This window comes from Rhinoraja longicauda, chromosome 6, assembly GCF_053455715.1.
Source record: "Rhinoraja longicauda isolate Sanriku21f chromosome 6, sRhiLon1.1, whole genome shotgun sequence".
In the NCBI taxonomy this organism is placed as follows: domain Eukaryota; kingdom Metazoa; phylum Chordata; class Chondrichthyes; order Rajiformes; family Arhynchobatidae; genus Rhinoraja; species Rhinoraja longicauda.
This window is the reverse complement of record NC_135958.1, coordinates 37,681,289-37,753,377: the sequence shown is the minus strand read 5'-3', so window position 1 is coordinate 37,753,377 and position 72,089 is coordinate 37,681,289. Positions and strand designations below refer to the sequence as shown.

The 72,089-nt window shown below is 45.4% G+C and overlaps 1 protein-coding gene across 2 annotated transcripts; it reads right to left on the bottom strand.

Annotated features, from left to right (window-relative positions):
- Positions 1 to 18,599: 18,599 nt before the first annotated feature.
- chst6 (carbohydrate sulfotransferase 6) lies at positions 18,600 to 68,312 on the bottom strand. Of its 2 annotated transcripts, none has more exons than XM_078400798.1 (2): positions 68,170 to 68,312; positions 18,600 to 23,277 (listed from the first exon to the last, which is right to left on the bottom strand). In XM_078400798.1, exon 2 carries the CDS (start codon positions 23,245 to 23,247, stop codon positions 22,060 to 22,062), a length of 1,188 nt encoding a protein of 395 aa, XP_078256924.1. In that variant the 5' UTR covers positions 23,248 to 23,277; positions 68,170 to 68,312; the 3' UTR covers positions 18,600 to 22,059. The 2 variants fall into 2 exon arrangements, with proteins under 2 accessions (XP_078256924.1, XP_078256925.1); XM_078400799.1 differs by lacking the exon at positions 68,170 to 68,312 and adding an exon at positions 23,947 to 24,102.
- Between the last annotated feature and the right edge of the window lie 3,777 nt (positions 68,313 to 72,089).

The following is a 72,089-nucleotide window of genomic DNA, read 5'->3' as shown; positions in this document are numbered from 1 at the left end:
ATCTCAGAGAAAACCCACATGGTCTCGGGGAGAACGTACAAACTCCGTACAGACAGCACCCGTAGCCGGGATCGAACACGTATCTCCGGCGCTGCAAGGCCGCTGTGCCACTGTGCCGCCCTTTTGCTTCAAAACTTGACTGAGCACCTGCTGATTCAAGTAGAATTAGAAAAGTCCAGCGGGGAAATGAAGAAAACTGATTGAAAAAAAGATTTCAAAGGAAACGAATGTTGAACGTAATTTCGAGAGACAATAATGAGTCAGAGAGGGAACAAAAGAGAATTACTCGCTATCCACAAATTCCATTCAACATAATATCTGCAGCTTTTATCTGGTTATAGACGTCTTATGGGGAATCTTCCATCTGTCAATAGTTGCTATTTCCAAGCTCCAAGAGATAGTGCTCACAGGACTGGCATCGATTAAGAATTGGTGATTAGACAGAAAGCAACGAGTGGGAATAAATGCCAGGCGCAGTGCCTGAGCTCCAGCTGTTCACAATCTACGGCAGAGCTTTGGCTGAGGGGACCAAATGTCAGGTTTCCAGGTTTGCTGCTGATGATGAACCAGGTAACATTGAGTCTTGTTGTAAAGAGGCTTCCAGGATAAAAACATGGCTGATGCAATTTAAAGTGGGAATTGTGATGTTATCCAATTCAGTGCAAAAAAAAGGGATTCGCAATGTGTTTTAAATGGAGAGAAATTGGATAATGTTGATGTAAAACAAATATAAGTTGGCATTGTACACAGCCACCAAAAACCAGTGTGTCGGTGCAGCAAGCTGTTAAGAGGCCAAGGTTGACATTTATTACGACAGGATTTGAGTATTGGAGTAAAGATGTAGTGTGATTAGTTATAGGTTTGGTGAAACAGTTTTAGTCTCCGTACCTAATAAACATGGGGGGCAGCACGGTGGCGCAGCGGTAGAGTTGCTGCCTTACAGAGCTTGCAGCACCAGAGACCTGGGTTCCATCCCAACTACAGTGCTGTTTATACGGAGTTTGTACGTTCTCCCCGTGACCGCGTGGGTTTTCTCCGAGATCATCGGTTTCCTCCCACACTCCAAAGAATTTCTCCATTTTCCTCCCGTTGATTAGGGACCCCTGTGGAGGATTCATGTCCAATTGCAGGTTTGTCAGTGAATTGGCTTGGTATAAGTGTAAATTGTCCGTAGTGTGCGTAGGATAGTGTTAATATGCAGGCTGGTGCAGACTCGGTGGGTGGATTGAAGGGCCTGTTTCCACGCTGTATCTCTAAACTAAACTAAACATAGAGCATACAGTAATACAGCATAAAAACAGGCCCCTTAGACCCAACTCGCCCCTGCTGACCAAGGTGCCCCACTTCAGCTGATACCATTGGCCCACGTCTCTCTAAATCTTTCCTATCCATGTACTTGTTCAAATGCCTTCTCTAAAAATGTCATTGTAACAACACTGACAGGATCTTACCACAGAGAGAATGCAACAGAGATTTTTAAGTCTGATTTCAGGATGAGAAAAGATTGAGAAGCCCTCTTTTCTCTGGAGTTTAGAAGAATGAGAAAATATCTCATTGACAATTACAAACGTTTTACAGAGTACGACAGGCTGGTGTAGAGCAGAAATTTCCGCTCGCCAAAGAGCCTAGAACTAAGCATCACAGACATTGAATAAGGGCTCTTATGACAGAGGTGAGGAGAAATTTCTTCAAACAGGACAGAAAGGCTTTGGAATTCCCATCCTGAAGGGCCACACGGCCATTGATTTCATCCAAAACAGAATTCAAATACATTTTTTGTATATTAAGGGAATTCATGGAAAATGACATTGAGATAATGAATAGTGGAGCAGAATTGACTAGCCATATGATTTACTTCTGCTTCTATTTCTTGTATTCTTATTGTTTTGTAGAAGTATTGACATTTCAAATTTACCATTTCAAGAACTTGGATAATGGCTCAGTTGCAATGCAGAGAGTATGTAGAAAAGCTGCTCACTTAATGCATGTATTCTTCAGGAATACAATCTGAGGATGTATGACAGATCAGGCAAAAATATTCCCATCGTATTTGCTTTGTGCACTGTTGGGTGTGTTATAAATTAATCAGATTTCGCAATTAAGAATGTTTGTAACCTAATCCAGATTGAGAACTCCTACACAACATACTAGGTATGTTGAATTATATCATTATGAAAATGACCTGGTAATTTAAATGGCACAACATAATGTCAGTGCCAAGAGAATTATGAAAGGATTAGGTTTTCACATTTGACGTGCAGAATGATGTGTTAAGTTTATTTGGGCTACATCCAAATGACTACCCCTTAACCTGTGACAATGTATACCTGTTTGACCACACCTTCTAAATATCTTCTTTCATGAAAAATTAATTTAATGATATGAATATTCAGAAAAAATAAATGTTCTTTGGGAAGGAAAGATTGCAAAAGGACTACTTTTGCACAGAAGATATAGGCAATCATTTATTTATTTATATATACAAATATATTTAGCAGCTCTTTATCATATCATATCATATCATATATATACAGCCGGAAACAGGCCTTTTCGGCCCACCAAGTCCGTGCCGCCCAGCGATCCCCGTACATTAACACTATCCTACACCCACTAGGGACAATTTTTACATTTACCCAGCCAATTAACCTACATACCTGTACGTCTTTGGAGTGTGGGAGGAAACCGAAGATCTCGGAGAAAACCCACGCAGGTCACGGGGAGAACGTACAAACTCCTTACAGTGCAGCACCCGTAGTCAGGATCGAACCTGAGTCTCCGGCGCTGCATTCGCTGTAAAGCAGCAACTCTACCGCTGCGCTACCGTGCCGCCCTTATATATTATATATAATTAAAGAGCTGCTAAATATATTATATATATAAAATATAGAAAAATTAAAGAGCTGCTAATATATATATATATAGATATCCGCTGAGTTACTCCAGCATTTTGTGTCAGCATTCATTTATATATATAATTTTCAAACTGAAGAAGGGTCTCGACCTGAAACGTCATCCATTCCTTCTCTCCTGAGATGCTGCCTGACCCATTGAGTTACTCCAGCATTTTGTGTCTACCTTCAATTTGAGCCAGCATCTGCAGATATTTTCCTATAAATGAATACATATATATATATATATATATATATATATGCATTCATTTATATATATATACTAGCACAAGTGTGCCCGTTCAAAGCGGGCCCATTGGGCCCGACCCCAGCCCCACTCTTACTCTCCAAGTGTGCCCGTTGGGCCCGTCCTCCTGATCAGTCAAGTGACCTGCAATAACAAAAAAAACAACCTTAAAACAATCTGTGCTTTTTTGGAAACTTTTCGAAACAATGTAGCCGTCACAAGCTGAAGACTAAATCCCCACCGCAGCGCCCCCCCTTCTGTAAAACCTTCGATAAATCAGGGGGGGCAGCGCTTTAAAACGTCTGTAACTTAAAAAACATGCGACCAAATTAAATGAAAATATCGCGGCCGGTCAGCCGGGAGGTTGGTGATCAAGGCGGTGCAAAAACCGTGGCGCGACGGTTTACCGTTTTGCCGAAATCACTGATAACTACCCAAACCCAACATACAAATATATTCATATAGAAGATCTGAGTTTTAATAGTATACTAGAACAAGTGTGCCCGTTCAAAGCGGGCCCGTTGGGCCCGTCCCCACACCCCCCATTTTCTCCTCACCCAGCCCCACTCTTACTCTCCCCACACCCTCCCCTTGGGCGGAGTCCCACTCCCCGGTCCCCATTCTCAGTCCCCCCCAATTTTCTCTCCCCCAGACATACTCTTAGCATCATTTTGGGAGAGGAGAGAAGCAAGGGGAGAGAGGAGAGGTGCCACGCTGAAAGCCTTCAATAAATCAGTAGGAGGGGGGTTGGTCGAGTTTTTTGACCTCAGACCCCCCCCCCCCCATTTTCTCTCCCCCAGACACACTCTTAGCATCAGTTAAAGGCCCGGGGGGGGGGGGGGGGTGCGGGGGTGCGGGTGATCGGATCAGTGAAAGGTCCGGGGGGGGGGGGGGGTGTGCGGGAGATCGCATCATTCAAAGGCCCGGGAGGGGGATAGCGGGGAGATGTTCTCCCGGGTGTGGGAGAGAGGAGAGAAGCAAGGGGAGAGAGGAGAGGTGAGCCGGTGATCGCGGGCTGGCGCCGCTAACGGCGTCCATTTTTTTGGTGCGAGTGAGGAGATGCCGCGCATGCGTGCTGAGCACAGAGTGAGGAGATACCGCGCATGCGTACTGAGCACAGCCGCACCGCAGCGCCACCTATAGAAACCTCAATAGGGGGGGGGGCAGCGCTTTAAAACCTCTGTAACTTAAAAAATATGCGACCGAATTAAATAAAAACATCATTTTCCAGCAGCGAACCGCGTGGTGATTACGGCGGTACAAAAACCGTGGCGGTACGGTTCACCGTTTTGCCGAAATCAGCCGGAATCAGTGACATATATATACAAACATACAAGATCTGAGTTTTAATAGTATACTAGAACAAGTGTGCCCGTTCAAAGCGGGCCCGTTGGGCCCGTCCCCACACCCCCCATTCTCTCCTCCCCCAGCCCCACTCTTACCCGTTGGGCCCGTCCTCCTGATCTGTGTATGTCAAGTGACCACTATAACTTCCTTCTTTTTTTTTTCCTAATCAGATGTGCAGCACTTTGGTCAACGTGGGTTGTTTTTAAATGTGCTATACAAATATAATTGACTTGACTTGACTTGACTTGACTTGACTTGACTTGCAATAACAAAAAACAGTACTTTAAAACAATCCTGGAAACTTTTCGAAACAATGTTCGAAACAATGTAGCCGTCACAAGCTGAAGACTAAATCTGCACCGCAGCGCCCCCCTGAAAAGGGGGGGGCAGCGCTTTAAAACCTCTGTAACTTAAAAAATACGCGACCAAAGTAAATGAAAATATCACGGCCGAGCGAGCGCGAGATTGGCGATTGAGGCGGTGTGAAAACCGTCGCGCTACGGTTTCCCTTTTTTCCGCAATCGATGTTACGTACGGTTCAGGTCATTCCCAAAAATATATACATACATAACACAAGATCTGAGTTTTAGTAGTATACTAGAAAAGAGGGCCCGTTGGGCCCGTCCCCACACCCCCCATTCTCTCCTCCCCCAGCCCCACTCTTACTCTCCAAGTGTGCCCGTTGGGCCCGTCCTCCTGATCTGTGTATGTCAAGTGACCACTATAGCCTTCTTTTTTTTTTTTTTCCTAATCAGATGTGCAGCACTTTGGTCAACGTGGGTTGTTTTTAAATGTGCTATACAAATAAAACTGACTTGACTTGACTTGACTTGACTTGACTTGCAATAACAAAACAGACTACTTGGAAGCTTTTCGAAACAATGTAGCCGTCACAAGCTGAAAACTAAATCCTTTTCTGGAAACTTTCGAAACAATGTAGCCGTCACAAGCTGAAAACTAAATCTGCACCGCAGCGCCCCCCTGAAAAAGGGGGGGGCAGCGCTTTAAAACCTCTGTAACTTAAAAAACACGCGACCAAATTAAATGAAAATATCACGGCCGAGCGAGCGCGAGATTGGCGATTGAGGCGGTGTGAAAACCGTCGTGCTAGGGTCCGCCGTTTTGCTGCAATCGCTGTTACGAATATATCAGGCCAAACCACAAAAAAAAATATACACAAGATCTGAGTTTTAGTATTATACTAGAACAAGTGTGCCCGTTCAAAGCGGGCCCGTTGGGCCCGTCCGGGGGGGAGGGTGATGAGAGATGGGGTGGTATTTGTGGAGAGAGGGGGGGGGGAGAGAGGGGGGGAGGGAGGGATGGGGGAGAGGGGAGGGATATGGACCTCCCCTTTTCCCAGTACCCCTCTTTCCCCCACCACCAAGTCTCCTCCGCACGACCCCTGTTGTCCCATTCCCCATTCTCAGACCCCCCCCCCAATTTTCTCTCCCCCAGACACACTCTTAGCATCAGTTAAAGGCCCGGGGGGGGGGGGGGGGGTGCGGGGGATCGGATCAGTGAAAAGTCCGGGGGGGGTGCGGGAGATCGCATCATTCAAAGGCCCGGGGGGGGGATAGCGGGGAGATGTTCTCCCTGGTGTGGGAGAGAGGAGAGAAGCAAGTTGAGAGAGGAGAGTTGAGCCGGTGATCGCGGGCTGGCGCCGCTAACGGCGTCCATTTTCTTTGTGAGAGTGAGGAGATGCCGCGCATGCGTGCTGAGCACAGAGTGAGGAGCAAAAATAAAATATACATACATATATATTACCATACAAGATCTGAGTTTTAGTAGTATATAGATAGATAGATAGATAGATAGATAGATAGATAGATAGATAGATAGATAGATAGATAGATAGATAGATAGATAGATAGATAGATAGATAGATAGATAGATAGATAGATAGATAGATAGATATAAAATTAATTAAAGAGCTACTAAATATATTTTAATATCTCATGAATTCTATAAATCTTATATATACATTAAAAAAAATCTTAGAATATATATAATATAAAAGATTTATAGAATTCATTTTATATAATTCATGCGCTATTAAAATATATTTAGCAGCAATTTAATTCAATGCAGTGTCTTTTGAAATTGGTTCAATATTGCCAACATATTGGCTTATCAGGGCGGCACGGTGGCGCAGCAGTAGAGTTTCTGCCTTACAGCGAATGCAGCACCGGAGACTCAGGTTCGATCCTGACTACGGGCGCCGTCTGTACGGAGTTTGTACGTTCTCCCCGTGACCTGCGTGGGTTTTCTCCGAGATCTTCGGTTTCCTCCCACACTCCAAAGACGTACAGGTATGTAGGTTAATTGACTGGGCAAATGTTTTTTTAAAAATTCCCTAGTGTGTGTAGGATAGTGTTAATGTGCGGGGATCGCTGGGCGGCGCGGACTCGGTGGGCCGAAGGGCCTGTTTCAGCGCTGTATCTCTAAATCTAAAAAATCTAAAAATCTAAACATTGTGCATTTACAAAAACCATACTTTCCATTCTAATGTTCTCCATCAAAGAAAAGAACCAATTTGTAAAATGATCCAAACTCCCAGCTTTCTCCCTCAGCTAGTGTTCTGTCACACAGGTAACACAGAGGAGGCACTGAGCACTATCCTGCTCCACCTCTTTGGAGGAGTAGACGGTTCATAAGTAAGGTTCAGTATGACATTTATAATTTAGTCAAGTGACCTGCAGGCAAGATAAGCTAACAATGGAGCTGTGTCCTATTCAGAATGACTGCCAATTAATCTTTCTATATAATTAAGAAAATAGCCTTATTCTTTATTCTGCTGAACTGAGAATGTCCTTCAGCAGAATAAACGTTTCAAAGATTCAAAGGTCTTTTATTGTCACGTGTACCAATTCAGGTACAGTGATATGCGAATTACCAAACAGCCATACGAAAAAAAAAGCAACAAGACACACAATTACATAAATGTTAATATAAACATCCACCACAGCAGATTCCCCACATTCCTCACTGTGATGGAAGGCAAAAAAGTCCAATCTCCAAACTTCTTCCTCTTTATTTCAGTCAATTAAAACCAACCATGTTGAAATTTCTCACATGGGGTGGTGGTAAATCTATGGAATTCTTTACCCAGAATGGTGGTGTTGAAAGCCGGATTGCTGAGGATATTCAAGGTGGGGGGGAATTAGATTTTGAAAAGATCAGGGAATTGAGGGCTACAGATAATGGGCACAGACACAGTTGAGGCTTGGGGCAGATCAGCCGTGAATCATAATGAATGGCGAGGCTGGCTTGAAGGGTCAAGTGGTCTCCTTATGCTGCTATGTTTTTGTGTTCTTTACCTGCAGAGACGAGTGCATTTTGTGCAGACCACTACCTGGTTGACTTATGGTCAATGGTGTTCTTCTGCATGGGACAGGACCTCAATAGACAATAGACAATAGGTGCAGGAGGAGGCCATTCGGCCCTTCGAGCCAGCACCGCCATTCAATGTGATCATGGCTGATCATTCTCAATCAGTACCCCGTTCCTGCCTTCTCCCCATACCCCCTGACTCTGCTATCCTTAAGAGCTCTATCCAGCTCTCTCCTGAATGCATTCAGAGAATTGGCCCCACTGCCTTCTGAGGCAGATAATTCCACAGATTCACAACTTTGACTGAAAAAGATTTTCCTCATCTCACTTCTAAATGGCCTCGAGCAAAATCCAACTACATGGAGCCTTCTGCAGCAACATGTCTGGTACCACTGGTGACGAAAGAACCTACACAACTAGTGACGCCTGTTCTTCACAGAAGAAGGCCACGTTGGGTGTTCCCTTCCACTGAGATATTTGTACATTGCATTTCGACACCGACGTAGCCGAATAGAATGCACTGCATGCCCGAAACATGGACCACACCTGCACTCTGCACAGCACACCGGCATAACAGCATAACACCTCACATGCGTCAATAAGGTGCATTCCTGTAACCTAGATGGAGTGCCACCACCCCAATCCCAGTGTCTGCTTCACTTTGCGATGCACTCCACCTAGTTCTTGATGCAGGGACGAGCACTTCTGAACCCGATTCCCAGCGCCGTCAGGTTATTGGATCTGAAGGGGATGGGAACAAGTATTGGGCAGACGGGTTGCCAATGAAAATGACCTACCATTTGCTGAGGTTCATTCTGCCTCACAGCCTCCCATGAGCAAGTTGAACTGGTTAGAGATGTGCATTAGTATGCCGCTCAACAGCAGTCTGAGCTAAACTTACGAACTCCATATATGTTCAGACTTTTTCAATTTTCCTCCCATTGATTAGGGACCCCTTTGGAGGCATCAGGTCCAATTGCAGATTCCTTTCCCAAACAACTTTTGGGGAGAATGTTCATCATACACACAATGACTTGGAGCACAATGTTTTTGCAAATATGCTAAGTTGTTAAGCCCTTAACAACTCCTTCGACTCTTCCCACTTCTTCCAAATCCAAGGCATAGCTATGGGCAATCGCATGGGCCCCAGCTATGCCTGCCCTTGTGTAGGGTACGTCGAACAATCACTGTTCCAGGTGTTCACTAGCCCTATACCCGAACTCTACCTCTGTTACATTGACGACTGCATCGGTGCTACCTCCTGCACCCATGCAGAACTCACTGACCATTAACTTTAACACTAATTTCCATCCTGCACTCAAATGCACTTGGGCCATCTCTGACATCTCCCTACCATTTCATGATCTCACCGTCTCCATCACAGGAGACAGACATCTATTGTAACTGACATCTATTATAAACCCACACACTCCCACAGCTATCTCGACTACACTTCTTCCAGTGAGGATGTAACTAGGAAAATTGACAGGGGAGAGTCAGTGGATGTGGTGTACCTCGGCTTTCAGAAAGCCTTCGACAAGGTCCCACATAGGAGATTAGTGGGCAAAATTAGAGCACATGGTATTGGGGGTAGGGTACTGACATGGATAGAAAATTGGTTGACAGACAGAAAGCAAAGAGTGGGGATAAATGGGTCCCTTTCGGAATGGCAGGCAGTGACCAGTGGGGTACCGCAAGGTTCGGTGCTGGGACCCCAGCTATTTACGATATACATTAATGACTTAGATGACGGGATTAAAAGTACCATTAGCAAATTTGCAGATGATACTAAGCTGGGGGGTAGTGTGAATTGTGAGGAAGATGCAATAAGGCTGCAGGGTGACTTGGACAGGTTGTGTGAGTGGGCGGATACATGGCAGATGCAGTTTAATGTAGATAAGTGTGAGGTTATTCACTTTGGAAGTAAGAATAGAAAGGCAGATTATTATCTGAATGGTGTCAAGTTAGGAAGAGGGGATGTTCAACAAGATCTGGGTGTCCTAGTGCATCAGTCACTGAAAGGAAGCATGCAGGTACAGCAGGCAGTGAAGAAAGCCAATGGAATGTTGGCCTTCGTAACAAGAGGAGTTGAGTATAGGAGCAAAGAGGTCCTTCTACAGTTGTACCGGGCCCTGGTGAGACCGCACCTGGAGTACTGTGTGCAGTTTTGGTCTCCAAATTTGAGGAAGGATATTCTTGCTATTGAGGGCGTGCAGCGTAGGTTCACTAGGTTGATTCCCGGAATGGCGGGACTGTCGTATGTTGAAAGGCTGGAGCAATTAGGCTTGTATACACTGGAATTTAGAAGGATGAGGGGGGATCTTATTGAAACATATAAGATAATTAGGGGATTGGACACATTAGAGGCAGGAAACATGTTCCCAATGTTGGGGGAGTCCAGAACAAGGGGCCACAGTTTAAGAATAAGGGGTAGGCCATTTAGAACGGAGATGAGGAAGAACTTTTTCAGTCAGAGAGTGGTGAAGGTGTGGAATTCTCTGCCTCAGAAGGCAGTGGAGGCCAGTTCGTTGGATGCTTTCAAGAGAGAGCTGGATAGAGCTCTTAAGGATAGCGGAGTGAGGGGTATGGGGAGAAGGCAGGAACGGGGTACTGATTGTGAGTGATCAGCCATGATCGCATTGAATGGCGGTGCTGGCTCGAAGGGCTGAATGGCCTACTCCAGCACCTATTGTCTATTGTCTATTGCTTCCTGTAAAGACTCCCTACTCCCAATTCCTCTGTCTACACCACATCTGCACCCAGGATGAGGTGTTCCATACTAGGGCATCGGAGATGTCCTCATTCCTCAGGGAACAGGGGTTCCCCTCTTCTATCATAGACGAGGCCCCCACTAGGGTCTCCTCAATATCCCGCAGCTCTGCTCTTGCTCCCCCTCTCCCCGTCATAACAGAGACAGTCCCCCTAGTCCTCACCTTCAGCCGTCACATACAGTACATAATCCTCCAACATTTTCGCCACCTCCAACGAGATCCCACCACTAGCCACATCTTCCCATCTCCACCCCTTTCTGCTTTCCGCAGAGACCGTTCCCTCTGCAACTCCCTGGTCAACTCGTCCCTTCCCACCCAAACCGCCCCCTGCCCAGGTACGTTCCCCTGCAAACACAGAAGATGCAACACCTGTCCCTATACCTCCCCCCTCGACTCCATCCAGGGACCCCGACAGTCTTTCCAGGTGAGGCAGTGGTTCACTCGTACCTCCTCCAACCTCATTTACTGTATCCGCTGTTCCAGGTGTGGACTCCTGTATAGTGCAGGCTCGGCGATCGTTTCGCTGAACACCTCCGCTCAGTCTACCTGAACCTACCTAATCACCTAGTTGCTGGACACTTTAACCCCCCCTCCCATTCCCACACTGACCTTTCTGTCCTGGGCCTCCTCCATTGTCAGAGTGAAGCCCAGCGCAAATTGGAGGAACAGCACCTCATATTTCGCTTGGGCCGTTTATACCCCAGTGGTACGAACATTGACTTCTCTGACTTCGTAACCCTTGATTTCCCTCTATCTCCATCCCTCCCCCTTCCCAGTTCTCCGACCAGTCTTACTGTCTTCAACTACATTTTATCTCTGTTCGCTTTGTTGCTACCTTCTCCCAGGTAACAATGATCCAGTCCACATTTTCCTTGATCTCCATTCCCTTTGCCATGTTTTCACACCTTCATACTTCCTGATCTATCTATCTCTCTCCCCCCCCCCCCCCCCCCCGACGCCAGTCTGAAGAAGGGTCTTGACCCGAAACGCACCCATTCCTTCTCTCCGGAGATGCTGCCTGTCCCGCTGAGTTACTCCAGCATTTTGAGTCTATCTAAAGGTTCATGACCGGGACATCGTTTCGACTCCTTGTGTTGCTTTGTCTTTAGATAAGGAACAGCCACTGATGGCTGACCATGACATTTGCTGTATTAGGGTTGTCAGCAGCCAAATGTTCTTTTTTGGAGCCAATGTTTATTTTCCCCATATGCCAGTTGCCCTGCTGCCTCCCCTTCCTTTGACTCTATCGGCTGAGGTAGGGGCTAGGGCTGATGCCTGGTCTGACAGCTTGCTGTGAGCACACCTCCCTCTGTGGAGAACCTGCTGCCAGCCACCTCTCTTATTACCAGTACCTGGCTAGAGAAATGTTTGGGTCTACCTCTACAGAGGAGGTCTGTCTCACCACACATCTGTAGCACTTGTTCTCCTTTCACCCTCAGGTCTGTCTGCTCGTTTTTTTGTGAGCAATTTTTTTGAGATATTTACTTCATTTTCTTTCTTTTCACCATGTGCCAGTCGCCTGCCCATTCCTCTGACACCTCCTCTACTATTTACCTTGTTGGCTGTGGTACAGGCTTGGGGCTTGCACTCATTGCTTACATCCAGGTTTCCGTCTATTCACTCCTAACATTGGCGTTCACCAGTCCAGGTTAGATGCAGGAGCAGCACCTAGGGATGTCCTGTCTACTTTATTCAGCCAGGACTTCGGCCAACTGCACCACAGTAGGGCAGGATGACAGCTTCCTTTGTGTCCACCATAAGTAGGGTTGCCAACGTTCTCACTCCCAAATAAGGGACAAAAGGTGATGTCACCGCCCCGTGCCCCATGTCACCTCACCCTGCCAGCGGCCGCATGCTCCCACTCCACCAATGGCAGCCACCCGGGCCGGGAGGCCGGTTGCCAGGCAACCTCCGTTAGACGGTGCCCGGCCCTCCGGGCCTACACTGTCCGGGCCTACAGTGTCCCCCGGGCCTACAGTGCCTGGGCCTACAGCGGCCCCCGGGCCTACAGTGTCAGGGCCTACAGCGGCCCCCGGGCCTACACTGTCCGGGCCTACAGCGGCTCCCGGGCCTAATACGGGACAAGGGCGGCCCTGTATGGGACAAACCAATATACGGGATGTCCCGGCTAATTACGGGACAGTTGGCAACCCTAACCATAAGGCTTCCTTGCTCGTTTCTTTAGGTGTCTAGACCTCAGAGTAGTCATTAGTTTATTACACTTTCCTTTCTCCTCCATTAACCCAGCAAGGAAAAGCCAAATATCAAGAATGTGAGACAAAAGATGGAGTAACTCAGCGGGTCAGACAGCATCTCTGGAGAAAAGGAATAGGTGACATTTCGGGTTGAGACTTCACCAGACTGAGAGTCAGGGGAAAGGGAGACGAGAGATAAAGTGATATAGAGATAAAGAGAATGAATGAAAAATATGCAAATGTAATGATGATAAAGGAAATAGGCAATTGTTAGCTGTGGGCTAGGTGAAAATTAGTTACTGACAATGAGACTCAACAAGACGACTTTGAAACTGGTACAATGACCTGTGTGGGGGAGGGACGGAGGGAGAGGGGATGCAAGGCTTACTTGAAGTTAGAGAAATCAATGTTCATACCGCTGGGTTGTAAGCTGCCCAAGCGAAATATGAGGCGCTGTTCCTCATAATTTGTGCTGGATCTCAGTCTGGCAGTGGAGGAGGCCCAGGACAGAAAGGTCAGTGTGGGAATGGGAAGGGGAATTAAAGTGTTTGGCAACCAGGAGATCAAGTAGGCCCTGGCGGACTGAGCATGGAGATGGAGACATGGAGACATTGGACATGGAGACCCCGTCACAATCTGACCTCTGTGTGAAGGTGATGCACAAAATATCTGCCTTCAAAATCGACTTGGTGCCAGGACAATAACCTCTCCCTCAATGACAGCAAGACAAAGGCACTGGTTATCGACTTCAGGAAGCAGGATGGAGCACATGCCCCAGTCAGCATCAATTGGGCGGAAGTGGTAATGGTTGAGAGCTTCAAGTTCCGTGACATTATTATTATCAGTGATTTGTCATGGAGCAACTATATTGATGCTTCAGCCAAGAAGCCACACCAATGCCTCTACTTCCTGAAGACTGAGGAAATTCAACGTGTCCAGTGACTCTTACAAATGTTTACAGATGCACCATAGAAACTGGTACAATGACCTGTGTAGGGGAGGGACGGAGAGAGAGGGGATGCAAGGCTTACTTGAAGTTAGAGAAATCAATGTTCATACTGCTGGGTTGTAAGCTGCCCAAGCTGGGTTGCATCACAGCTTGGTTTGGGAACCGCTCTGCTCAAGACCACACGAAATTGCAGAGGCGTGCGGCACGGTGGCGCAGTGGCAGAGTTGCTGCTTATAGTGAATGCAGCGCCGGATACTCGGGTTCAATCGCAACTACGGGTGCTGTCTGTACGGAGACTGTACGTTCTCCCCGTGACCTGCGTGGGTTTTCTCCCCGATCTTTGGTTTCCTCCTACACTCCAAAGATGTACAGATTTGTAGGTTAATTGGCTTGGTAAATGTAAAAATTGTCCCTAGTGGGTGTAGGATAGTGATAATATGCGAGGGTCGCTGGTCGGCGCGGACCCGGTGGGCTGTATCTCTAAACGAAACTAAAAAAAGTTTTAGATGTAGCTCAGTCCATCACACAGACCTGTCTTCCCACCACTGATCCCATTTACACTTCACACTGCCACAGAAAGAAGCCAACATAATCAAAGACTTGTCCCAACCCCATCATTCCTTCTTCTCTCTGCTCCCGTCCAGCAGAAAGTATAGAAGCTTGAAAGTGCGCACCATCAATCTCAGGAACGGCATCTTCCCCTCTGTTATCAGGCTTCTGAATTAACCAAAGATAGCCACAAAAAGCTGGAGTAACTCAGCGGGACAGGCAGCATCTCTAGAGAGAAGAAATGAGTGACGTTTCGGGTTGAGACCCTCCTTCAGTCCAGTTAGGGAAAAGGGAAACGAGAGATATGGACGATGATGTAGAGAGATAAAGAACAATGAATGAAAGATATGCAAACAATGATAAAGGACACAGGCCATTGTTAGCTGTTTGTTGGGTGAAAACAAGAAGCTGGTGCGACTTGGGTGGGGGAGGGATAGAGAGAGAGGGAATGCTGGGGTTACGAAGTTAGAGAAATCAAAATTCAGAGCACTGGGGTGTAAGCTGATGTGTAAGCTGCCCAAGCGACATCTGAGATATGAAATTATCCATCCATAAACAAGGGTACTGTCCAATTTACCTTTATCCCATGTGGACATTGGACTTTACCTATGGAATTGATGTGCTACAATTTATTCTGACCTCTGTATCTTCCCCTTTCCTCTGTCTATTGTTTGATTGATTGTACATATGAATGGATATCTGATCTGTTTGGATACCATGCAAAACAGAGCTTTTCCCTGCACCTCAGTACACACGATAATAATAAGCTTAAACGAACGGTAAAGCCATGCGACCCCTTTCTTTGAAGGCCTGTAGCAACATTAAGCTTCCAGCTTCTGAAGATCACGTCAAAAGGTCCATTACCTGCAGACTGGCAGTGCCCCGTTTTGAAACGACAATCAAATTGCACTTTTCTGATGAGAAACGTGTAGTCCCACCAGTTTGCCTTTGTCGACAATATTCGCTGTTGCTTTGATTCTACAGTGAACACCTTGTCTACCTGCTCGCTTAGCTGCCAGGCCTGCTGGAGAACGAGAAATTGTTCCCAGAATGCACAAGTACCCCATTCCTTTTAAATCAATAATTTGATTAATCAATTATTCAATAGTCCATAATTATTTCAATAATCAATAAACATATTCCTCAGAAACACACAATAATAATCTTTCTTCTTTAATTTTCAAAATCACTTTATTCAGCAAATTTGCATTGAATAAGAGCGTTCGTATATCACCATTTTCAGTTCAATTCACATCATTCACGTTTACATTTTGTCAGCTCAATATTATTTCATTTCACATACATTCTTAAGAGCTAAAGAGGTTTTTTTAAAACACAGGTTCCATTCCTCAGTGTGCTGTGGCAAAATATCTTAAACTCTGTGCCTTCCCTATTGCACCAAGCATCAGTGCACTCCTCAGCATGAAAGCCTCCATGATAGGAAACGGCTGTCCACTGTGTCCTCCTTGCCCTGGAAGCCCTGTGATTTTCAGACCGTTACTCTGTTCCAGCATACTTATGTTGTTTGTAATTTGTTGCATATGCTTAGGGCGGAGGTATGAGCTCAGGTCCCCACCTGCACTGCATCCAGCTCGACTGAAACTCCTGGCTTTGTTGAGGGAAGACCAGTTTGACTTTCACTTCAAATTATCTCCTCCTTCTGATTCATGTCTTCAATGGGTCCCACAGCACATAGTCCTGCACCTTGGAGCACACCGATCTGCAGCAGTCAGTCATGGACAGATCCTTGCACAGTATGACCAGTGATCCTCAGACTGACCAGAGGGCCTGTTTCACCAAGATAGTGGTCGGGGACTAGCAATACATTTAATCTGAGTCAATATCCTCTGGGTGGGGTCACAGTCAGCAGGGTTTCCTGAAAGTTGGGCTATAAAGGGTCTGTTGTTCTGATGAGCCTTGGGATAGCTTATAATTGGCCATGAATTTAAAACAGGGCTCTTTAAGGCCCAACAGAAATTACAGCAGGTTTTACAGTGAGGGGCTTTTCATAGATTTTACTTTAACATTTTAGCCCTTTAGTGCCTGCTCCATCTGACATTCTCATAATGTCCTAAGGAATAGGAACAGAATTAGGCCGTTCAGCCCATCAAGTCTACTTCACCATTCAATCATGGCTGATCTATCTCTCCCTCCTAACCCCATTCTCCTGCCCATAACCTCTGACACCTGTACTAATCAAGAACTGATAATTCTCACACCCTGGCGTTTAAACTAGTCCTGTGCTTTTATAATGATTTTGCATTTCAGACGTATCTTCCCTAAGACCTCTTGTTGCCTAAATTAAAAGCCCAGCTTTCCTTGTCATTCAAATATCCTCCACCATTTTTAGTGCAGATCTGATGAAGGACCGTAAGACAACGTCATCCAGTAAATTCCAATTAATAAATGAAGCTGTCAACATCTTCCTTTCAAAACTGGTTTTTTGAGGTCTCACCTTGGATCAAAAATGCCACATTTATCTTATTTGGCGTCACCCACTAACATATTCCACTGATTAAGATTGTAATAACTTATTTCCTTATGCCCTTTCTAATTTAGTTCCATATCTTTTAATACTCCTCTGGGTATTCTGCAGTATTGATCTCTTGTGTAAGCTATCCTTTCTTCCACATATGCTCCTCAGCATCTGTTTGCCATTCTACCCATTTTCTTGGTGAGGAAGTAATTCCTCTGAATCCTCATGACTTCCTCGTTGAATGATTCCTACTGCTCTGACAGTTACCCAATCACTGTATAGAAGTTTCTGAAAGTCGGATGCTAGGGATGTATAGCAACTTTCAGGCTTTCTACATGCTTTACTCTAGAGTTACACCGAGAGCAATTAAATAAGCTGGCATGTCACACCCACAGCGGAGACTGATATTACTTCCTGTGCTCATGAATTTCACCGACAGTGCAACTGATAGGAGAATTCAGTACTTGAATAATTCTCAGGCATCTATGAGCACTCTCCAATGTTCAGTACACCGTATTGTCACTGTAACAGCTATAAATCAAATATAAATCTTATCTGTGGTTCGAAGATAGACACAAAATGACGGAGCAACTCAGCGGGACAGGCAGCATCTCTGGATAGAAGGAATGGGTGGCGTTTCGGGTCGAGACTCTTCTTCAGACTGAGTGTCAGGGGAGAGGGAGTTACAGAGATAAGGAAGTGTCAGAGATCAAAAGAGAGGAGGGTCAAGGAAAATGCGGAATAGATCGTTGTTAGTTAGGAGAAGTTGACAACAAGGCGAACAGATACAGTGTAATCAGGGAGACAGACTGGCCGGAGAACTGGAAAGGGGGAGGGATGGAGGGAGAGAGAGAGGGAAAGCAAGGGTTACTTGAAGTTAGACGTCAATATTCATACCACTGGGGTGCAAGATCTGTTCAACAGGTTCATGGCTTACAGGACATAGCCAACAGGTTTGGAACTGCATTCTTTGGCACAGCAGAAATCTTTTGGTTTTAATTGCAGTGTGACATCGTTGTTAAGCTTTGAGTCATGCTCACCTGTATTCTTCATCTTGCATGAAGGGGTGACTATCAAGTCAGAATGTTTTGTGACATTAATACGGCATGTTATCAGTCCAATGCAATTGCAAGTCATGAAACTTGGCATTAAGCCATCACAGATGTTAAAGGAACTGTTGGAACGAGTCTGGAACTGGTTATAAATGACTGAGGCCTACGTCCACTGGCTCTTCGGCACAGAGCTGCTGGTTAAAGGAACAGGCAAAGAAAGAGCTGCTGCAGACACAGAATCTTTCACAAATGGCAGCATCTCTCCATTATCACCAAGAGCTGTTGTAGGAAATCAGGACGGTTATTAGATAAAATAAGATTTGTAAGTTCATGAACTAGTTGCACTATTCCACAAAAATGCTTTTTCTAATTGTTACATGGTTCACTATTGTGATCGAATATAGTTGAAATGGAAGAGCTTTCATAAATACCCAAATAAGTTCCTCTGCAGCTGTCAAAGAAAAACAACACACCATGACTGCTGAATCCATGTATCCTAGATGATTACACCAGTACTAACAAAGACCCCCCATGTGCTGATCAGAATATGTTGTGTAGGTAGACGATCTTAAGTAAATAGTTGTAAAGGAGAAAATAGATTCCTTGGTAGACACAAAATGCTGGAGTAACTCAGCGGGTCAGGCAGCATCTCGGGAGAGAAGGAATGGGTGATGTTTCGGGTCAAGACCCTTCTTCATACTGAAGGGTCTTGACCCGAAACGTCACCCATTCCTTCTCTCCCGAGATGCTGCCTGACCCCGCTGAGTTACTCCAACATTTTGTGTCTACCTTCGATTTAAACCAGCATCTGCAGTTATTTTTCCTAGATAGATTCCTTGTAATAGAAGTGGCAGCCTTCCATCCCAAGCGTGATGGATTGAGCCTTGGTGTTGAATATTAGCAGATGTAATGCAAGAGCACCACTCTCTGGCAAGGTAATCTCTGCTGCAGTTGCTGCAAATAAAGGGGCAGTTTCAAAGTCTACCATCTTTTACCTAGCTTACAGTTGTCTTAACCTGCACAGTTCATTATTCAGTCCTTGCAATGTGACCAAGATTTGCCTGGTATATGTGGCCAATCCACCATTGGCTTAGTAACGCTGCATGGTAATAGAAACACCAAGCTGCAAGTTACATCTCTGGAGAGAAAAACAGGGTTACTGTTTCAGATCATCAGAAGACCATTGATCTGTGATGTTGATCCTGTTTCTGTTTATTTCTGTTTCCAGCGTGCTGTTTTTATTTCAGAATTACAGCATCTCTAGTTTGTTACTTTTCAGGAAGCATTATTATTATTATTTTTTCTTTATCGCTCATCTGCCAACTCATCTGCCAGCTTAAATTGAAAAGTGCGTCAGTGCTTGCACACAAAAGCTAGTCACAATTGGGAGCCAAACACTCTTCCACCACCGCCTGGGATAATTCACTTCATAGCTGGTCTATTAGGTTTGAGGATAACTGGTTTCATTCCAGTTCAGCGGGTTCCAGAGAGGATGATGAATTTGCAAACTCTGCCACAGGCAAGCAGGAGGAACTCCCCTGAGTCGATACCAAGGTTTACATTCTCATGAAAGCTATGCCCCTGTACTGTGAAATTGTGCATTGAGTTTCTCCTGGTCAAATTACTGGGTACCAGCTGCTTCTATGTGGCTCTATTTTCAGTTGACACCTGACCTTTTCTGCTTTTTGATGGTCTAGTATGGAATCAAAGCTAGAGAACATTAAATAACAGGGACTCTAACCATTGTTCTCCAATCCTCCAGGGCTACACGCATAGTTCTGTAGAAGAGGAAAGCTGCAAATATACCACGGTGGTTTTTTAAAAAGCTGACCAGCTTATTCATAAGCCAGTTCCTAACATCAGAGATGGAAAATATCTTTGAACAAATTCTGCATGGTGTTAATAATAAATTAGTAAGAAAGAAAAAAATCAAGGATAATCAGAATGGATCAGTTCAGGTAAAATCATATTTGACTAACTTGATTTGAGGATGTAATGAGCACCAATGAAGATAGCTCATTTGATGCAATCTACATGGATTTTAGCAAAGCCATCTGACAAATTCCCAACAATAGACCGAAGATATCACAAAATGCTGGAGTAACTCCAGCATCTCTGGAGGGAAGGAATGGATGATGTTTTGGGTCGAGACCCTTCTTCAGACTGGTGTGATCCAATAACACACTGATCACTAAAGTAAAAGCCCAATAAATCCAAACAAAATGTCATTGGGTCAAAATGGCTCAGAGGCTGGAGGCAAAGGGCAATGACAAACAGTACTTTCAGCACCAGGTTGGAATTAACAAAGAACAACTATTTAATCTGATTCAATGATGATTCTTTCATTTTGTAGTATACTTCAATTAATTTGATTTAAATGTAGGTAAGTAATATAAACATTTGCATTCGATGCAAAAACTGGCTTGTGGTGAGAAGGAAAGATATAGACTATGGAAAGATAAAGTGGGCAGAAATGTTGCAAATGAAATTCAAAGCATGGATGAGTAAAGGCACGCCTATGTGGAGGCAAACAAGACCTAAAAGGAATGGTATGACCCTCGGATTAGTAGGACTTAAGAGTGTAGGAAGGAACTGCAGATGCTGGTTTAAACCGAAGATAGTCTGAAGAAGGGTCTCGACCTGCAATGTCACCCATTCCTTCTCTCCAGAGATGCTGCCTGGTCCCGCTGAGTTACTCCAGCCTTTGTGTCTATCTTCAGGTCTTGTATGTCCACAGATACTTGAAAATTTCAGGGCAACATGGTTAGAGTGGCAGGCATGTGTTGCTTTTTGATAGTTTAGGCAACAATTGAAAGACAAAGGAGATCAAACTAGAACTTATAATACAGGCTAAAGTCAAAATACCGCTCACAATTCTGACCACTACATTCCATGAACGATGTGAAGACACAGAAAACACAGTTAAAAATCATGACGACATTTGTCAGCACTGGAGATGTTCACTTATTAAAAAAGGTCGGCTATATTGTCATTATTATCTTTAGGAGAGGAGGTTCGGGGCAGGTTAGATCAAGGTATTTATCAAGAAGCCGAGAGGGAATGAACAATGAGGATCTATTTTGCTTAGCAGATTTCAATCAAATATCAATCTCAAATTTAAAACACACCTGGCCATCTAGTATGCCATAATCCTGAAGCCTCTTGACCAAAGAGCTGAAAAGTGAAATTATTCAATCGAGCTATTTCTTTGTTGCTTTGACATCATTGGGCTGAATGATTTCTCCTGGACTATATATTCATTCATATGGTTCAATGAACATTTTTTAAAGGACTCTGTAGATTTGTGGCAATGGTGCAACCTGTGTGAGGAGGAATATCCACTGCAAGTAGCAATCAAAAATATAAAGGGCAAGACTGCGTTATAAGATTCCTTCTTAATATGAAGTAAAGCATGATATTGGTTCATGGAAAGGGAACTTTACTTCATCCAAAGCCAAGCTGTTCTGTCGCCGTGTGTCCTACTGGTTCCCAGGATCCCCAAAGTGGAAACATTTCTTAATGTCTGGAATGTGGTGTTTTACCCCTATTAGGAAACAAAACATTCATAAACATAACATGGCTATAAACATAAGGATTTTGTTGAACCTGTGCAAGCAGATTGCTTCTGACAATTTGGCAAACATTTTATTTTCAAAATAAAAGTGTTTATAAACGTAAACTTTAAATTAACGCTGTAATTAAAAGGAGTTATTCCGCCTGGACATGAGCAATGCATTTCTTAAAGTTTGAAGCCTATTTATTTTAAGCACATAATATCCCAGCATACATGCCAGTGATTTCCGTAAATGCAGTCCAGTCAGTAATTCAATTACATAACACCAGAAGTACCTAGATAGCACAAAAAAAACTTTTTGTTTGCTTCACATCAAAGTGGAAAGTCAGATTTAGAAAAGAGACAAATTATCTTCATTAGTCTAAAGAAATTATATTAACCAGACTTTAACAGATATAGTGCATTATCTTCCCAATATGAAATATCCCATTGAATAATTAGCATCTTCCACTTGTTTATCTTGCAGCTAGAGCTGTATCTGTTGACCATGTCAAATGATCACAGAAGTTAAATACCGAAACATCTGCCCTCCCTTCAAAACCAGTTACAACTTTGCAATTTAATTGTTCAAAAGTGTTCATGTAAGGAGTTAAAAATTGGTCTGGACTTCATGCAAGTTTCAAAAGTTGGAGAAAATCTGAAATAACTGATAAAAACAAAAATAAAAAATAGATTGCATTCCTACGTGGCATTCTCATCAGAACTCAACCAACTAAACTTGTAATTCTTTTGCGGGTGGATGAGGTCTCGAGATAAAAGTTTCTGTTCGAATTCAGATTGAACCAGTTCATATCCAAGCATTTGCATGGCCGTTCCGCAGATCTTTTGTATTTTTAAAATGTTTTCAAATGGCATCTCAGTTCTCCATGCCTCTGATATGCTTTTAGCATTTCTCGACGTTATTTTGAAAGCTGATCCAGTTCCTTGTCCATGTGTGATATTATAGATCCAAGATTCAAGTTTTGGAGTCAAACTTAAACCAGTGAATTTATACATTGCTGATAACTCCTTGAGTGGTTCTCTCACTACATCTTCGTAACGTACCATCATATAGCGTTGTTTCAGGATGTCGGGAGCTTGCTCAGTGGCAAGCTCATGAATCAACAAGTGACTTTTGCAAACCTCTTTCATGACTTCAAAGTTTGAAGCTTCCTCTTTATCCTTTCCTAATTTTTTATTTCCAACGCCTAAAATAACACCATTGTCCCGTAACAGTGCATCAAGGGACTTAATCCGCGATTTAAGGACAGCTCTGGGGTCTCTGACAAGATGGATAATTTTGAGGTTCAGAGAGGGGTCAGTGAAGAGAGGAAGCAGTGACTTTAACTCGAAGAATCTCACTTCTTTGATCACAACATGACTGTAGCTTTTGCAGGTTTCTTCCATTTTAAAAAATTTGGTCTTGTTACAGTGTTTCTTGCACTTTAAGTCGTTGGTGAGGTCCGTTCTCTGATAATGGTTACACATTGGTGGTGAGCAGAGGGCTCGGCTGACTTCCCATTGGAATAGGTGAGACACAAGTCTGTTTTCAGACATGTATGCATCAAAAACTGACATGTCGCACAAGAACGTAGATCGCACCAGATCCCTAACCGCCATCTTCAAAACCTTTGCTCTATTTGGATGCATTTGTACCCACACATGCCAGGCAGGTTCCATTAAATAAAAAACATCAGGGTGTTGACTAAACACTTGTCCTACGAAGGATGAACCCGATCTCCAGGAAGAAAGAATGAGGATGTGAACTTTGCTATCCTGTTCTTTGGATGGATTGGTAACAACAATTGGTCTGGAGTACAAGAAGAACAAAGCCAGTGCCTGAATAGCCACAAATGCAACAATGCTGGTCGTTATAAAGTTCAGCCTCATTGTAGCAATGGCTGCGAATTCAGTATCAATCTGTAAAGTAAAACAGATAGAGTTGTTACAAACTGTCTCAAAATCACTCAGCCATTAATCAAAGATTTGCAGTTGAAAATATTTAAATTGCAAGGGAATTGCAAAGGAAAGAACCACATTGAGACTCCTTTGCCCTCAGTTTGTAGTTTGGTTTAGTTTAGAGATACAGCGCTGAACCTTCGACCCACCGAGTCCACACTGACCAGTGATCCCCGCACACCAACACTATCCTACACACACTCGGGACAATTTACATTTACACCAAGCCAACTAACCTACAAACCTGTACGTCTTTGGAGTGTGGGAGGAAACCGAAGATCTCAGAGAAAACTCACGCGGGTCACAGGGAGAACATACAAACTCCGTACAGGCAGCACCCGTAGTCAGTATCGAACTTGGGTGACTGGCGCTGCAAGGCAGTAGCTCTACCGCTGCGCCACCATGCCACACTGGTAAAGTATTCTTTTCATTAATGCTGTTGGAATTGCCCTTTTGGCAATCATGCATTGTAGAAAATAAAAGAACAAATATTTCTGTCCATTCATTTTATGGAATGAACACCTATAATTTGAGACTGTTCGGAGGAATGCTGTTTGCATTCCACGTTCAGTGGAAAACAACATAACATACAAGGTGTCATGTTGACAAATATATGGCCTAGATCCTTACTGGGTCAAATTTTCTAGAGGATGGTCACAGCATGTTCCGTTTTGCTCTTTCCACAGCTAACATCCAGAATGACAACGTGGCACAGTCTTAAGCAGGAAATAGCAAATGTCTCAATCAAGGAGCAGGTAGGATTTCTGCTGAAAGCAAAAAAATTGTAGATGCCGGAACTCTGAAACAAAAAGAGAAAATGACAAAAACACTCAGCAGAATCTGGACAGAGTAACTGTTTCAGGTCATTGACCCTTCCATTCACAATACAATAAAACGCTGTTAATCAGGCATGCTGGGCTTTTGCTGGTACCAGGCAAACAGAATTTCCAGACTACTAGATGCAAAGCAAAATGAAAACAAACTCCTGGTGGTGCTCGACAGTTCAGGTGCAACTGTGGATCCAAAGGATGATCGACATTTTGGGCCGTGACCCTGCACCAGGACTGAGAGTGTAAAGGGGAGATAACGAGTGTAAAGGGGTGCGAGGGGAGAGGAGAGGCAGGGGCTAGCAAGCAATAGGGACATCATAGTGGAGAGGGGCTGAGGAGCAACGGAGGGCAGGGGGAAGCGTGGAGATAATGATAGAGGCTGGGATATGATGAGTGGAGACAAAGAAAGGCCGCAGGTTGTGGAATCCAATATGAAATGAAGGTGAGAAGGGATGGATGATGAGTAAATGGAAACAGTGGGGGAGTGGAATGGATAAAGGAACCAGCGGCTAGTCTGAGTGAATAACAGGCAGATGGAATCAGGTGGGAAGAGGAAAGAAACTGGGCAAGAGTGGGCTGGAAGGGGATGATGGAAAGGACGGAGTGTCGAGAAGACCCGAGTGGATCAGAAGAAGAGAGAAAGGAGCAGAGAGAGTGCAGATTACTTGACAGTGGAGAATTCAATGTTCATGACATTGGGTTGTAGACAGCCCAGGCAAACTATGAGGTGTTGTTTCTCTTGTTTGGATGTAACACCCCTGGCAATGGAGTTTAAATGATTTGCAACCGACAATACAAGATGGTCATTGCAGACAAAGGTCAGGTGCTGGGCAAAGCAGTGGACAAGGTGCACTTGGTCTCGCTGATGGAGAGGAGGCCATATCAAGCACACCAATCGCCAGAGATGAGGTCGGAGGAGAAGGACCATGTGAATCTCTATCTCATTTGGAAGAGCTCTTTAGGTCCCTGGATGGTGGTGAGGGAGGGAGTGATGGGGCAGGTATTACACCTCCTAAAGTTGCAGAGGAAAGTGCCTGGGGACAGGGGATGATGGGTGGTGCAGTAGGAACGAACCAGGAGGTCACGGATAGTGTTAAGCTGAACGCAGTAAGGGGAGGGGAAGATGTGACTGGCGGTAGAATCTGGGGTGCAGTTGGCAGAAATGATGAAGAATAACATGATGCAGCCAATGGCTGGTGGGGTGAAGGATAAGGACCAAGGCAACTCCAGCAACAAACACCCTTTTGGAGAAACTCAATGAGCAGGGTTGTGACCCTTTGTCTGGTAAACAAAAACGATTACAATGCTTTCATCCATTTCTTGATATTAACTGGAGTGAATTAATTTAGCTTGATACTGTGTGGGACAGGACCTGGTGAAAGTAGACTGGGAGCAGCTGCTGGTGGGAAAAACATTTAAGAAGTGGAGGGGTATTTAGAAGTGAGATGGTAAGAGCTTAGAGTCACTGAACTGAGTCTTTTCAGGGCAGGAAATAAATTACAGGGCAAAACGACATAAAATGGCCTTGACAAGCAGGAATGAGAATTCCAAAATCTTTCGTAAGCATATTAAAAACAGAGGATATCTACGAAAAGAATTGGTCCACTCAGGAATTAAAAGGGAAATCCATTGGTGGGGGCAGAGGATGGATATCAGTGGAACTCTAAGTGAGTACTTTTCATCAGTATTCACCAGGGAGAAGGATGGACAACAGGGAGTTCGGGGAGGGATAAGATACATAGATACATAGACAATAGGTGCAGGTACAGGCCATTCGGCCCTTCAACCCAGCACCGCCGTTCAATGTGATCATGGCTGATCATCCACAATCAGTACCCCGTTCCTGCCTTCTCCCCATACCGCTAGCCCGAAGAGGTCTATCTAACTCTCTTTTGAATGCATCCAGTGAATCGGCCTCCACTGCCTTCTGGGACAGATTTCCACAAATTCACAACTCTCTGTGTGAAAAAGTTATTGGTCATCTCAGTTCAAAATGGCCTACCCCTTATTCTTAAACTGTGGCCCCTGGTTCTGGACTCCCCCAACATCGGGAACATGTTTCCTGCATCTAGTGTGTCCAATCCCTTAATAATATTATGTTTCTATAAGATCCCCTCTCCTCTTTCTAAATTCCAGTGAATACAAGCCCTGTCGCTCCATTCTTTCATCATATGACAGTCCCGCCATTCCGGGAATTAACCTTGTGAACCTACGCTGCACTCCCTCATTAGTAAGAATGTCCTTCCTCAAATTAGGAGACCAAAACTGCACACAATACTCCAGGTATAGTCTCACCAGGGCCCTGTACAACTGCAGAAGGACCTCTTTGCTCCTATACTCAACTCCTCTCTTTATGAAGGCCAACATGCCATTAGCTGTCTTCACTGCCTGTTGCACCTGTATGCTTACTTTCAGTGACTGGTGTACTAGGACACCCAGGTCTCATTGTACTTCCCCTTTTCCTAACCTGACACCATTCAGATAATAACCTGCCTACCCGTTCTTGGCTCTGAAGATAACCGCACATTTATCCACATTATACTGCATCTGCCATGCATCTGCCCACTCACCCAACCTGTCCAAGTCACCCTGCATCCTCACAGCATCCTCTTCACAGTTCACACTGTCACCCAGCTTTGTGTCATCTGCAAATTTGCTAATGTTACTTCTAATTCCTTCACCTAAAACATCAATGTGTATTGTAAATAGCTGCGGTCCCAGCACCGAGCCTTGCGGCACCCCACTAGTCACTGCCTGCCATTCTGAAAGGGACCCGTTAATCCCAACTCTTTGTTTCCTGTCTGCCAACCAATTTTCTATCCATGTCAATACCCTACCCCCAATACCATGTGCTCTAATTTTGCCCACTAATCTCCTGTGCGGGACCTTATCAAAGGCTTTCTGAAAGTCAAGGTACACTTCATCCACTGGCTCCCCCTTGTCCATTTCAGATGTTCCAGACATGAGGATTTCGGGAAGGGGGTAGTCTTATAAATATTGGCATGCATGAAGGTGGATAAATCTTTAGGGCCTGATGGGATTTACTTTAGGATGTTATGGGGTTCTTTATTAGTCATGGCTGAAGTACTAGAAGACTGGAGGATAGCTAATGCTGTTCCCTTATTCAAATAGGGATAAGCCAGGAAGCTATAGGAATGAATGAATGAAAATTTATTATCACGTGACATATCATAGTGAAATTCTTTGTTTTGCATATTTGCATGTTCCCATAAACAAAGTATGCAAAGAGTAGCCACAATTTAGATGCCGATAAGTTACAATATGACAGTGAACCTTACATTAACAGTAGGAAAATAATTTGGAAAAATTTCTCAGGGACAGGAATTATGTTTACTTGGAAAGGCATATTAGAATGTGCCAGTGAGGTTTTTCAAGGAGATGACCGAAGTAAAATTGAAGAAGGCAGTGCAGTGAATGTGGTTTACATGGACTTTAGCAAGGCTTTTGACAAGGTTCCGCACAGTAGTCCCACACTTAGGCTGGTCCATAAGGTCAGATGCATGGGATCCAAGGTGTCCTGGCAATCCAAACTCAAAATTGGCTTGGTGATAGGTGAGAGAGAGTACTGGTCAAGTGGTGTTTTTTGACTAGTAGCCAATGCTGTGCACAGGGATCAAGCTAGGACCAATGTGTAGGAAGGAACTGCAGATGCTGGTTTAAACCAAAGATAGACACAAAATGCTAGAGTAACTCAGCGGGACAGGCAGCAGGAATGGGGAAGGAAGCGTCACCCATTCCTTCTCTCCAGAGATGCTGCCTGTCCCACTGAGTTACTCCAGCATTTTGTGTCTATCTTGGGACCAATGTGGTTTGTCTTATAAAATAAGTTGGATGAGGGTATAGGTGGACTAATTGGCCAGGTGCTGGTTTGCACACTCCAGGAATGATGCAGTAGCATTGGAAACAGCGCAGGAGAGATTCACCAAACGTTGCCCGGAATGCAAGGCTTTAGTTACAATGAGAGATTGGATAGGCTGGGTTTACTCCCACGGGAATGCAGGAGGCTGAGGGGTGACCTTATGGAGGTTTATAAAATGACAAGAGGCATATATGGGGTAGATGGTCAGTCTTTTTCAATGCGTAGGGATTGAAGGAGAGGGTTAGGTTGTAACACGTTGAGTCGTGACACCTTGGGCGGGAAGTGTCAGCTGAAATGGAGTTGTCAGCAAACAGCCATATGCATGCTTTTCTGCTAAATTAACAGTACCACATTCGCTTAGAAGAACAAATAGATGTTTTAGAAGAATGTTTATGCTAACTTTGACTTGTAACCACGGTGGCGCAGCGGTAGAGTTGCTGCCTCACAGCGCCAGAGACCCGGGTTCGATCTTGACCATGGGTGCTGCCTGTGTAGAGTTTGTACGTTCTCCCTGTGACCTGCGTGGGTTTTCACCGGTTTCCTTCAAAGACGTGCAGGTTTGTACGTTAATTGGTTTCGGTAAAAGATTGTAAATTGTCCCTAGTGTGTGTAGGATGGTGTTAGTGTGCGGGGATCACTCGTCGGCACGGACTCGGTGGGCCGAAGGGCCTGTTTCCGTGCTGTATCTCTAAACTAAACTGATCTAAAAAGTTAGAAGGACCAATAAATCAGGAGTTCAGCTGCCAGATAACAAAGATAAACGTTTGTCTTCCCAGAGACTTCAGAGACTAGTTTGCGGTCAGTGGCCACAAATAACTCTTCTTTATAACACTAAGGGGAATCGCTAGTTCCAAAGCATAGTTGCAAGTGTTGTTCTTAGATTAGGCTAGAAGCTCAGGCTTTTAGGTATGACATGACACATGACACATGTTACACATGAGCTCTCCGGACTGCGCCCTCGGACTGAGTTGCGACCGGTGCCAAGGGATAATGTGAACCGCGCTACAGATGAGGCCGCCTGCCGCTGACTGAGGTACATCAGGCGTCGTGAAGAATCACTCGTTAAGTTTAAAATGTGTTTGACTGATATGCATGATTTACAGCTGTTGATAGTGTTCTCACAACAGTGGAATGCTGAAGTGACTTTGTGAAATCGGCTATGGGCTAGTTAGTGTAAATAAACAACAAAGAGAAGAACTGTATAAAAGATCACATGAATCTTGTTCGGGAACAATCTAGTTTGACTGTGTAGGAAGGAATTGCAGATGCTGGTTTACACCGAAGATAGACACAAAATGCTGGAGTAACTCAGCGGGACAGGCAGCATCTCTGGATAAAAGGAATGGGTGACGTTGCAGGTAGAGTCCTTTCTTCAGACTAGTTTGACTGTTCCCAACGGGTGTGGTACTAAGCGCTCTTAAATAAAGTATAGCCTTGGTTGCCTTACGCAATCCTTGAGGTGTGTTTTCAAGTTTTCTTTAACACAGTGTGTTTCTGGGGTTCTGGACAAGGATGACAAGAATGACAGCTCAGCATATAACCCATTGGAAAAACAGTAATTGGCAGGTTTCTGGGCACTATTGGAAACAGTATTCCTCACTGGGTCTGGCAAGGTAATCCTCAGACCACAGCGTCCCACAGTCCACAACACCAGCCATTGGAAGGGAATAGTTCAACAGTCATCCATTGTAAAATGGAAATGGTGTATCACCGAGAAGGCCACCAAGGGTCAGTCAGCTGCATGAACATGCAGTCTCTTTACTAAAGGCAACGGACGAACAGATTCCAGTGCCAAGCCCAAAGAATCACCCATCAAATGGAGGAGCCTTGTGATAGCTTGACTCCCGAGGACAGGCGCCATGCTTGGTTCACCGATGGCTCTTCTTGGTAGGAGAGTGGAAAGCATGGAAGGAGGATGGCTGCACTGAACCCTTACATGGGACCAAACTACGTGGAAGAGGGTGAAGGTGGATGAACAGATTGTAGTCACCCTACCCCTCCAGGAGCCAGGCGTCCCCGTCCATATCGACACCTACTCCTGGCCACTTGCCAATGGCAACTTGGAAGAATAGAGACAGGAAGATAAAATGGACGACCAATATGGGGGAAGAACTACCGGCTGCTCCTTTGGTCTGTTGCCAAAAAGAGATGTATCACAATGTACCATGACCTTAAGGTGGGCAACGTTTGTGTTACCCACACCAATGTCCCAGTAGAAAGGGAGGGTGGTAATAGCTGAGGGTGCAGATAACAACTGCTGAATGTTGGACAACCTCCACCCGCATCCTTGAACCACCAGCGATTGAGGTGTGATCAAACACACTGGATAAGGTGTACACCAATGTAAAGGACGCCTACAGAGCTCTCCCCTGCCCACCCCTGGGACAATCCGATCACCTCTCACTGTTTCTACTGCCCGCATACAAACCCCTCATCCGCAAGACCAAACCCACAATAAAGACGGTCAAAATATGGCCCGAGGATGCCACCCTACAACTCCAGGACTGCTTTGATCGCACCGACTGGGACCTGTTTGCACAACAGGCCACCTACGGTTCAGAGATAGAGGTAGACTTGGAGGAATACGCATCCACTGTGCTCTCCTACATCAACTGCTGTGTGGAGAATGTCACGGAGGACAAGGTGATAAAGATGTTCCCAAACCGGAAACCCTGGATGAACAAGGAGGTACAGAACCTGCTGAGGGCACGCAATAATGCCTTTAAATCTGGTGACACTTCAGCATACAGTGTTGCCAGATCACACCTAAGCAAAGGTATTAAAAGGGCCAAAGACACCCATAGGCAACGGGTGGAAGACCACTTCAACACCACGGACACCAGAAGCATGTGGCAGGGTGTCAGGGACATCACTGGCTACAAGAGCAGCCCTGCCTGCCCCCACAGCGATATGGCATTGACCAACGAGCTTAACACCTTCTTTGCCCGCTTTGAAACTGGCAAAACCACCTTGAGTGAAAGAACCCCAGCCGAGGCGGTGGGACAGGTCTTGCAACTGAGCACACAGGAGGTACAACGCGCTCTGCAAAGGGTCAACCCACGCAAGGCTGCAGGACCGGATGGAGTTCAAGGAAGGGTACTGAAGGACTGTGCTGAACAGCTGGCTGAGGTATTCACCAGGATCTTTAACCTGTCATTATCTCTGGCTACGGTCCCCAAGTGTCTGAAGTCGGCTATCATAGTTCCGGTGCCGAAAAAAGCAAAGATCTCCAACCTGAACGACTACCGCCCGGTTGCCCTAACGCCGATAGTCATGAAGTGCTTTGAGAGGCTGGTCCTCTCACACATCAAATCCAGCATCCCTGACTCACTGGACCCACATCAATTTGCATACAGGGCAAATAGATCCACAGAGGACGCCATCTCTCTGGCTCTTCACACTGTCCTGACTCACCTAGAGAGACAGGGCACGTACGTGAGGATGCTATTCATAGACTATAGCTCCGCCTTCAACACGGTCATCCCCACCAAGCTCATCACCAAACTCCACCAGCTAGGCCTTAGCTCGTCATTATGTGACTGGATCCTCGACTTCCTGCTGGAACGACCGCAGGCAGTGAGAATGGGCCCGCACCTGTCCTCCACTATCACCCTGAGTACCGGCACACCACAGGGCTGTGTTCTGAGCCCCATGCTCTACTCCCTCTTCACACACGACTGTGTTCCTGCATTCGACACCAACACCATTGTCAAGTTTGCAGATGACACAACGGTGATCGGGCTGATCACCAACGGGGATGAAACAAACTATAGAGCGGAGGTGCAGAACCTGGCGGACTGGTGCTCGGATAACAACCTGTCCCTAAATAGCACCAAGACCAAGGAGCTGATCATCAACTTCTGTAGGTCACATAACGGGGAATATGCCCCGATCTCTATCAACGGGGTCAGTGTGGAGAGAGTGTCCAGCTTCAAGTTTCTGGGCACTCACATTTCGGAGGACCTAACATGGTCCAATAACACTGCTGCGCTGGTCAAGAAGGCACAACAAAGACTGTTCTACTTAAGAACACTGAAAAAGTCTGGTCTACCCCAACAGCTGCTGACGACCTTCTACCGCTGCACCATAGAGAGCATCCTAACGCATGGAATCCCTGTGTGGTACCTCAGCTGCACGGAGGCAGAAAGGAAAGCTCTACAGCGGGTAGTCCATAGAGCTCAGAGGGCCATCGGAACACAGCTACCAGACTTGGAGGGCATCTACAACACACGATGCCTCAGAAAAGCCACCAGCATCCACAAAGACTCTTCACACCCCTGCAACAGTCAGTTCGAACTCCTTCCATCGGGCAGACGATACAAGGCCTTCTATGCCCGCACCTCCAGACTCAGGAACAGCTTCATCCCCAGGGCCATAGCTGCTATGAACCGGTCCTGCTGAGCCGGATGGCCACAACGCATAGATCAACTTGCACTTTACCCTGTCCAAAACTGTTACAACTGTTTCGTTTCGTTGGGTTGCTGCTGTCTAAATTACCTAAATTATTGCATCGTATGGGAGGCGCATTCCCAATCTCGTTGTACCCCTGGGTACAATGACAATAAAGATATATTGTATTGTATTGTATTGTATTGTGAGAGTGACGTGCTCAGAAGATACAATCTTGTTTACTCTGCAGGTGATGAAAGAGCCAACCAGATGGGGCGAAGGAATGCTGACACAAACTCCAGTGACGAACAGTATAATTGCGACCCGTCACAACCACACCCAATTTCCATGCGCAATGGGGAATCCATATTTTGCCACAGCCCTTTTCAGAGAGGATGCAGTTGTACTTTGACGTGGCAGGGAGGCGGCGAGTTTGGATTGTTTGGGGCAGGGCATGGACTTTGATGGGGAGGCAATGGCAGATCCTGTGTGGAGATGCACCGCGTAGATCCAAGTGTGATCTGGGTCAATGAAGAACTTACATGTAGAATATGTCTTATGCTCATGCTAGGGGAACCCATGTTTCCATCTGTTGGGTTTGTGTGCATGTGTTCATTCATGGTGGGGAGGGGCATCATCCCTTTGTGACCAATCCCAATTAACATATCCATAGTACAGGGGTTACATTTTGTGCTACAAGTGCTTGTAGTGTTGTGTGCATTGCTTATGTTGGTTAAATGTGGGTGTTCTAAGCTGGGTGACCCAGAATTACATTACCATGTAAACTGAGAGGTAGTGGCTAAATGGGTTCAGCTGCAAGACATACCTGTCCCAGCCATCAAAGACTGTCCCTGTTATAGTGGGACCTTTAAAGATGCCCGTCGACATGACATTTAGACTGCTTTGCGATATTAAGACTGCTTTGCTAAATCTGCTTCACTGGTGACCCAAGGAATGAAGGGGTGGAGTATAAGGAGAGGGTTAGGTTGTAACATGTTGAGTCGTGAATCCTTGGATGAGAAGGGTTAGACAGACTGTGTCAGTTAAAATGGATGGAGTTGTCAGCAAACAGCCATACACATGTTTTTCTGCAAAATTAACAGCACTACATTCAAGAAGCAACACTCATTTTCAGCTCATTCATTTCTCCAGTACCAGTATTTGTGCTTATACTAATTTCTGTAAATTCATCGTGTGCTCTCAACTGTGTAGTGCTCTAGTGCTTCTGCGATGTTTTCTGCATCTTTTTCCTTGAGGTAAGTCACGGGTTATTTATTTAATGTTTATTTCCTTATTTCACTGATACTATTTTTGTTAATCTTTTACATATCTATGGAATCCGTTCAATCTGTTTTTGTGTTTCTTGCTGGTCTCCTCTTGTAATTTTAGTTTAGTTTAGAGATACAGCGCAGAAACAGGCCCTTTGGCCCACCGGGTCCGCACCGACCAGCGATCCCCGCACGTTAACACTATCCTAAACACACTAGGGACAATTTGCACTTATACCATGCCAATTAACCTACAAACCTGTACGTCATCTAAAGAATTTCACAGCATTAAAGGTTATTATTGGTCTTTAAAAAGCTACCTCTCTAGCTATAAAGCTAAAAATTAATGAGAGGAATACATCGGGTAGATGCACAGAGGAACTTGCCTGGAGTAGGGAAATCGAGGATCGTGGACATAGGTTTAAGGTGAAGGGGAAAAGATTTAATAGGAATCTGAGGGTATCTTTATCACAAAGGGTGGTGGGTATATGAAACGAGCTGCCAGTGGCGGTAGTTGAGGCAGGATTATTGCAACTTTTAAGAAACAGTTAGACAGGTAGATGGATGGGACAGGATTGGAGAGATATGGGCCAAACGCAGGCAGGTGGGACTAGTGTTGCTGGGACATGTTGGCCAGCATGGGCAAGTTGGGCCGAAGGGCATGTTTCCACACTGTATGAATCTATGACTCATTTTTTAGCACCAAGGTACACTGACCAACACTTTCTAAAATGTCACCAAGAAGAAGCTTGCTCAGAAACCACAAGTGAGTTTCTATCTTTAGACAGTGGATACAGCGAAGGTAGAATGTCACACTTGCCAACCAATGCTTTTAAGAACTGCTTTCTCACTTGCCCTTTAACATTCTTTCTATGTTTGTAAATCAGCAGAAGCGCAGATGTGTAAATATATTTTGACGTCTAACAAACGGATAAAACGTAATTACTTAAGTCAACTATCAGATGCTTCCTCATGCTTTCACCAAACTTCATGTTCTTTGGAAAGAGAAAGTACACCCAGGTTTCAGCACATTGTTCATTAGTATCTTTGAGACAAAAATTTGGATCATTAGCCAGTCTGGCCTATACATGACCCAGGACCAAGAAACAACGTGACTAACATTTTCTGCCCTCCAAAATAACCCAGCAAACGCTGAGCTGCATAATAGTAAGAAGTAAAAAAACAGACAGTCAAATCTTAACACCAGGTACAATAAATTCAACATCCCAATTTCAACTTTCAATCCCAATTACCGAGAAAGGTTATGGTGGCTGAATTTTTCAGAAAGCACTTCAAATTATTTGTGAGGCAGGAATAAAAATTATCAAGCCATAATTTACGGGATGCTAGAACCAGCTAAACTTAAGGTTAAATACTGGACTTTTTGTAATAAGACCAGTAGACAGAAATGTAGCAAGCTAATACAGATAATGCCTCATTTAATTTTTTAATAGAAATATTCACACGCCTCTTTCCAATTCAGCATGTGTAAACATGAGTAGATCATGTAAACATTTTAATATACATATTATTTCCTCCGCTGGGCAAGAGACTCTGTGCATCTACCCGATCTATTCCTCTCATGACCTTGTATACCTCTATAAGATCACCCCTCATCCTCCTGCGCTCCAAGGTATGGAGTCCCAACCTACTCAACCTCTGTCTATGGCTCAGACTCTCTAGTCCTGGCAACATCCTCTTAAATCTTCTCTCTACCCTTTCCAGCTTGACAACAACGATTCCAATAACGGTATCTGCTGTTGTCAAATTTTCAATACTAACCCTAATTACATATTTCCAGCAGTACCTTGCAACCCTTTCGATCTTAAAAATGCAAATTTTCTGACCTCTGAGAAGTCTGCTACCTAAATGGTGCTGTTTCACTAGAAATAATATAAAACTAAAGTTAAATGAATGATGAACATCAATTAAGACCAACACTGGGTTACATCTGCACATCTTGGGTCAATTGGCTCTCATCTTCCATCACTATATCTGACAGCTATATTTAACCTTGAATCCCATCTGCTGCCCCATGACTGATCAAGTGTCGCATGGCATAGCAATGTGTCCACACATCTGGAGGTCTGGACATTTCCACTGTGACTCAAAGGAAATGCTGTTCCGTCCATACAATCTTTAAGATGAGAACAGATACACTGACTTAATAATTTTTTTGCTTAACTGCATGACAATGGCAGTGTAGAACTGACCAAGTTATTCGGTCTTGCTAAGAATTCACTGCCTGTTTTATTATTCTTCAAAAGATAAGTCTAACAGAGGGGATATGTCAGAGTTGGCATTGCCGTTAAATTGCATTTTGAATCATTGAGTGCCAGGTAAGTTTAGGATGTGTTTTGAGTTCTTATTGGTTTGGTTTTCTTACAGAAGGAATGGAGTGCCTGCTGCTTTAAGAGCTCTTACAAAAATACATTAGCGTAAAACTGTACAGCAGAAGATTTGCTCTTGGTCAGACAGTCTCACTGCAAACATTGCAAATCCATTAGAGTTGGTTGGGTAGTAAAAGCAAATACTTCCCTTAGTAAACACAGCCTATGAAAAATGTACACTTATCAATGAGAAGCAAATGCAGGAGGAGTACTGAGGGGCAACTTTCTTGGATTTAGGGGAGTAGGCCGCTACAGGAGTCAAGTAGGAAAATGGAACAGAGTCCTGCATCAAAACAGCCGTGGTCAATGATTTAAACAGGATTCCGGAGACAAATGCTTCACTTCGTTCTTCCTATTTTTGCTGGACCTGCCTTGGGTTGAAACAGATCATATGCACAAAGTTAAGATTCTGATTCCACTGCCTGTCCCACCTCAAACACCCTTTGATCCCCATAACCATTCCGCTGAAACCTCTGATGCCTTTGTTTTCAACTTCGATCATAAGATCATAAGTGATAGGAGTAGAATTAGGCCATTCAGCCCATCAAGTCTACTCCGCCATTCAATCATGGCTGATCCATCTCTCCCTCCTAACCCCATTCTCCTGCCTTCTCCCCATAACCTTTGACGTCCATATTAATCAATTATTTATTCATCTATGCCTTAAATATATTCACTGACTTTGCCTCCACAGCCTTTTGTGGCAAATAATTCCACAGATTCACCACCCTCTGACTAAACAAATTCATCTGCATCTCCTTCCTAAAAGAACATCCTCTAATTCTGAGGCTATGCCCTCTAGTCCTATTCTACATTATTCTTCAGTACCCAGTTTTGTCTCGGATCCAGTTGTTTAATGACCTTTGTTTCTCAACTTCAAACCATTTTGCCATTCTCCAGATGTGGTATCTAAGTATCCCATTTCCCCACCGATGACAACAACAAGTTCTGCTGCAGGCTCTAAAATTTGATTTCTAATCCCCTGTGCCCCTCCACTTTCCTTTCCTCTATTCAGGCCTTTAAAAGTTATTTTCTTTCCAACAATATACTTTATTCACATTACGTGAAAATATAAGTGGCAACACAACTGATACATTGCCATTGAAGGTACTGGACACATCTTTATTGACACCACATCAATTTTTATTTTACAAATATTCCACCAAAGGTATTTCTGAGACGTTTTCACATGGGTTCCTGGTCCTCAGTGGGCATTAACTGTACAGATTCCCTACAGAAACTAAGCAGGGACAGGACCTACATTCAGTGGTCCCGGGTATCTAGTGCTGCATCTTGAAACGTGCCAGCCGGTAACTCATGGTCATGGACAACGTTTGCTGCGGCTTTGCTCTCTAATTCAAGATCGAGATTGCATATGGTGCTGTGATGCTTAGTTTAGTTTCAGTTCATAGATACAGTGCGGTAAGAGGCTCTTTGGCCCACCGAGTCCATGCAGACCAGCGATCCCGGTTACTCCAGCAAACATACTACACACTAGGAGCAATTTACAATCTTTACCAAAACCAATTAACTTCCAAAACCTGTACGTATTTGGAGTGTGAGAGGAAACCAGAGCACCCAGGGAAAACCCACGTGGTCACGGTAGGAATGTACAAATTCCATGCAGACAGCACCCATAGTCAGAATGGAACCTGGGTCTCCAGCTCTGTAAGGCAGCAACACTACAGCTGCACTACCGTGCCACCCCTAATGGTCCCAGTTCTCAAAGCTGGAATGTGATGGACACTGCAATACTTCATTCATTTCATTTCATTTTATTTTATTTCGAACATGTTAAAAGACATCAATTAAAAAACAAAATAAACAAAAAAACAGAAGAAATACAAGGAATTTCATCCATTACTTAACATGTGCGAAAAGGAGTAGGAAGAAGTGTGAACTTATTTAATCCTACCCCCATTCCCTAATCAATATTTATCAAGTATCAGATATTAATACAAAAATACTCATACACCCTTATATATTCATATAGTTACACTTATTTAAATAATGATGTGTTATTATATGTAGACCCCTGGTGACTGTTAATCCCCCTCCTCACTGTACCTAGAAAAAATCATGTGTTTATATTTGTTTTTAAACTGGATGATGTTTGAACATTGTTTTAATTCCGCATTCATTCTGTTCCATAGCTTTACTCCACTGATTGATATAGAAAATCTTTTCATTGTTGTTCGAGTATTGCGAATCTTGAAATTTAATGTTCCCCTTAAATTATAACCCCCCTCTCTTTCATAAAACATTTCCTGTAAGTTACTTGGTAGCAAATTGCTTCTCACTTTGTACATGAATTGAGCTGTTTGATATTCCACAATGTCATAAAATTTGATTATTTTAGACTTTATAAATAATGAGTTGGTGTGTTCACAAAAACCGACATTATGACTTATTCTAATGGCTCTTTTTTGCAGTATGAATAGTGGTTGTAGTGAACTTATATATGTACTTCCCCACACCTCTATACAGTAACTTAAATAAGGTGAAACTAGTGAACAGAACAGAATGCGAAGTGATTTGTTATCTAGGAAATGTTTTGCTTTGGCCAGAACTGAAATGCTTCTAGATACTTTACTGTGGATATGTTTAATGTGAGATTTCCAGCAAATTTTTTCATCTATTATCACCCCAAGGAATTTAGTTTCATTTACTCTTTCTATGTTAACACCCTCTATCTGTACCTGTGCTTGATTGTTTATTTTACTGTTCCCAAATATCATAATTTTTGTTTTGCTCAAGTTTAGTGATAATTTGTTAATGTCAAACCATTTTTTAATTTTGCAAAATTCTGAGGTGATACTGTCCAAAAGTTGCTGTAAATTTTCACCAGAACCAAGAATGTTAGTGTCATCAGCAAATAGGATGAATTTCAATATTTTTGATAATTTACATATATCATTGATGTAGATGATGAAGAGTTTAGGACCCAACACTGATCCCTGGGGGACTCCACACACAATGTCCAAACATCCAGACTGATATTCTCCCATCTTCACGAATTGTTTCCTGTTCTTTAAATAACTTCTAACCCACTCTAAAGCCAACCCCCTAATCCCATATAGTTCCAATTTATTGATTAATATTTCATGATTTATTGTATAGAATGCTTTTTTTAGATCAATGAATACCCCAACAGCATATTTCTTTTTATCTATAGAATTTGTAATTTGTTCAATGAGTTCAGTTAAAGCTAGTGATGTTGACCGGTCGGTTACTTCTGAATCCATATTGACTATTAGAGAGTAAATTGTGCATATCTATGAAATTGTCTAATCTGTTGACGAAAAGTTTTTCCAGAATTTTAGAGAACTGTGGGAGAAGAGAAACAGGTCTGTAATTTGTGAAGTGGTGTTTATCTCCAGTTTTATACAGCGGAATAACTTTAGCTATTTTCATATTATTGGGAAATTGACCGGTTTGTAATGATAAGTTAAAAATGTGTGTTAGTGGTTTAGAAATCCCATCAATTACCTTTTTTACTATTTTCATATCTGTCTCATTCTAATCAGTGGATGTTTTATTCTTGCATTTATTAACAATATCTACAATATCTACAATACTCCTCGAGTGAGGTGTAGAAGGTTGTTGTCACTTGAAGCACTTGGCACCAGTTTCCTCCTCTCCTATTGCCCGTGATGGCTGATGATATGTTTTGGGCAGGCTGAATAAAGGTGACCAGATGCACCACAGATATTCAGCAATCTCAGATTTTTTTGGCCTTCCTGTTTTGCAATTTCTGCAGCTATTGGCAGCACAGATGGCCACCATATGTCCCAGTGTGCTATATGATGTACAACATACTCTGCACAGTCCTTTAAACCAGAACCGTCACCAATTGTGAAGCTGGATGATGGTCTGACGTCTCTCTTTACATCCACTATAATTTTTAATTCGTCTTGTCCAGATCCCAAACAATTTGGGCACGGTGGTGCAGCGGTAGAGTTGCTGCCTTACAGCGAATGCAGCGCCGGAGACTCTGGTTTGATCCTGACTACGGGCGCCGTCTGTACGGAGTTTGTACGTTCTCCCCGTGACCTGCGTGGGTTTTCTCCGAGATCTTCGGTTTCCTCCCACACTCCAAAGACGTACAGGTATGTAGGTTAATTGGCTGGGTTAATTAAATGTAAAAAATTGTCCCCAGTGTGTGTAGGATAGTGTTAATGTGCGGGGATCGCTGGGCGGCATGGACCCGGTGGGCCGAAGGGCCTGTTTCTCTATCCTGTATCTCTAAATCTAAAAAAAAATCTAATTTTTTTTAAATTAATTTCAGTACGGTTTCCTGTTCCTCCCACAAGTCTCACACTTGGTCGTGAATGTTTTGAACTTACCTGGCAAGTAAGTTCAAAACATTCACGACCAAGTGTGAGACTTGTGCATGGGGAGTGTCATAGAAACATAGAAAATAGGTGCAGGAGTAGGCCATTCGGCCCTTCGAGCCTGCACCGCCATTCAATATGATCATGGCTGATCATCCAGCTCAGTAACCTGTACCTGCCTTCTCTCCATACCCCCTGATCCCTTTAGCAAAAAGGGCCACATCTAACTCCCTCTTAAATATAGCCAATGAACAGGCCTCAACTACCTTCTGTGGCAGAGAATTCCACAGACTCACCACTCTCTGTGTGAAGAAATGTTTTCTCATCTCGGTCCTAAAAGACTTCCCCCTTATCCTTAAGCTGTGACCCCTGGTTCTGGACTCCCCCAACATCGGGAACAATCTTCCCGCATCTAGCCTCTCCAACCCCTTAAGAATTTTATATGTTTCTATAAGATCCCCCCTCAGTCTTCTAAATTCCAGCGAGTACAAGCCCAGTCTATCCAGTCTTTCCTCATATGAAAGTCCCGCCATCCCAGGGATCAATCTGGTGAACCTTCTCTGTACTCCCTCTAAGGCAAGAACGTCTTTCCTCAGGTTAGGAGACCAAAACTGCACACAATACTCCAGGTGCGGTCTCACCAAGGCCCTGTACAACTGCAGCAGAACCTCCCTGCTCCTAAACTCAAATCCTCTTGCTATGAATGCCAACATACCATCCGCTTTCTTCACTGCCTGCTGCACCTGCATGCTTGCTTTCAATGACTGGTGCACCATGACACCCAGGTCACGTTGCATCTCCCCTTCTCCCAATCGGTCACCATTTAGGTAATACTCTGCTTTCTTGTTCTTGCCGCCAAAGTGGATAACCTCACATTTATCCACATTATATTGCATCTGCCATGCATTTGCCCACTCGCCTAATCTATCCAAGTCACTCTGCAGCCTCCTAGCATCCTCCTCGCAGCTAACACTGCCACCCAGCTTCGTGTCATCCGCAAATTTAGAGATGTTGCATTCAATTCCCTCGTCCAAATCATTAATATACACTGTAAATAACTGGGGTCCCAGCACTGAGCCTTGCGGTACCCCACTAGTCACTGCCTGCCATTCCGAAAAGGACCCGTTTATTCCTACTCTTTGCTTCCTGTCCGCCAACCAATTTTCTATCCACCTCAACACTGAACCCTCAATACCGTGTGCTTTAAGTTTGTACACCAATCTCCTATGTGGGACCTTGTCGAAGGCCTTCTGAAAGTCCAGATATAACACATCGACTGGTTCTCCCTTATCCACTCTACTAGTTACATCCTCGAAAAATTCTATAAGATTCGTCAGACATGATTTGCCTTTGGTAAATCCATGCTGACTTTGTCCGATGATTTCACCACTTTCCAAATGTGATGCTATCACATCTTTAATAACTGACTCTACCATTTTCCCCACTACCGATGTTAGGCTAACTGGTCTATAATTCCCCGTTTTCTCTCTCCCTCCCTTTTTAAAAAGTGGGGTTACATTAGCTACCCTCCAGTCCTCAGGAACTACTCCAGAATCTAAAGAGTTTTGAAAAATTATCACTAATGCATCCACTATTTCTGAGGCTACTTCCTTAAGCACTCTGGGATGCAGCCTATCTGGCCCTGGGGATTTATCTGCCTTTAATCCATTTAATTTACCTAACACCACTTCCCGACTAACCTGGATTTCCCTCAGTTCCTCCATCTCATTAGACCCCCGGTCCCCCGCTATTTCCGGCAGACGGTTTATGTCTTCCTTAGTGAAGACAGAACCAAAGTATTTGTTCAATTGGTCTGCCATCTCCTTGTTCCCTATGATCAATTCACCTGTTTCCGACTGCAAGGGACCCACATTTGTCTTAACTAATCTTTTTCTCTTGACATATCTATAAAAGCTTTTGCAGTCAGTTTTTATGTTCCTTGCCAGTTTTCCCTCATAATCTATTTTCCCTTTCCTAATTAAGCCCTTTGTCCTCCTCTGCTGGACTCTGAATTTCTCCCAGTCCTCTGGTATGCTACTTTTTCTGGCTAATCTGTATGCTTCATCTTTTGTTTTAATACTATCCTTAATTTCCCTTGTTAGTCACGGATGCACTACCTTTCCTGGTTTGTTCTTTTGCCAAACTGGGATGAACACTGTTCAGTTTGATGGAGTCGAGGTAGGTAGAGATAAGTTCGGTAGGGATGAGCAGGCAGAGACAATGGGTCTGCCGGGACAGTTGTGTTTGTGGATTTTGGGTAGGAGGTAGAATCGGGCCGTGCGGGGCTGGGGAACTATGAGATTGGAGGCACTGAGGGGTAGATCGCCGGAGGTGATGAGGTCGGTGATGGTGCTGCTGATAAAGGTCTGGTGTTTATCGGTGGGGTCATGGTCCAGGGATAGGTAGGAAGAGGTGTCTGATAGTTGTCGTCTGGCCTCGGTGCGGTAGAGGTCAGCACGCCAGACTACCACAGCCCCTCCCTTGTCAGCGGGTTTAATTATTGTCCGGGTTGTTGCGGAGTGAGTGGAGGGCTGCACGTTCAGGAGGGGAGAGGTTGGAGTTAGTCAGGGGAGTGGAGAATTTGAGGCGGCTGATGTCACGCCGGCAGTTTGAGATAAAAAGTTCTAGTGAGGGTAGTTGGCCACACTGGGGGGTAAAAGTGGAGGGGGTCCATTGGACACTTGTTGTAGTTCATCCATGCGACCTTTAAATGCCTTCCATTGCATGTCCACCGTCAACCCTTTCAGCATCAATCGCCAGTCTATCTTGGTCAATTCACGCCTCATACCCTCAAAGTTACCTTTCTTTAAGTTCAGAACACTTCAAGATTCAAGATAACTTTATTTGTCATCCAATATTGGACGAAATTCAGTCACCCGCAGTCCAACAATAAAAGCATTAAATAGGCATTAAAATTACACAACCCCAAAAACACACAAAAAAAGAAACATCCATCAAAGAAACATCCATCACAGTGAGTCTCCTCCAGTCCTCTCTCTCCTCACTGTGATGGAAGGCCACAATGTCTTTCCCTTCTCCTGCTGTCCTCTCCCGCAGTCAGGTTGTTGTGGTTGGAGGCCGCGCCGGACGGTCCGCAGCGGCCCGAGCCTAAGGCGAGTCGCAGCCGCTCCCACAGCCTCCGAGGACGGCCGGCTCCGCTGATGGTAAGTCCGGTCCGCGGGCTCTGCGAACCGGAGCCCTGGAGGCCGACAGCTCCAGGAGTTGGGCCGATGGTAGGCCGCAGCAGGAACGGAGACAACACCCAGAAAACAAAGGTCGGGTCTCCGTTCGGAAGGGACACATATTTACAATTTTACAGTTCCCCCCCTCCCCCCAACATACACACATAGTACACAAACATAGTCACCCACAGTCCAACAATAAAAGCATTAAATAGGCATTAAAATTACACAACCCCAAAAACACACAAAAAAAGAAACATCCATCAAAGAAACATCCATCACAGTGAGTCTCCTCCAGTCCTCTCCTCACTGTGATGGAAGGCCACAATTTCCCTTCTCCTGCTGTCCTCTCCCGCGGCCAGGTTGTTGTGGTTGGAGGCCGCGCCGGACGGTCCGCAGCGGCCCGAGCCTAAGGCGAGTCGCAGCCGCTCCCGCAGCCTCCGAAGACGGCCGGCTCCGCCGATGATAAGTCGGATCCGGGGCGGCCGAACACGCTGCCGCTGTTGCTGCACGTCGGGGCGGTCGTGGCTCCCGACATTGAAGCCCCCGCCCAGCAGAGAAATATCCCGCGGCCTATTTTAGGCCGCGCCGGACGGTGAAATGTCCGCGACCCAAGCCCCACGATCCGGGGCGGGCGAACCCGCTGCCGCTGCCGGAGCTCCCGATGTCGGCATCCACGCGGCCCGAGCCTAAGGCAAGTCGCAGCCGCTCCCACAGCCTCCGAAGAGGGCCGGCTCCGCTGATGGTAAGTCCGGTCCGCGGGCTCTGCGAACCGGAGCCCTGGAGGCCGACAGCTCCAGGAGTTGGGCCGATGGTAGGCCGCAGCAGGAACGGAGACAACACCCAGAAAACAAAGGTCGGGTCTCCGTTCGGAAGGGACACATATTTACAATTTCACAGTTCCCCCCCTCCCCCCTACATACACACATAGTACACAAACACAAAAACACGACATCACAACTACAATTAAGACAAAACAACAACAAAAACAACAAGACAAATGGACTGCGGGTAAGCTGCAGCTGCTATGGCTGTTTCTGTATTGACTTTGTCACTCTCCATCCTAATGAAGAACTCTACCATATTATGATCACTCTTGCCCAAGGGGCCTCGCACAACAAGACTGCTAACTAACCCTTCCTCATTACTCAATACCAAGTCTAGAATGGCCTGTTCTCTCGTTGGTTCCTCGACATGTTGGTTTAGAAAACTATCTCTCAAACATTCCAAGAAATCCTCTTCCTCAGCACCCCTGCCAGTTTGGTTCACCCAATCTATATGTAGATTGAAGTCACCCATTATAACTGCTGCACCTTTAGTGCACGCATTTCTAATTTCCTGCTTGATGCCATCCCCAACCTCACTACTGCTGTTAGGTGGCCTGTACACAACTCCCACTAGCGTTTTCTGCCCCTTAGTGTTTCGTAGCTCTATCCATATCGATTCCACTTCCTCCAAGCTAATGTCCTTCCTTTCCACTGCTTTAATCTCCTCTCTAACCAGTAACGCTACCCCACCTCCTTTTCCTTTCTGTCTATCCCGCCTGAATATAGAATATCCCTGGATGTTGAGCTCCCAGTCTTGGTCACCCTGGAGCCATGTCTCCGTAATCCCAACTATATCATAATCATTAATAACTATCTCCACATTTAATTCATCCACCTTATTACATATACTCCTTGCATTGAGACACAAAGCCTTCAGGCTTGTTTTTACAACTCTCTTACCCCTTATACAATTATGTTGAAAAGTGGCCCTTTTTGATTTTTGCCCTGGATTTGTCTGCCTGCCACTTTTACTTTTCATCTTGCTACCTGTTGCTTCTACCTCTGTCTCTCTGCTCCTGCTCCCATCCTCCTGCCACATTAGTTTAAATCCTCCCCGACAGCACTAGCAAACACTCCCCCTATGACATTGGTTCCATTCCAGCTCAGGTGCTGTTTGTACTGGTCCCACCTCTCCCAGAACTGGTTCCAGTCCTAAAAATTTGAATCCCTCCCCCTTGCAACATTTTTCAAGCCACGTATTCATCTGAAATGTTGGATGTTAAAATGAAACTGTTTAACTGTGCTCTTATACTGATGTCACTTCCTGTGTACCAGATATAAAATGCATGTGAAAACAAAATAAAAGTCTTCACTTCCGGTTAGAGCAACACCGATGTATGAGAGCATGTGTGTTTATTCCTCCGAAGAATAAAAGACATAATACCGACTATCCTGCCCTTGAGATGCAAACATCAACAGGTTATGGGCCCAGGAGGGATGGTGGAAGCCGATGGAACAGATTATGCTTCGACGGAGATGAAAAGAATTACGAATTATGGGAAACAAAGTTTTTAGGCCACCTGCGGCTACAAGGCTTAAAGTCAACAATTCTGAACGAGCCGGCTACCCTTCCGTTCACAATACAATAAAACGCTGTTAATCAGGCATGCTGGGCTTTTGCTGGTACCAGGCAAACAGAATTTCCAGACTACTAGATGCAAAGCAAAATGAAAACAAACTCCTGGTGGTGCTCGACAGTTCAGGTGCAACTGTGGATCCAAAGGATGATCGACATTTTGGGCCGTGACCCTGCACCAGGACTGAGAGTGTAAAGGGGAGATAACGAGTGTAAAGGGGTGCGAGGGGAGAGGAGAGGCAGGGGCTAGCAAGCAATAGGGACATCATAGTGGAGAGGGGCTGAGGAGCAACGGAGGGCAGGGGGAAGCGTGGAGATAATGATAGAGGCTGGGATATGATGAGTGGAGACAAAGAAAGGCCGCAGGTTGTGGAATCCAATATGAAATGAAGGTGAGAAGGGATGGATGATGAGTAAATGGAAACAGTGGGGGAGTGGAATGGATAAAGGAACCAGCGGCTAGTCTGAGTGAATAACAGGCAGATGGAATCAGGTGGGAAGAGGAAAGAAACTGGGCAAGAGTGGGCTGGAAGGGGATGATGGAAAGGACGGAGTGTCGAGAAGACCCGAGTGGATCAGAAGAAGAGAGAAAGGAGCAGAGAGAGTGCAGATTACTTGACAGTGGAGAATTCAATGTTCATGACATTGGGTTGTAGACAGCCCAGGCAAACTATGAGGTGTTGTTTCTCTTGTTTGGATGTAACACCCCTGGCAATGGAGTTTAAATGATTTGCAACCGACAATACAAGATGGTCATTGCAGACAAAGGTCAGGTGCTGGGCAAAGCAGTGGACAAGGTGCACTTGGTCTCGCTGATGGAGAGGAGGCCATATCAAGCACACCAATCGCCAGAGATGAGGTCGGAGGAGAAGGACCATGTGAATCTCTATCTCATTTGGAAGAGCTCTTTAGGTCCCTGGATGGTGGTGAGGGAGGGGGTGATGGGGCAGGTATTACACCTCCTAAAGTTGCAGAGGAAAGTGCCTGGGGACAGGGGATGATGGGTGGTGCAGTAGGAACGAACCAGGAGGTCACGGATAGTGTTAAGCTGAACGCAGTAAGGGGAGGGGAAGATGTGACTGGCGGTAGAATCTGGGGTGCAGTTGGCAGAAATGATGAAGAATAACATGATGCAGCCAATGGCTGGTGGGGTGAAGGATAAGGACCAAGGCAACTCCAGCAACAAACACCCTTTTGGAGAAACTCAATGAGCAGGGTTGTGACCCTTTGTCTGGTAAACAAAAACGATTACAATGCTTTCATCCATTTCTTGATATTAACTGGAGTGAATTAATTTAGCTTGATACTGTATGGGACAGGACCTGGTGAAAGTAGACTGGGAGCAGCTGCTGGTGGGAAAAACATTTAAGAAGTGGAGGGGTATTTAGAAGTGAGATGGTAAGAGCTTAGAGTCACTGAACTGAGTCTTTTCAGGGCAGGAAATAAATTACAGGGCAAAACGACATAAAATGGCCTTGACAAGCAGGAATGAGAATTCCAAAATCTTTCGTAAGCATATTAAAAACAGAGGATATCTACGAAAAGAATTGGTCCACTCAGGAATTAAAAGGGAAATCCATTGGTGGGGGCAGAGGATGGATATCAGTGGAACTCTAAGTGAGTACTTTTCATCAGTATTCACCAGGGAGAAGGATGGACAACAGGGAGTTCGGGGAGGGATAAGATACATAGATACATAGACAATAGGTGCAGGTACAGGCCATTCGGCCCTTCAACCCAGCACCGCCGTTCAATGTGATCATGGCTGATCATCCACAATCAGTACCCCGTTCCTGCCTTCTCCCCATACCGCTAGCCCGAAGAGGTCTATCTAACTCTCTTTTGAATGCATCCAGTGAATCGGCCTCCACTGCCTTCTGGGACAGATTTCCACAAATTCACAACTCTCTGTGTGAAAAAGTTATTGGTCATCTCAGTTCAAAATGGCCTACCCCTTATTCTTAAACTGTGGCCCCTGGTTCTGGACTCCCCCAACATCGGGAACATGTTTCCTGCATCTAGTGTGTCCAATCCCTTAATAATATTATGTTTCTATAAGATCCCCTCTCCTCTTTCTAAATTCCAGTGAATACAAGCCCTGTCGCTCCATTCTTTCATCATATGACAGTCCCGCCATTCCGGGAATTAACCTTGTGAACCTACGCTGCACTCCCTCATTAGTAAGAATGTCCTTCCTCAAATTAGGAGACCAAAACTGCACACAATACTCCAGGTATAGTCTCACCAGGGCCCTGTACAACTGCAGAAGGACCTCTTTGCTCCTATACTCAACTCCTCTCTTTATGAAGGCCAACATGCCATTAGCTGTCTTCACTGCCTGTTGCACCTGTATGCTTACTTTCAGTGACTGGTGTACTAGGACACCCAGGTCTCATTGTACTTCCCCTTTTCCTAACCTGACACCATTCAGATAATAACCTGCCTACCCGTTCTTGGCTCTGAAGATAACCGCACATTTATCCACATTATACTGCATCTGCCATGCATCTGCCCACTCACCCAACCTGTCCAAGTCACCCTGCATCCTCACAGCATCCTCTTCACAGTTCACACTGTCACCCAGCTTTGTGTCATCTGCAAATTTGCTAATGTTACTTCTAATTCCTTCACCTAAAACATCAATGTGTATTGTAAATAGCTGCGGTCCCAGCACCGAGCCTTGCGGCACCCCACTAGTCACTGCCTGCCATTCTGAAAGGGACCCGTTAATCCCAACTCTTTGTTTCCTGTCTGCCAACCAATTTTCTATCCATGTCAATACCCTACCCCCAATACCATGTGCTCTAATTTTGCCCACTAATCTCCTGTGCGGGACCTTATCAAAGGCTTTCTGAAAGTCAAGGTACACTTCATCCACTGGCTCCCCCTTGTCCATTTCAGATGTTCCAGACATGAGGATTTCGGGAAGGGGGTAGTCTTATAAATATTGGCATGCATGAAGGTGGATAAATCTTTAGGGCCTGATGGGATTTACTTTAGGATGTTATGGGGTTCTTTATTAGTCATGGCTGAAGTACTAGAAGACTGGAGGATAGCTAATGCTGTTCCCTTATTCAAATAGGGATAAGCCAGGAAGCTATAGGAATGAATGAATGAAAATTTATTATCACGTGACATATCATAGTGAAATTCTTTGTTTTGCATATTTGCATGTTCCCATAAACAAAGTATGCAAAGAGTAGCCACAATTTAGATGCCGATAAGTTACAATATGACAGTGAACCTTACATTAACAGTAGGAAAATAATTTGGAAAAATTCTCAGGGACAGGAATTATGTTTACTTGGAAAGGCATATTAGAATGTGCCAGTGAGGTTTTTCAAGGAGATGACCGAAGTAAAATTGAAGAAGGCAGTGCAGTGAATGTGGTTTACATGGACTTTAGCAAGGCTTTTGACAAGGTTCCGCACAGTAGTCCCACACTTAGGCTGGTCCATAAGGTCAGATGCATGGGATCCAAGGTGTCCTGGCAATCCAAACTCAAAATTGGCTTGGTGATAGGTGAGAGAGAGTACTGGTCAAGTGGTGTTTTTTGACTAGTAGCCAATGCTGTGCACAGGGATCAAGCTAGGACCAATGTGTAGGAAGGAACTGCAGATGCTGGTTTAAACCAAAGATAGACACAAAATGCTAGAGTAACTCAGCGGGACAGGCAGCAGGAATGGGGAAGGAAGCGTCACCCATTCCTTCTCTTCAGAGATGCTGCCTGTCCCGCTGAGTTACTCCAGCATTTTGTGTCTATCTTGGGACCAATGTGGTTTGTCTTATAAAATAAGTTGGATGAGGGTATAGGTGGACTAATTGGCCAGGTGCTGGTTTGCACACTCCAGGAATGATGCAGTAGCATTGGAAACAGCGCAGGAGAGATTCACCAAACGTTGCCTGGAATGCAAGGCTTTAGTTACAATGAGAGATTGGATAGGCTGGGTTTACTCCCACTGGAATGCAGGAGGCTGAGGGGTGACCTTATGGAGGTTTATAAAATGACAAGAGGCATATATGGGGTAGATGGTCAGTCTTTTTCAATGCGTAGGGATTGAAGGAGAGGGTTAGGTTGTAACACGTTGAGTCGTGACACCTTGGGCGGGAAGTGTCAGCTGAAATGGAGTTGTCAGCAAACAGCCATATGCATGCTTTTCTGCTAAATTAACAGTACCACATTCGCTTAGAAGAACAAATAGATGTTTTAGAAGAATGTTTATGCTAACTTTGACTTGTAACCACGGTGGCGCAGCGGTAGAGTTGCTGCCTCACAGCGCCAGAGACCCGGGTTCGATCTTGACCATGGGTGCTGCCTGTGTAGAGTTTGTACGTTCTCCCTGTGACCTGCGTGGGTTTCCACCGGTTTCCTTCAAAGACGTGCAGGTTTGTACGTTAATTGGTTTCGGTAAAAGATTGTAAATTGTCCCTAGTGTGTGTAGGATGGTGTTAGTGTGCGGGGATCACTCGTCGGCACGGACTCGGTGGGCCGAAGGGCCTGTTTCCGTGCTGTATCTCTAAACTAAACTGATCTAAAAAGTTAGAAGGACCAATAAATCAGGAGTTCAGCTGCCAGATAACAAAGATAAACGTTTGTCTTCCCAGAGACTTCAGAGACTAGTTTGCGGTCAGTGGCCACAAATAACTCTTCTTTATAACACTAAGGGGAATCGCTAGTTCCAAAGCATAGTTGCAAGTGTTGTTCTTAGATTAGGCTAGAAGCTCAGGCTTTTAGGTATGACATGACACATGACACATGTTACACATGAGCTCTCCGGACTGCGCCCTCGGACTGAGTTGCGACCGGTGCCGAGGGATAATGTGAACCGCGCTACAGATGAGGCCGCCTGCCGCTGACTGAGGTACATCAGGCGTCGTGAAGAATCACTCGTTAAGTTTAAAATGTGTTTGACTGATATGCATGATTTACAGCTGTTGATAGTGTTCTCACAACAGTGGAATGCTGAAGTGACTTTGTGAAATCGGCTATGGGCTAGTTAGTGTAAATAAACAACAAAGAGAAGAACTGTATAAAAGATCACATGAATCTTGTTCGGGAACAATCTAGTTTGACTGTGTAGGAAGGAATTGCAGATGCTGGTTTACACCGAAGATAGACACAAAATGCTGGAGTAACTCAGCGGGACAGGCAGCATCTCTGGATAAAAGGAATGGGTGACGTTGCAGGTAGAGTCCTTTCTTCAGACTAGTTTGACTGTTCCCAACGGGTGTGGTACTAAGCGCTCTTAAATAAAGTATAGCCTTGGTTGCCTTACGCAATCCTTGAGGTGTGTTTTCAAGTTTTCTTTAACACAGTGTGTTTCTGGGGTTCTGGACAAGGATGACAAGAATGACAGCTCAGCATATAACCCATTGGAAAAACAGTAATTGGCAGGTTTCTGGGCACTATTGGAAACAGAATTCCTCACTGGGTCTGGCAAGGTAATCCTCAGACCACAGCGTCCCACAGTCCACAACACCAGTCATTGGAAGGGGATAGTTCAACAGTCATCCATTGTAAAATGGAAATGGTGTATCACCGAGAAGACCACCAAGGGTCAGTCAGCTGCATGAACATGCAGTCTCTTTACTAAAGGCAACGGACGAACAGATTCCAGTGCCAAGCCCAAAGAATCACCCATCAAATGGAGGAGCCTTGTGATAGCTTGACTCCCGAGGACAGGCGCTATGCTTGGTTCACCGATGGCTCTTCTTGGTAGGAGAGTGGAAAGCATGGAAGGAGGATGGCTGCACTGAACCCTTACATGGGACCAAACTACGTGGAAGAGGGTGAAGGTGGATGAACAGATTGTAGTCACCCTACCCCTCCAGGAGCCAGGCGTCCCCGTCCATATCGACACCTACTCCTGACCACTTGCCAATGGCAACTTGGAAGAATAGAGACAGGAAGATAAAATGGACGACCAATATGGGGGAAGAACTACCGGCTGCTCCTTTGGTCTGTGGCCAAAAAGAGATGTATCACAATGTACCATGACCTTAAGGTGGGCAACGTTTGTGTTACCCACACCAATGTCCCAGTAGAAAGGGAGGGTGGTAATAGCTGAGGGTGCAGATAACAACTGCTGAATGTTGGACAACCTCCACCCGCATCCTTGAACCACCAGCGATTGAGGTGTGATCAAACACACTGGATAAGGTGTACACCAATGTAAAGGACGCCTACAGAGCTCTCCCCTGCCCACCCCTGGGACAATCCGATCACCTCTCACTGTTTCTACTGCCCGCATACAAACCCCTCATCCGCAAGACCAAACCCACAATAAAGACGGTCAAAATATGGCCCGAGGATGCCACCCTACAACTCCAGGACTGCTTTGATCGCACCGACTGGGACCTGTTTGCACAACAGGCCACCTACGGTTCAGAGATAGAGGTAGACTTGGAGGAATACGCATCCACTGTGCTCTCCTACATCAACTGCTGTGTGGAGAATGTCACGGAGGACAAGGTGATAAAGATGTTCCCAAACCGGAAACCCTGGATGAACAAGGAGGTACAGAACCTGCTGAGGGCACGCAACAATGCCTTTAAATCTGGTGACACTTCAGCATACAGTGTTGCCAGATCACACCGAAGCAAAGGTATTAAAAGGGCCAAAGACACCCATAGGCAACGGGTGGAAGACCACTTCAACACCACGGACACCAGAAGCATGTGGCAGGGTGTCAGGGACATCACTGGCTACAAGAGCAGCCCTACCTGCCCCCACAGCGATATGGCATTGACCAACGAGCTTAACACCTTCTTTGCCCGCTTTGAAACTGGCAAAACCACCTTGAGTGAAAGAACCCCAGCCGAGGCGGTGGGACAGGTCTTGCAACTGAGCACACAGGAGGTACAACGCGCTCTGCAAAGGGTCAACCCACGCAAGGCTGCAGGACCGGATGGAGTTCAAGGAAGGGTACTGAAGGACTGTGCTGAACAGCTGGCTGAGGTATTCACCAGGATCTTTAACCTGTCATTATCTCTGGCTACGGTCCCCAAGTGTCTGAAGTCGGCTATCATAGTTCCGGTGCCGAAAAAAGCAAAGATCTCCAACCTGAACGACTACCGCCCGGTTGCCCTAACGCCGGTAGTCATGAAGTGCTTTGAGAGGCTGGTCCTCTCACACATCAAATCCAGCATCCCTGACTCACTGGACCCACATCAATTTGCATACAGGGCAAATAGATCCACAGAGGACGCCATCTCTCTGGCTCTTCACACTGTCCTGACTCACCTAGAGAGACAGGGCACGTAAGTGAGGATGCTATTCATAGACTATAGCTCCGCCTTCAACACGGTCATCCCCACCAAGCTCATCACCAAACTCCACCAGCTAGGCCTTAGCTCGTCATTATGTGACTGGATCCTGGACTTCCTGCTGGAACGACAGCAGGCAGTGAGAATGGGCCCGCACCTGTCCTCCACTATCACCCTGAGTACCGGCACACCACAGGGCTGTGTTCTGAGCCCCATGCTCTACTCCCTCTTCACACACGACTGTGTTCCTGCATTCGACACCAACACCATTGTCAAGTTTGCAGACGACACAACGGTGATCGGGCTTATCACCAACGGGGATGAAACAAACTATAGAGCGGAGGTGCAGAACCTGGCGGACTGGTGCTCGGATAACAACCTGTCCCTAAATAGCACCAAGACCAAGGAGCTGATCATCAACTTCTGTAGGTCACATAACGGGGAATATGCCCCGATCTCTATCAACGGGGTCAGTGTGGAGAGAGTGTCCAGCTTCAAGTTTCTGGGCACTCACATTTCGGAGGACCTAACATGGTCCAATAACACTGCTGCGCTGGTCAAGAAGGCACAACAAAGACTGTTCTACTTAAGAACACTGAAAAAGTCTGGTCTACCCCAACAGCTGCTGACGACCTTCTACCGCTGCACCATAGAGAGCATCCTAACGCATGGAATCCCTGTGTGGTACCTCAGCTGCACGGAGGCAGAAAGGAAAGCTCTACAGCGGGTAGTCCATAGAGCTCAGAGGGCCATCGGAACACAGCTACCAGACTTGGAGGGCATCTACAACACACGATGCCTCAGAAAAGCCACCAGCATCCACAAAGACTCTTCACACCCCTGCAACAGTCAGTTCGAACTCCTTCCATCGGGCAGACGATACAAGGCCTTCTATGCCCGCACCTCCAGACTCAGGAACAGCTTCATCCCCAGGGCCATAGCTGCTATGAACCGGTCCTGCTGAGCCGGATGGCCACAACGCATAGATCAACTTGCACTTTACCCTGTCCAAAACTGTTACAACTGTTTCGTTTCGTTGGGTTGCTGCTGTCTAAATTACCTAAATTATTGCATCGTATGGGAGGCGCATTCCCAATCTCGTTGTACCCCTGGGTACAATGACAATAAAGATATATTGTATTGTATTGTATTGTATTGTGAGAGTGACGTGCTCAGAAGATACAATCTTGTTTACTCTGCAGGTGATGAAAGAGCCAACCAGATGGGGCGAAGGAATGCTGACACAAACTCCAGTGACGAACAGTATAATTGCGACCCGTCACAACCACACCCAATTTCCATGCGCAATGGGGAATCCATATTTTGCCACAGCCCTTTTCAGAGAGGATGCAGTTGTACTTTGACGTGGCAGGGAGGCGGCGAGTTTGGATTGTTTGGGGCAGGGCATGGACTTTGATGGGGAGGCAATGGCAGATCCTGTGTGGAGATGCACCGCGTAGATCCAAGTGTGATCTGGGTCAATGAAGAACTTACATGTAGAATATGTCTTATGCTCATGCTAGGGGAACCCATGTTTCCATCTGTTGGGTTTGTGTGCATGTGTTCATTCATGGTGGGGAGGGGCATCATCCCTTTGTGACCAATCCCAATTAACATATCCATAGTACAGGGGTTACATTTTGTGCTACAAGTGCTTGTAGTGTTGTGTGCATTGCTTATGTTGGTTAAATGTGGGTGTTCTAAGCTGGGTGACCCAGAATTACATTACCATGTAAACTGAGAGGTAGTGGCTAAATGGGTTCAGCTGCAAGACATACCTGTCCCAGCCATCAAAGACTGTCCCTGTTATAGTGGGACCTTTAAAGATGCCCGTCGACATGACATTTAGACTGCTTTGCGATATTAAGACTGCTTTGCTAAATCTGCTTCACTGGTGACCCAAGGAATGAAGGGGTGGAGTATAAGGAGAGGGTTAGGTTGTAACATGTTGAGTCGTGAATCCTTGGATGAGAAGGGTTAGACAGACTGTGTCAGTTAAAATGGATGGAGTTGTCAGCAAACAGCCATACACATGTTTTTCTGCAAAATTAACAGCACTACATTCAAGAAGCAACACTCATTTTCAGCTCATTCATTTCTCCAGTACCAGTATTTGTGCTTATACTAATTTCTGTAAATTCATCGTGTGCTCTCAACTGTGTAGTGCTCTAGTGCTTCTGCGATGTTTTCTGCATCTTTTTCCTTGAGGTAAGTCACGGGTTATTTATTTAATGTTTATTTCCTTATTTCACTGATACTATTTTTGTTAATCTTTTACATATCTATGGAATCCGTTCAATCTGTTTTTGTGTTTCTTGCTGGTCTCCTCTTGTAATTTTAGTTTAGTTTAGAGATACAGCGCAGAAACAGGCCCTTTGGCCCACCGGGTCCGCACCGACCAGCGATCCCCGCACGTTAACACTATCCTAAACACACTAGGGACAATTTGCACTTATACCATGCCAATTAACCTACAAACCTGTACGTCATCTAAAGAATTTCACAGCATTAAAGGTTATTATTGGTCTTTAAAAAGCTACCTCTCTAGCTATAAAGCTAAAAATTAATGAGAGGAATACATCGGGTAGATGCACAGAGGAACTTGCCTGGAGTAGGGAAATCGAGGATCGTGGACATAGGTTTAAGGTGAAGGGGAAAAGATTTAATAGGAATCTGAGGGTATCTTTATCACAAAGGGTGGTGGGTATATGAAACGAGCTGCCAGTGGCGGTAGTTGAGGCAGGATTATTGCAACTTTTAAGAAACAGTTAGACAGGTAGATGGATGGGACAGGATTGGAGAGATATGGGCCAAACGCAGGCAGGTGGGACTAGTGTTGCTGGGACATGTTGGCCAGCATGGGCAAGTTGGGCCGAAGGGCATGTTTCCACACTGTATGAATCTATGACTCATTTTTTAGCACCAAGGTACACTGACCAACACTTTCTAAAATGTCACCAAGAAGAAGCTTGCTCAGAAACCACAAGTGAGTTTCTATCTTTAGACAGTGGATACAGCGAAGGTAGAATGTCACACTTGCCAACCAATGCTTTTAAGAACTGCTTTCTCACTTGCCCTTTAACATTCTTTCTATGTTTGTAAATCAGCAGAAGCGCAGATGTGTAAATATATTTTGACGTCTAACAAACGGATAAAACGTAATTACTTAAGTCAACTATCAGATGCTTCCTCATGCTTTCACCAAACTTCATGTTCTTTGGAAAGAGAAAGTACACCCAGGTTTCAGCACATTGTTCATTAGTATCTTTGAGACAAAAATTTGGATCATTAGCCAGTCTGGCCTATACATGACCCAGGACCAAGAAACAACGTGACTAACATTTTCTGCCCTCCAAAATAACCCAGCAAACGCTGAGCTGCATAATAGTAAGAAGTAAAAAAACAGACAGTCAAATCTTAACACCAGGTACAATAAATTCAACATCCCAATTTCAACTTTCAATCCCAATTACCGAGAAAGGTTATGGTGGCTGAATTTTTCAGAAAGCACTTCAAATTATTTGTGAGGCAGGAATAAAAATTATCAAGCCATAATTTACGGGATGCTAGAACCAGCTAAACTTAAGGTTAAATACTGGACTTTTTGTAATAAGACCAGTAGACAGAAATGTAGCAAGCTAATACAGATAATGCCTCATTTAATTTTTTAATAGAAATATTCACACGCCTCTTTCCAATTCAGCATGTGTAAACATGAGTAGATCATGTAAACATTTTAATATACATATTATTTCCTCCGCTGGGCAAGAGACTCTGTGCATCTACCCGATCTATTCCTCTCATGACCTTGTATACCTCTATAAGATCACCCCTCATCCTCCTGCGCTCCAAGGTATGGAGTCCCAACCTACTCAACCTCTGTCTATGGCTCAGACTCTAGTCCTGGCAACATCCTCTTAAATCTTCTCTCTACCCTTTCCAGCTTGACAACAACGATTCCAATAACGGTATCTGCTGTTGTCAAATTTTCAATACTAACCCTAATTACATATTTCCAGCAGTACCTTGCAACCCTTTCGATCTTAAAAATGCAAATTTTCTGACCTCTGAGAAGTCTGCTACCTAAATGGTGCTGTTTCACTAGAAATAATATAAAACTAAAGTTAAATGAATGATGAACATCAATTAAGACCAACACTGGGTTACATCTGCACATCTTGGGTCAATTGGCTCTCATCTTCCATCACTATATCTGACAGCTATATTTAACCTTGAACTCCCATCTGCTGCCCCATGACTGATCAAGTGTCGCATGGCATAGCAATGTGTCCACACATCTGGAGGTCTGGACATTTCCACTGTGACTCAAAGGAAATGCTGTTCCGTCCATACAATCTTTAAGATGAGAACAGATACACTGACTTAATAATTTTTTTGCTTAACTGCATGACAATGGCAGTGTAGAACTGACCAAGTTATTCGGTCTTGCTAAGAATTCACTGCCTGTTTTATTATTCTTCAAAAGATAAGTCTAACAGAGGGGATATGTCAGAGTTGGCATTGCCGTTAAATTGCATTTTGAATCATTGAGTGCCAGGTAAGTTTAGGATGTGTTTTGAGTTCTTATTGGTTTGGTTTTCTTACAGAAGGAATGGAGTGCCTGCTGCTTTAAGAGCTCTTACAAAAATACATTAGCGTAAAACTGTACAGCAGAAGATTTGCTCTTGGTCAGACAGTCTCACTGCAAACATTGCAAATCCATTAGAGTTGGTTGGGTAGTAAAAGCAAATACTTCCCTTAGTAAACACAGCCTATGAAAAATGTACACTTATCAATGAGAAGCAAATGCAGGAGGAGTACTGAGGGGCAACTTTCTTGGATTTAGGGGAGTAGGCCGCTACAGGAGTCAAGTAGGAAAATGGAACAGAGTCCTGCATCAAAACAGCCGTGGTCAATGATTTAAACAGGATTCCGGAGACAAATGCTTCACTTCGTTCTTCCTATTTTTGCTGGACCTGCCTTGGGTTGAAACAGATCATATGCACAAAGTTAAGATTCTGATTCCACTGCCTGTCCCACCTCAAACACCCTTTGATCCCCATAACCATTCCGCTGAAACCTCTGATGCCTTTGTTTTCAACTTCGATCATAAGATCATAAGTGATAGGAGTAGAATTAGGCCATTCAGCCCATCAAGTCTACTCCGCCATTCAATCATGGCTGATCCATCTCTCCCTCCTAACCCCATTCTCCTGCCTTCTCCCCATAACCTTTGACGTCCATATTAATCAATTATTTATTCATCTATGCCTTAAATATATTCACTGACTTTGCCTCCACAGCCTTTTGTGGCAAATAATTCCACAGATTCACCACCCTCTGACTAAACAAATTCATCTGCATCTCCTTCCTAAAAGAACATCCTCTAATTCTGAGGCTATGCCCTCTAGTCCTATTCTACATTATTCTTCAGTACCCAGTTTTGTCTCGGATCCAGTTGTTTAATGACCTTTGTTTCTCAACTTCAAACCATTTTGCTATTCTCCAGATGTGGTATCTAAGTATCCCATTTCCCCACCGATGACAACAACAAGTTCTGCTGCAGGCTCTAAAATTTGATTTCTAATCCCCTGTGCCCCTCCACTTTCCTTTCCTCTATTCAGGCCTTTAAAAGTTATTTTCTTTCCAACAATATACTTTATTCACATTACGTGAAAATATAAGTGGCAACACAACTGATACATTGCCATTGAAGGTACTGGACACATCTTTATTGACACCACATCAATTTTTATTTTACAAATATTCCACCAAAGGTATTTCTGAGACGTTTTCACATGGGTTCCTGGTCCTCAGTGGGCATTAACTGTACAGATTCCCTACAGAAACTAAGCAGGGACAGGACCTACATTCAGTGGTCCCGGGTATCTAGTGCTGCATCTTGAAACGTGCCAGCCGGTAACTCATGGTCATGGACAACGTTTGCTGCGGCTTTGCTCTCTAATTCAAGATCGAGATTGCATATGGTGCTGTGATGCTTAGTTTAGTTTCAGTTCATAGATACAGTGCGGTAAGAGGCTCTTTGGCCCACCGAGTCCATGCAGACCAGCGATCCCGGTTACTCCAGCAAACATACTACACACTAGGAGCAATTTACAATCTTTACCAAAACCAATTAACTTCCAAAACCTGTACGTATTTGGAGTGTGAGAGGAAACCAGAGCACCCAGGGAAAACCCACGTGGTCACGGTAGGAATGTACAAATTCCATGCAGACAGCACCCATAGTCAGAATGGAACCTGGGTCTCCAGCTCTGTAAGGCAGCAACACTACAGCTGCACTACCGTGCCACCCCTAATGGTCCCAGTTCTCAAAGCTGGAATGTGATGGACACTGCAATACTTCATTCATTTCATTTCATTTTATTTTATTTCGAACATGTTAAAAGACATCAATTAAAAAACAAAATAAACAAAAAAACAGAAGAAATACAAGGAATTTCATCCATTACTTAACATGTGCGAAAAGGAGTAGGAAGAAGTGTGAACTTATTTAATCCTACCCCCATTCCCTAATCAATATTTATCAAGTATCAGATATTAATACAAAAATACTCATACACCCTTATATATTCATATAGTTACACTTATTTAAATAATGATGTGTTATTATATGTAGACCCCTGGTGACTGTTAATCCCCCTCCTCACTGTACCTAGAAAAAATCATGTGTTTATATTTGTTTTTAAACTGGATGATGTTTGAACATTGTTTTAATTCCGCATTCATTCTGTTCCATAGCTTTACTCCACTGATTGATATAGAAAATCTTTTCATTGTTGTTCGAGTATTGCGAATCTTGAAATTTAATGTTCCCCTTAAATTATAACCCCCCTCTCTTTCATAAAACATTTCCTGTAAGTTACTTGGTAGCAAATTGCTTCTCACTTTGTACATGAATCGAGCTGTTTGATATTCCACAATGTCATAAAATTTGATTATTTTAGACTTTATAAATAATGAGTTGGTGTGTTCACAAAAACCGACATTATGACTTATTCTAATGGCTCTTTTTTGCAGTATGAATAGTGGTTGTAGTGAACTTATATATGTACTTCCCCACACCTCTATACAGTAACTTAAATAAGGTGAAACTAGTGAACAGAACAGAATGCGAAGTGATTTGTTATCTAGGAAATGTTTTGCTTTGGCCAGAACTGAAATGCTTCTAGATACTTTACTGTGGATATGTTTAATGTGAGATTTCCAGCAAATTTTTTCATCTATTATCACCCCAAGGAATTTAGTTTCATTTACTCTTTCTATGTTAACACCCTCTATCTGTACCTGTGCTTGATTGTTTATTTTACTGTTCCCAAATATCATAATTTTTGTTTTGCTCAAGTTTAGTGATAATTTGTTAATGTCAAACCATTTTTTAATTTTGCAAAATTCTGAGGTGATACTGTCCAAAAGTTGCTGTAAATTTTCACCAGAACCAAGAATGTTAGTGTCATCAGCAAATAGGATGAATTTCAATATTTTTGATAATTTACATATATCATTGATGTAGATGATGAAGAGTTTAGGACCCAACACTGATCCCTGGGGGACTCCACACACAATGTCCAAACATCCAGACTGATATTCTCCCATCTTCACGAATTGTTTCCTGTTCTTTAAATAACTTCTAACCCACTCTAAAGCCAACCCCCTAATCCCATATAGTTCCAATTTATTGATTAATATTTCATGATTTATTGTATAGAATGCTTTTTTTAGATCAATGAATACCCCAACAGCATATTTCTTTTTATCTATAGAATTTGTAATTTGTTCAATGAGTTCAGTTAAAGCTAGTGATGTTGACCGGTCGGTTACTTCTGAATCCATATTGACTATTAGAGAGTAAATTGTGCATATCTATGAAATTGTCTAATCTGTTGACGAAAAGTTTTTCCAGAATTTTAGAGAACTGTGGGAGAAGAGAAACAGGTCTGTAATTTGTGAAGTGGTGTTTATCTCCAGTTTTATACAGCGGAATAACTTTAGCTATTTTCATATTATTGGGAAATTGACCGGTTTGTAATGATAAGTTAAAAATGTGTGTTAGTGGTTTAGAAATCCCATCAATTACCTTTTTTACTATTTTCATATCTGTCTCATTCTAATCAGTGGATGTTTTATTCTTGCATTTATTAACAATATCTACAATATCTACAATACTCCTCGAGTGAGGTGTAGAAGGTTGTTGTCACTTGAAGCACTTGGCACCAGTTTCCTCCTCTCCTATTGCCCGTGATGGCTGATGATATGTTTTGGGCAGGCTGAATAAAGGTGACCAGATGCACCACAGATATTCAGCAATCTCAGATTTTTTTGGCCTTCCTGTTTTGCAATTTCTGCAGCTATTGGCAGCACAGATGGCCACCATATGTCCCAGTGTGCTATATGATGTACAACATACTCTGCACAGTCCTTTAAACCAGAACCGTCACCAATTGTGAAGCTGGATGATGGTCTGACGTCTCTCTTTACATCCACTATAATTTTTAATTCGTCTTGTCCAGATCCCAAACAATTTGGGCACGGTGGTGCAGCGGTAGAGTTGCTGCCTTACAGCGAATGCAGCGCCGGAGACTCTGGTTTGATCCTGACTACGGGCGCCGTCTGTACGGAGTTTGTACGTTCTCCCCGTGACCTGCGTGGGTTTTCTCCGAGATCTTCGGTTTCCTCCCACACTCCAAAGACGTACAGGTATGTAGGTTAATTGGCTGGGTTAATTAAATGTAAAAAATTGTCCCCAGTGTGTGTAGGATAGTGTTAATGTGCGGGGATCGCTGGGCGGCATGGACCCGGTGGGCCGAAGGGCCTGTTTCTCTATCCTGTATCTCTAAATCTAAAAAAAAATCTAATTTTTTTTAAATTAATTTCAGTACGGTTTCCTGTTCCTCCCACAAGTCTCACACTTGGTCGTGAATGTTTTGAACTTACCTGGCAAGTAAGTTCAAAACATTCACGACCAAGTGTGAGACTTGTGCATGGGGAGTGTCATAGAAACATAGAAAATAGGTGCAGGAGTAGGCCATTCGGCCCTTCGAGCCTGCACCGCCATTCAATATGATCATGGCTGATCATCCAGCTCAGTAACCTGTACCTGCCTTCTCTCCATACCCCCTGATCCCTTTAGCAAAAAGGGCCACATCTAACTCCCTCTTAAATATAGCCAATGAACAGGCCTCAACTACCTTCTGTGGCAGAGAATTCCACAGACTCACCACTCTCTGTGTGAAGAAATGTTTTCTCATCTCGGTCCTAAAAGACTTCCCCCTTATCCTTAAGCTGTGACCCCTGGTTCTGGACTCCCCCAACATCGGGAACAATCTTCCCGCATCTAGCCTCTCCAACCCCTTAAGAATTTTATATGTTTCTATAAGATCCCCCCTCAGTCTTCTAAATTCCAGCGAGTACAAGCCCAGTCTATCCAGTCTTTCCTCATATGAAAGTCCCGCCATCCCAGGGATCAATCTGGTGAACCTTCTCTGTACTCCCTCTAAGGCAAGAACGTCTTTCCTCAGGTTAGGAGACCAAAACTGCACACAATACTCCAGGTGCGGTCTCACCAAGGCCCTGTACAACTGCAGCAGAACCTCCCTGCTCCTAAACTCAAATCCTCTTGCTATGAATGCCAACATACCATCCGCTTTCTTCACTGCCTGCTGCACCTGCATGCTTGCTTTCAATGACTGGTGCACCATGACACCCAGGTCACGTTGCATCTCCCCTTCTCCCAATCGGTCACCATTTAGGTAATACTCTGCTTTCTTGTTCTTGCCGCCAAAGTGGATAACCTCACATTTATCCACATTATATTGCATCTGCCATGCATTTGCCCACTCGCCTAATCTATCCAAGTCACTCTGCAGCCTCCTAGCATCCTCCTCGCAGCTAACACTGCCACCCAGCTTCGTGTCATCCGCAAATTTAGAGATGTTGCATTCAATTCCCTCGTCCAAATCATTAATATACACTGTAAATAACTGGGGTCCCAGCACTGAGCCTTGCGGTACCCCACTAGTCACTGCCTGCCATTCCGAAAAGGACCCGTTTATTCCTACTCTTTGCTTCCTGTCCGCCAACCAATTTTCTATCCACCTCAACACTGAACCCTCAATACCGTGTGCTTTAAGTTTGTACACCAATCTCCTATGTGGGACCTTGTCGAAGGCCTTCTGAAAGTCCAGATATAACACATCGACTGGTTCTCCCTTATCCACTCTACTAGTTACATCCTCGAAAAATTCTATAAGATTCGTCAGACATGATTTGCCTTTGGTAAATCCATGCTGACTTTGTCCGATGATTTCACCACTTTCCAAATGTGATGCTATCACATCTTTAATAACTGTCTCTAGCATTTTCCCCACTACCGATGTTAGGCTAACTGGTCTATAATTCCCCGTTTTCTCTCTCCCTCCCTTTTTAAAAAGTGGGGTTACATTAGCTACCCTCCAGTCCTCAGGAACTACTCCAGAATCTAAAGAGTTTTGAAAAATTATCACTAATGCATCCACTATTTCTGAGGCTACTTCCTTAAGCACTCTGGGATGCAGCCTATCTGGCCCTGGGGATTTATCTGCCTTTAATCCATTTAATTTACCTAACACCACTTCCCGACTAACCTGGATTTCCCTCAGTTCCTCCATCTCATTAGACCCCCGGTCCCCCGCTATTTCCGGCAGACGGTTTATGTCTTCCTTAGTGAAGACAGAACCAAAGTATTTGTTCAATTGGTCTGCCATCTCCTTGTTCCCTATGATCAATTCACCTGTTTCCGAATGCAAGGGACCCACATTTGTCTTAACTAATCTTTTTCTCTTGACATATCTATAAAAGCTTTTGCAGTCAGTTTTTATGTTCCTTGCCAGTTTTCCCTCATAATCTATTTTCCCTTTCCTAATTAAGCCCTTTGTCCTCCTCTGCTGGACTCTGAATTTCTCCCAGTCCTCTGGTATGCTACTTTTTCTGGCTAATCTGTATGCTTCATCTTTTGTTTTAATACTATCCTTGATTTCCCTTGTTAGTCACGGATGCACTACCTTTCCTGGTTTGTTCTTTTGCCAAACTGGGATGAACACTGTTCAGTTTGATGGAGTCGAGGTAGGTAGAGATAAGTTCGGTAGGGATGAGCAGGCAGAGACAATGGGTCTGCCGGGACAGTTGTGTTTGTGGATTTTGGGTAGGAGGTAGAATCGGGCCGTGCGGGGCTGGGGAACTATGAGATTGGAGGCACTGAGGGGTAGATCGCCGGAGGTGATGAGGTCGGTGATGGTGCTGCTGATAAAGGTCTGGTGTTTATCGGTGGGGTCATGGTCCAGGGATAGGTAGGAAGAGGTGTCTGATAGTTGTCGTCTGGCCTCGGTGCGGTAGAGGTCAGCACGCCAGACTACCACAGCCCCTCCCTTGTCAGCGGGTTTAATTATTGTCCGGGTTGTTGCGGAGTGAGTGGAGGGCTGCACGTTCAGGAGGGGAGAGGTTGGAGTTAGTCAGGGGAGTGGAGAATTTGAGGCGGCTGATGTCACGCCGGCAGTTTGAGATAAAAAGTTCTAGTGAGGGTAGTTGGCCACACTGGGGGGTAAAAGTGGAGGGGGTCCATTGGACACTTGTTGTAGTTCATCCATGCGACCTTTAAATGCCTTCCATTGCATGTCCACCGTCAACCCTTTCAGCATCAATCGCCAGTCTATCTTGGTCAATTCACGCCTCATACCCTCAAAGTTACCTTTCTTTAAGTTCAGAACACTTCAAGATTCAAGATAGCTTTATTTGTCATCCAATATTGGACGAAATTCAGTCACCCGCAGTCCAACAATAAAAGCATTAAATAGGCATTAAAATTACACAACCCCAAAAACACACAAAAAAAGAAACATCCATCAAAGAAACATCCATCACAGTGAGTCTCCTCCAGTCCTCTCTCTCCTCACTGTGATGGAAGGCCACAATGTCTTTCCCTTCTCCTGCTGTCCTCTCCCGCAGTCAGGTTGTTGTGGTTGGAGGCCGCGCCGGACGGTCCGCAGCGGCCCGAGCCTAAGGCGAGTCGCAGCCGCTCCCACAGCCTCCGAGGACGGCCGGCTCCGCTGATGGTAAGTCCGGTCCGCGGGCTCTGCGAACCGGAGCCCTGGAGGCCGACAGCTCCAGGAGTTGGGCCGATGGTAGGCCGCAGCAGGAACGGAGACAACACCCAGAAAACAAAGGTCGGGTCTCCGTTCGGAAGGGACACATATTTACAATTTTACAGTTCCCCCCCTCCCCCCAACATACACACATAGTACACAAACATAGTCACCCACAGTCCAACAATAAAAGCATTAAATAGGCATTAAAATTACACAACCCCAAAAACACACAAAAAAAGAAACATCCATCAAAGAAACATCCATCACAGTGAGTCTCCTCCAGTCCTCTCCTCACTGTGATGGAAGGCCACAATTTCCCTTCTCCTGCTGTCCTCTCCCGCGGCCAGGTTGTTGTGGTTGGAGGCCGCGCCGGACGGTCCGCAGCGGCCCGAGCCTAAGGCGAGTCGCAGCCGCTCCCGCAGCCTCCGAAGACGGCCGGCTCCGCCGATGATAAGTCCGATCCGGGGCGGCCGAACACGCTGCCGCTGTTGCTGTTGCTGCACGTCGGGGCGGACGTGGCTCCCGACATTGAAGCCCCCGCCCAGCAGAGAAATATCCCGCGGCCTATTTTAGGCCGCGCCGGACGGTGAAATGTCCGCGACCCAAGCCCCACGATCCGGGGCGGGCGAACCCGCTGCCGCTGCCGGAGCTCCCGATGTCGGCATCCACGCGGCCCGAGCCTAAGGCAAGTCGCAGCCGCTCCCACAGCCTCCGAAGACGGCCGGCTCCGCTGATGGTAAGTCCGGTCCGCGGGCTCTGCGAACCGGAGCCCTGGAGGCCGACAGCTCCAGGAGTTGGGCCGATGGTAGGCCGCAGCAGGAACGGAGACAACACCCAGAACACAAAGGTCGGGTCTCCGTTCGGAAGGGACACATATTTACAATTTCACAGTTCCCCCCCTCCCCCCTACATACACACATAGTACACAAACACAAAAACACGACATCACAACTACAATTAAAACAAAACAACAACAAAAACAACAAGACAAATGGACTGCGGGTAAGCTGCAGCTGCTATGGCTGTTTCTGTATTGACTTTGTCACTCTCCATCCTAATGAAGAACTCTACCATATTATGATCACTCTTGCCCAAGGGGCCTCGCACAACAAGACTGCTAACTAACCCTTCCTCATTACTCAATACCAAGTCTAGAATGGCCTGTTCTCTCGTTGGTTCCTCGACATGTTGGTTTAGAAAACTATCTCTCAAACATTCCAAGAAATCCTCTTCCTCAGCACCCCTGCCAGTTTGGTTCACCCAATCTATATGTAGATTGAAGTCACCCATTATAACTGCTGCACCTTTAGTGCACGCATTTCTAATTTCCTGCTTGATGCCATCCCCAACCTCACTACTGCTGTTAGGTGGCCTGTACACAACTCCCACTAGCGTTTTCTGCCCCTTAGTGTTTCGTAGCTCTATCCATATCGATTCCACTTCCTCCAAGCTAATGTCCTTCCTTTCCACTGCTTTAATCTCCTCTCTAACCAGTAACGCTACCCCACCTCCTTTTCCTTTCTGTCTATCCCGCCTGAATATAGAATATCCCTGGATGTTGAGCTCCCAGTCTTGGTCACCCTGGAGCCATGTCTCCGTAATCCCAACTATATCATAATCATTATCAACTATCTCCACATTTAATTCATCCACCTTATTACGTATACTCCTTGCATTGAGACACAAAGCCTTCAGGCTTGTTTTTACAACTCTCTTACCCCTTATACAATTATGTTGAAAAGTGGCCCTTTTTGATTTTTGCCCTGGATTTGTCTGCCTGCCACTTTTACTTTTCATCTTGCTACCTGTTGCTTCTACCTCTGTCTCTCTGCTCCTGCTCCCATCCTCCTGCCACATTAGTTTAAATCCTCCCCGACAGCACTAGCAAACACTCCCCCTATGACATTGGTTCCATTCCAGCTCAGGTGCAGACCGTCCTGTTTGTACTGGTCCCACCTCTCCCAGAACTGGTTCCAGTCCTAAAAATGTGAATCCCTCCCCCTTGCAACATTTTTCAAGCCACATATTCATCTGAAATATCCTCCTATTCCTAATCTGACTAGCACTAGTAATCCAGAGATTATTACCTTTGAGGTCCTACTTTTAAGTTTATCTCCTAGCTCTCTAAATTCACCTTGTAGGACCTCATCCCGTTATTTACCTATATCGTTGGTGCCAATGTGCACCACGACAACTGGCTGTTCACCCTCCCCCTTCAGAATGTCCTGCAGCCGCTCAGAGATATCCCTGACCCTTGCACCAGGGAGGCAACATACCATCCTGGAGTCTCATTTGCGGCCGCAGAAACGCCTGTCCATTCCCCTTACAATTGAATCCCCTATCACTCACTATAGCCCTTCCACTCTTTTTCCTCCCCTCTTTTGCCGCCAGTGTCAGACTCCAGCACTGGTGTGAGGAAGATACACAAAGCTTCTGCCTCCAATCTTGGAAAACGACAGGAAACCTTTCGATTTATATATATATATATAAATCGAAAGGTTTCCTGCATATATACAAAATGCTGGAGTAACTCAGCAGGTCAGGCAGCATCTCGGGAGAGAAGGAATGGGTGACGTTTCGGGTCGAGATTTGTACCAGATTTGTGCCAGCATCTGCAGTTATTTTCTTATACTATATATATATATATATATAACACGTTGGTTTGTACAAACAGCACAACAACAAACGAAAAGACCAGGTGAAGAAAACCAAAACCAGAAACCACCAAAATAGTTTTAAAGAAGGAATAGTTAATTCCTCCCAGTACTTGCCTGGCTGTAAAGAAACTCTCTCCTTTAGTTTCGGGGAAATGAGTTCAGCTTAAATTGGAATTTCCTTTGAGGAGCGTTCGTGTCCGAAGGCGAAGCGTCGAGCGCGGACTTTGTGCCGGGCTGCTCGCCCAGACAGTGTCCTCGCTCCCTCACTCCTCCCTCCCTCCCTCCCTTTCTCCCTCCCTTCTTCCCTCACTCCCTCCCTCCCCCCCTCACTCCCCTCCCCCCCCTCCTTCTCTCCTCCTTCTCTCCCCCCCCCCTCCCTCTCTCCCCCCCCCCTCCCTCTCTCCCTCCCCCCCTCCCTCTCTCCTCCCTCTCTCCCTCCCTCACTCCGACCTCCAGGCACCCACTGTCGCCGCCAGCCAGCCAGTCTGGCAGCTCCCGCTCCTTCAAGCAGATGAGGAGTGGGCAGTAAGTTGGCGAGCCGACGATGTGGGCGTTTTCCACTCTCTCTGTTCCAGCGTGAAAGCAAATAACAGCCTTGATTTTGCAACCTGAAATTCGTTTGTATTGTAACAAGGAAACAGTGATAATCGAGAGGGGCATTGTGATGAGAGATTTTCAATCTGAATAATTTTTTATTGATTATTTTGTGTCATGTATAAAATGAGGGTTGCTTCTGTAAGAACTGTAAAATATCGCCAACTACTCTTTCTGTAGTTGTGGGATGTCCTGTATGAAACTTGCCAGAAAGTTAGTGTCTCTATGTAGAGGGCCACAATTTCGACTTGCATTGGTCATTGTGTTATTTTATACCACATGCTATTGTTAGCATTGAAGACTATTTATTTATTTGCTTTCCTTGCTGAGAACTTCCCTTTTGCTCTAAGCTCACGATCAACGAGAATATTACAAATCATATTTGTTATGTCATTATTGCCCAGCCCTTCCCTATTTAGGGCAATTTGCAGAAGCCAATTAATCTGGAATATGGGAGGAGACCGGAGAAAACCCACATGGTCACAGCCAAACTCTGCAGTCAGTCCCGAGTGATTGACCAAGCCTCATTGTATACAGAGTATACAGAGCTTTATTTGTCATTCGGTACCGAGGTACCGAACGAAATTACATTGCAGTCACACACTAAAAAAAAGAACACAAGACACATGTGTGTTTTTGGGGTTGGGTGGTTTGAGTGCCTGTTTGATGCTTTTATTGTTGGACTGTGTTTTTGGGGGTTTTGGGGTGTGTGATTTGAATGCCTATTTAATGCTTTTATTGTTGGACTGTGTTTTGGGGGGCTTTTGGGGTTGGGTAATTTTGGGTGCCTGTTTAGTGCTTTTGTTGTTGGACTGTGGGTGATTGAATTAACATTTTGTTCAAGATGGCCGCGCCGTTGTGTTTGGCTGCCTGCCACTGTATGTTTCTTTTTTTTCCTGGTCAGATGTGCAGCACTTTGGTCAACGTGGGTTGTTTTTAAATGTGCTATACAAATAAATTGACTTGACTTGACTTGACATGACCCCAACACAAACATCCATCACAGTGACTCCAAACACCCCCTCACTGTGATGGAGGCAACAAAACTTCCACTCTCTTCCCCACGCCCACGGACAGACAGCTCGTCCCCGACCGACCCGCACAGTCCCCGCAAGGGGATGGAAGTCCCCGCGGCCGAGCCGTACCGGGTGCTGAAACGTCCCGTGACCGAGCCGGACGATGGAAGGCCCCGCGGCCGTACCGTGCGCTGCTAAGTCCCGCGGCGCACCAGCGATGTAAAGTCCCGCGGCCAAGCCGCGCCTGGCGCTGAACTGTCCCGCGGCCGAGCCGGGCGATGTTAGGTCCCGCGGCCGAGCCGCACCGGGCGATGGAAGGCCCCGCGGGCGATGGAAGGCCCGCGGCCGAGCCGCGACGTGCGGAAGAGACCTAAAAAGGAAAGGTTTCCCCCCCCACACATACACAGCCAAAAAACAAAAACAAAAACCATCCCAACACCGACACGTGGTGTTTGTCCTGAACATGGAAAATGTAATCACAGCAAACTAGAGGCAATGGTTAAATCTAGAGACAAGCACAAAATGCTGGAGTTACTCAGCAAGTCAGGCAACATCTGTGGAGGGAATGGACGGGCGGATGTTTCCCATATTCGTGTTGATTGTAGTAGGGGATGGGAAATGAGTGTGCGAAGGACGGGATAGGAGCAGGGTGATTCCATGGTTAAATCCAGTCAGTTGAGTACTGTTAAGGCTGCCAGAAGTGGCAGCATTGCCTCTATACATCTTGACTACAGTACCTGGAGCAGCCTTAACGAGACCTGGTCTTAAAATGTTCAAATGACATCACATTATAACAATACAATACAATACCGCGTTTCACCTTCCGGATCTTGGCAACAAGGGACGCTCTACTGGTCCCTCTACCCTCAGCAGGAACGACGCTGCTCTGGGCCTCGGCGTCCTTTTCCAGGTCGTCCAAGAAAGACCTGAGCTGACGCCGGTCGTTCCCCTTCACCCCCATCCCTCCCTTCACCCCCGTCCCTCCCTTCACCCCCGTCCCTCCCTTTCCCCTCCCCTTCCTTCTGAGGATGAGGTTCAGGGAGTTGGTGACCCCTTGTAAGTTCGGCCACCGGAGGGAGGCCAGTTTGGGCCGATGTTGGGCTCCTTCGGTGGCCGCGATGAACTCGCGGATCTCCTCCACTGGAATGAGAGGAGTGGCGTCGGGGGCAGCGAGAACATCCATTGACTCATTGCCCGAGGAGTCCCCTTCCACCCCCCCACTGCAGATGGAGTCACCATTCCCATCCTTGGACACACCTTCTGTGCTTGAGACTCCCGCCCCACCCTGCGCAGCGGTTGCCTCTTCCCCACCCTCTGGTCTCACCTCCACCTCAGTCCCCACCGTGGGGCCAGTGGCAGAGGGGCCTTCCTCGGGTGTACCTGGGCAGTCAAGACCATTGACAGTGGGGTCTATCCCTCCACCAGTTGGGCCCAGAGTGGACTCTGGTGCCCCAGACTCAGGGAGTCCCTCTGGAGCCAGGTCCTGCGGGAGAGAAGGGCTGGTTTCCCCTTCCCCCTCCCCGCCTACCGTCCCTAACTCCACAGGCTTGTTCTCAACCTCGTCCTGGGTGGGTTGCTCCTGGGCTTCCTCGGGTGCATGAATCGGGATTCCCTCCCCAACAGGAATCTCTCCCTGCTCCATTACACCCGAGTGGTCCCCATCACCACCCTCCCCAGAAACCCCTTCAGAGCATGGAACCGGGGCCTGAACCAGAGGGCAGGAGTCATCCTCCACCACAGCACTCCCCGCCCCACTGGAAGATTCCCCTATGTCCCCCTTCTGCTCCTCCCTGGAGAGATTCCTCCTTCTTTTTTTCGAAGGGGAGGAGCTCACAGACTCTGGGGTCACCTGAGCAACCCTAGTCTGCGGCTCCCCCTCCTCCCGCCCAATCCCCTCCGCTCCTGGCTGGATTATGGGGCTTGCGGACTCCCTAACGGGAGGTGACGGGATGGGTGGCGAGATCTTATCCCCGGGGGGTTTGTTCCCCAGGTGCCTTATCTTCTTCGTCACCTTGCCCCCCTTCTTTTGACCCTTCCCATCCCCAGGGTTCCCTGACTCAACTACAGGGGGAGTGGGAGTGGGGGGGGGGAGGGGGGTTAGTGGCACCGGAGGCGGAGGCCTCCGCCCGGGATTTGGGGCAATTCCTCCGAATATGCCCCACTTCCTTGCAGGCGTGGCACCTCGGGCGGTCCGATGTCCAGAAGATGGTGAAGTCTCGCCCATCCTGCTGGACACAGAAGCGCCCGTCGACCACCTCCTCCCGGTCCAGCAGCATTGTCAACTGGCGCCGGAGGGAGAGAACGTGCTGCAAGTCCTTCCTGCGGAACCCCATGGGTATAGGGGTGATGTCGGTGAGGATCTTCCCCAGGGTATGAAGGTGGGGAAGGAGGGCCTCGTTCTTGATGCAGGGCGGGATGTTGGAT

What these genes read in the sequence shown, in the direction of transcription:
- chst6 (XM_078400798.1), bottom strand. Translation starts at nt 23,247, where the DNA reads ATGAGGCTGAACTTTATAACGACCAGCATTGTTGCATTTGTGGCTATT.